This window comes from Haliotis asinina, chromosome 16 (assembly GCF_037392515.1).
Source record: "Haliotis asinina isolate JCU_RB_2024 chromosome 16, JCU_Hal_asi_v2, whole genome shotgun sequence".
NCBI classification, from domain to species: Eukaryota; Metazoa; Mollusca; class Gastropoda; order Lepetellida; family Haliotidae; genus Haliotis; species Haliotis asinina.
Window position 1 is genome coordinate 36,742,464 of NC_090295.1, and position 72,089 is coordinate 36,814,552.

At 42.5% G+C, this 72,089-nt stretch overlaps 1 protein-coding gene across 1 annotated transcript; it reads left to right on the forward strand.

Moving 5' to 3' along the window:
- Positions 1 to 25,850: 25,850 nt before the first annotated feature.
- Positions 25,851 to 44,759, forward strand: LOC137267536 (phospholipid scramblase 2-like). Its single transcript, XM_067802016.1, has 11 exons — positions 25,851 to 26,206; positions 32,483 to 32,570; positions 34,204 to 34,311; positions 34,465 to 34,542; positions 36,007 to 36,083; positions 36,397 to 36,527; positions 38,751 to 38,871; positions 40,632 to 40,734; positions 41,661 to 41,719; positions 42,621 to 42,662; positions 43,545 to 44,759. Exons 2-10 carry the CDS (start codon positions 32,525 to 32,527, stop codon positions 42,660 to 42,662), a joined length of 765 nt encoding a protein of 254 aa, XP_067658117.1. The 5' UTR covers positions 25,851 to 26,206; positions 32,483 to 32,524; the 3' UTR covers positions 43,545 to 44,759.
- The last annotated feature ends 27,330 nt before the right edge of the window (positions 44,760 to 72,089 follow it).

Here is a 72,089-nt window from a genome sequence, read left to right on the forward strand (position 1 = left end):
TGCTGGGCTTTTTGTATTCCCTGTTCTATGTACTTTTTTTTCTCGTCCTCGCTGATAGCAGACTTACGAGACTTGGATCGAATATCTTGTTTCATTTCGTTATATTTTTTGAGTTCAGATAGGATTGAACGAAACTCCTCTTCTGAGATCTTACTGTCAGATAGTGCCGTGGAAATTCGCTCACTCACTGTGTTTAGCTTTGCTTCGGCCAGAACCCTTATCTCGTCGTGTTTCAATGCCTTACGATTAAGTCTGCGTGATACTAACTTAAGCGCCAACCCTACCAACCCTGTCACCCCAGCCGTTATTTCAATACCTAGCACTATAGGTGCAGCCACGATGGTGGTTAACAACCCAACGCCTGCCGCCCCTAGTCCCATGCTGGTTGCCATAAGGGTAGTGTCAGCCCCGTTCACGATATTGAAAGCTCTATTGTACTTTTTACATAGTGCTTTCCGCGTGTCACGGTCTTGTTCTAGTTGACGTTTTACATCACATAACTGCCTCAAGCGGAACCCATCTACGGTTTCCAGCGTCTTCGCTACTTCCTCTACGACTGGGTACAGACCCATCCTATAATGTATATTTTGAAAGATATTTTAATTGGGTTTCAGTTAAAAACCTATCAATGAATTTGAAGTCTACAAGTTCTAGACTACTAGTCAGGGCAATAGGTGAGAGGCTAATAGAATTTCCTGTTGTAATAGAAACCCCACGGAGGCTTATTAAGCGGTTTATAGGACCCCCGTGGGTATCCTGTTGTATAACAATACGACAATATTGGTATATGTAAGACCAGCGTATTGACACCCCGGGTAAAATTTGGTGTACTATTGGGGGGTCTCCATCGAATAAATCCGTAAAGAAGACTTCTATGATGAGGGTGAAAGGGGAGGATATTCTATCAAGATTACTGCTAAATGTTAATTTATTGTTTGGATAAGCACTTAACCCCTTTTTGCCGTGACCAGTAGATGGTATGTGTACTAATGCCCTCTCCGGAATGAAATCCCCGGCCCAGATACCGTTGTTCTTAATCTTAGAGACAACCCCATTATTTAATGTGATATAAGGTGAGGTGAATGTTAAGTTGATCAGCCATTTGGGCTCTTTTAAATCTGGTAACGGCACCCGTCTGTACACGTTGTCTTTGAAGTGTAGGATGTATAATTCATCTTCCTCACCAGGCTGATCGAATCCCTCCGTGTCTCCTAGGTCGTTAAGCGTAGTGTTGGGATGATGACTAGTCATTATTATACTATTATGATATAATTTCCAACTGGTTTTCTGATAATAATTCAGGGGTTAACTTTATACCCATGAAGTGTATGTTGTCAGGCAGGAAGATATTGATTAGTGATATCTTATTTTCCACGATCACGTTGACCCCCTGCAGACTGGTCTTGGAGTCGACACCCACCCGCACGTAAACGTTGCAAACTTGATACTGGTGTCGTTTCACCCACCCGAGTTTGATCCCCTTCACGATCTCGACATCATTCACCGATGGTTCCCCTAGGTAGACTTTGATGAACAGTGTTGAGTTTGCCGGTAGACTCTCTAGTATCTTGACCACGCCTTCGAATTCAGACACCAACTGCAATTTCACGTTTTGTATGGCTGGTTTACTCGATAGCATGTGGGCTGCTATAGTGTTGACTGGGCTGACGACTATGCTACGTCTCTGAGTTGGTACGTAAGCCACGAGCAGGGTTCCATTGTTCACGACTTTGTTTAGGTGGTTGTCTTTGTTATCCGTGAACACGTAAGGGGAGACGAGTCTAATATTGAGAAACCATTTGTTATCGGGTAACAACACCCACTTGTCATCTTCGGTGAAGACGAGCATATATGGTTTGTTTTTGACGACGGTAGTGCTCTCAACATCGTCTAAGTCGAACAGTTTACCTCCGAACGATGGGTATATTACCCAATTATTATCACCGGTGTTGACAAGGGTGTACTTAGTGTTGACTGTTGCTCTTGTGGTATCTACTATATCACTTAGGGCTCCACCGGAGGGGATTTCAACGCGTTTGTAAATGTTGTTTTTCAGTTGCAAGGCATACGATTTACCATCTACTCCGGGAGCGTCGAAACCGCGTGTGTCTCCGAGGTCGGAGATCCCGATATTGACGCATTTTTTCACTCCGGGCCCTTGTGCGCTGGTCATGTTACGTGAAGCGTTAAGCTGAGGTATCCTATATTTACAGGATTATGATTTATATCTAACACCGATATTGTCAGCTCAGGTATGTTGCCCTGGGTTAATCTCTTATACTGCCGTGGTGAAAATGACTCGGTTCTACCGTCGTTGAATTTCTCAGTTTTCACCGGCACTGCTCTCAATATAGTGGAAGGGTGACCTCCTTGAATGTTATACGTTGTGCTCACCTGACCGAGATGAATGTATAACTCTCGGTACGGTACTAGGTCGGGTAACTTCGTACCTGTGACGGTTGTTGTTGGTTTTATCTCGTCAGGAGACATACCGAGTATCCTCGCTAATGGTCGGCCGAGCCTCAAAGGGTTTATTCCATTGTTGATTAACACCACTGTGCCGTTCGAGTCGTTCATCTTGAGTTCGGCTCCCAGGGGTTTGAAGACCTCGTCGTTTAGAGAGCACACGCTGTAGTAGCCGTCAGTTATCTGACTGCGAGTTCCACTGACGAACAGCTTATTGTTGCTGATATTAATGTTAGTCCATTGCGGTAGGTAGGTGATATCGCAGAGTGCGACTTCGAGTTGACCTGACGTGTTATCGATCGCGTGCGTCAGCTGAACGGCCTCACCGCTCGTTATTCCTGGAAGTGTTATGTACATATTACATATATATTTATTATATAATAGTTTTAAAATGTATTCCCCTGGTGTGTTGTACCCTAAACTGGACGTAGATTTCTCCACCATGAAGATCGTGGTTGCTCCTGGGTTGTATTTCAATGCCAAGTTTATAGATATGCCTGATAAGTATAAGCTTTCGGTGACTAACATTGAGGCAGTCCACGCTTGGTTCAACAACCCTATGCAGTTCTGGCAGAACCAATTCAACTTTGCCGTGTGGTGCGCTACAACGGGGTGTGGTGTGACATTGACCGACACTCGGCGTGGGCCGCTGAGTCAGTCTGTGTTCAAGTTCCACGTGTACTACCAGGTCAGACGTATCCTTAAAGAGATCAGCGCCCCCCTCCCACAGGACAAAGCGTGGGACGCAACAAACAACCCGTACGATAGACGGGTCTACGAACGTATTTGCAACGAATTCGAAATAGACCCGAAGACGGATTGGCGTTTGCCGGGGCTGAACCACGGGTTGGGTATTCCTTACGCTCATGGGCTCTCGCCAAAGGCATTTGACAAACATATACTAATAAAATTTATGCAACGAAAAATGTTTAGTACGGAACGTTTTTCCCATGCATTAGCTGATCTTGTTCCTAAACCTAACAAATCTGGACCAAAACCAGTGAAAGATGCCAGTGATGATTTACTGACACTAGGTATACTTAGGCAGGACTTTGCTTTGTCGAGTAATGAATGGAGGGATGATCGTATGGACTTTAAAAAAGGTGGTGTTGGTTTCACAATCCAGAAAGTGGAGCAGTCAACCACAGACGGGTGGAAAATGTTCATGCTGGACACGTCGAAAGGATTCACTCGTGCAGGGGTAGTCAGGTTGAACGACTCGATTCGAACGTACGTGTGGGCGCTGTTGGGTGCGCAGTCGATGACGCGTTCCAACATCATCGGTAAGGGAACTGCTTACGACGCTCAGACACAATTCGTTTCCAACGTTGAGGATGCTATCAATTCTCCAGTTGATCTCCCGCGGGCTATCGAACGCTACCAAAACGTGTTAGAATACGCCAGGTCGAAAGTCGACTACGTGTTCGGCGTGGGGTTGTACATGGCTCCGAGTGATATGCAAATGAGAGTAAAAAAAGTGGTGGGTTATAACAACGAAATAGTCATAGCCACGAAGGATCAAAAGTTGGGTATCAACCCCGATATTAACACCACCTATATCCCACACATCCCACCACGTGAAAAGGGTATAGTTGCGTCGCCCCCGGAGCCTAAAGTTCATGTGGAGGTACCCCCCACACACTCTCATATTCAGGCTCAGCAGCATATTGATAGTAAAACGGCCCTGGTGGTTGGTGGGGTAGCTTTGGGACTTATTTGGTTAAAGATTTCTTAGCCGCTACGTACACCAGACCCGCCACGGCGACGATGGCTGCCCACAGGTTTTGACTGAGCCACATGGCAGTTTTAGATAGAGCGCTCAACAACCACGAGACGATGCTACCCAGGATGCCGGGAAGGGCTTCGGCGGCTTTACCAGCCAGTTTAGCTAGGCCTTCCCCGAGTTTTTTTATCCAGTCTTTAACACCACCGCTGGGAGTTCCCCCGCCGGCAGGTGTGGGGGTTCCCCCTGTCAGTGACACCACCAGGGTTGATATAATGAAACCCAATGCAGTCAGAATGCTGGCGATGGTGATCCCTTGCTCCCGGAACAATATCCGAATCCTGTTGGCTAAAGTTGTATCCTCATTCAGTATTCTATCGATTGTTTCCCGAATACGACTGATCTGGGATCGAAGCTGTTCACGATTCGAGGAAGCGGCTTCCAATCGTGTACGTCTCTCGTCTTCTAAATCACGTATTCGTTCATTGATACGACGCTTCATATCATCGTTTTCAGTTTCGTTGAGTTTGGTTTTTTCCCTAGCGATGTGCTCGTCGATTTCGTTCAGTTTCCCCATGTTGTTCACGAGTTCTCCACGCACGCGTTTCACGGCTTCGTCTAAGCCGCGCAGTTCCCTTACCGGAAAGTCAAACCCCGGTAACGGTTTGTCCCAGTAGGTGCTCAACAGTTTTTCTATGCTGTCTGAGGCTTCTGTAGCACGCTGTGGTGTCATTTCATCTCTAGTGGTGAGGTGGGATCTGGTAGCTTGCAGATCTTCTTTAACGGCCTTAGGTATTGCACCACCGTAATCATTCATGTTTAGATTTTTACGGATAAATTCAACACCATAGCGGCTGGCTAGAGTTGACAAGGCCAGTGGTTTTTTATTGCTTTTGTTAAAGAGGTCAACCCCTGGGTCAGACTTAAGGCGTAGAACACCCTTTGTATCAATAAAAAAATCCTTATGGTATCGACCCTGTGGTTCAACGTAGTTTTTATCTCTTCTTAAACTTTCGAAATAATCATTTACCGTTGTTTCCAAGAGTTCTTGGTTCAATGGTGAACTAGTAAATGAGGTCTCCTGCTCATCATCGAATGCCTGGGCACTAGCGCCCGGTATCTCATCCATAGGTATGTCTTCATCCATTAGTATTAAAAATATATTTCTTTTATATAACAATGTACGGTAGAAAATTAGATCCTTTCAGAAAATTGAGAGAGCCATTAGGAGCCAGAGCCGTGCGACAGTCGGTGACCATCACCAACAATCCCAGCAAGATAGACCAGAACCAAACTCTGCTGGTTAGATTTCCAAACCTTGGTGAGAATGACCTCATTGTACCAGGCACTGTTCGACTGGCGTTCAATATCACGTTGACCTCCGACAACGACAAACGCGAGCTAGTGCGGAACGTGGGTCGAGCTATCATCAAGAAAACGACCGTCAAGATCAGCGGTAACGAGGTGCTGAGCATCGACGACAGCGACGTGTTTCACTGCTACAAGGATCTCTGGAAAAGCGATGGAGAACGAGTCAATGATGTGTACCAGGGTATCAGCAAATCAACCCGGGCGCGCATAGGGTATGTCTTCACGCAAGACCAACAAGACAAGCTATCGGCCGGTGAAAAGGCCATCGCTCTAGCATACGGGAATCGATTCTGCGTGCCGCTCGACTTCGAGTTGCTCACGGGACACGCGCCGTTTTACCAGGCCGCGCTGGGTGATAGGCTCGAATACGAGCTCACGTTTAACGACTATAGCAAAGTAGTGCGTACGCCGAACGGTGATGAGGCCAGTTATGCCATAGACAACATCTCTCTGGAGTTCGACATGGTCACTAGCCCGGAGCTGGCCAGGCAGGTTCGAAGTCAGTACTCTGGGAAGATGGCTATCCTATACGATCGCGTACTGAGACATAGATCAGTCGTGCGAGATAAGAGCGACACTGTGTGGAATATCAACCTGAACGTGCCGGCGCGATCGATGAAAGGTATCCTGGTCGTCCCCGTGGAGGATTACGAGCCATTCCAGAGGGACAGTGAGAAGTTTTTCAACCCCGAGATTGAAAAGGTGGAAGTGACCATCGAGGGCGTGCCCAACCAGCTGTTCAGTCATGGTATGAGGCCACACCAGCAGTGGGATGAGATAAAAAAGCTACCAGTGGGGGATTACATAATAAAGGACCTGGACCTAAGCTCCGTGCAGATCGGTGAATACCTGACCACCAAGTACGCCCTATGGTTGGACATGCGATCCACGGATGATGATAAACTACACGGTAGCGGGCGCCGTATAGATAACGGCAGCGAAGGGATAACCATCCAGATTACTAAGAAGGCTCAAACCGCTGGTAAGTTGAAATTATATCTGTACGTTATTATGGACGCGCAACTTAATATAGACAATGGGAGATTCGTGCAAGCCATCTACTAGTGGGGGAGACCCCCACACCCCCCAGGGGTACCCACAACTACCCACTGACCCACACTGCGCTATCATATGCGGGCAGACTGGCTGTGGGAAGACCGTTTTCGTGTTGGATATGTTGGAGGGTTACTACAAGGATGTGTTCGATAACATCGTTATCATGTGCCCTACTCTGGGCATGAATAAAACGTACGCGCGACCTTGGGTGATGACGGACCCTGACGTACACAAAATCGACCCTGGAACACGCCTGCAGGACTGGTTGAAAGCTCTTCACGAGAAATTTAAAGGGGAACCGACGCTGTTTATACTGGACGACTGCAGCGCTAATCGCGAGATAACAAAAAAGAGAGACATGCTATCGTACCTGGCCTTCTCCGGCCGGCATGCAAATCACAGCGTCTGGGTGCTAACGCAGAAGTTCAACTCGGTGTTGAAAGACCTCAGGGAGCAGACGCGATGGGTGGCCTTATTTCACTGCAAGGATAGGGATTCGTTTGAGGAGTGTTTGAGAGAGAACGATGTGATGAGTAAATTAGAACGGGAACCGGTGAAGAAACAGCTCGCTGAAACTAAACACGCTAAGCTCGTTCTAAAGACCGACCAACCAGTAGCATATATAGTTTGCTAAGCAAAAGCTAAGCTAAAGCTAAGCAAAGCTAAGCAAATGCTAAGCATAGCTATGATATTTGAAGTATTTGTCGTGTGCAACTTAACCTTCATTTCTCTGTGTTTTGTCTGCATCGGGTATTATATAGTTAAAACTAAATCTTACTTGTTATATTATAAGATGGAGTGTGAGGAATTGCTCGAACAGTTGGTACCTGGGGGTACGGCAGGCCCCACTGTGGGGGATTCCCCAAGCGAGAGAAACTGGTGGCATTGGCTGTTGGCGGCAAAGCCAAACATTACTTTGGAGACTACACTCCAGATAAAATTAACAAAATGTCAGCCGAAGAAATCGATAAGCTGTACGCTAGATACGAGTCCCGGCTCGGAGCAGAAATGACAAAGACAATAGGATCGGCTATGACCCAGATATACACCGGTATTGTATCACACTTCCTTCCCATTCCACCAGAGCGCCGACTTTACCTGTGGGAGGACCTCGAGAAAGACCCTTTTATCGAACACGCCGTGAGCTCTATCAGCTGCGGGCTGTACCACAAATATGGCATGTTGTTGGCTCCAGTGACGGCGGCGATTATCACGGCAAAACATTGTCAATTTGAGAGAAAGAATAATAATAATAGTATAGATGGATGCTGCACAGGAAACCCCAGTGGAGGAGACCCCAGTGGTGGTACCCCCAACAGTGGAGACCACTTCAACAGTAACCAGACAGAAGAATCCTAAGAGAGTAGCTGCCGGTAAAAAACGGTGGTGTAACCAACATAAAGTGACCAACCCAACCCGACTGTTGTTGGCTGTAGGTGTAACTGCTGCCTTGGCTATCTCGTGGTTATATACACGTGAGGGAAACCCTCACCGTGAGGTGGTACCTGAGGTGGTAACCCCCACTGTTGGGGGTGTGGGGGGTACCCCCACCGTCGACCCGCATATCATGTTATAATTTTAATATTTTATATCATATACATAATGTCTGAGGGGAAAACGTTCGTCAACGACGCATACCACGCCACAGTGGTAGCCAGTCTAGCAGTAGGGTACGCTCGGTTGACTAAAATGGTGCTTAAACAACCAACTATCAAGCTAGATTTCAACCTGCAGGATATGGGTATGCTCATAATGAACCTTGGTATGGCGATGGCCACAAAAGACATCCTAGTAAAACAAGGAATAATACCTGATAATATAATGAAATAAATATAGGGATGGCCACGATAGCTATGATGGTCGGTGGGGCGTTAGTGAATGCCCTGGCATTTTCCGGGAGTAATTTCCTCTTCTCGAAACTACGAGATGATCACGCGGCTGAAATACAGGAAGAAAGGAAGCGACACGATCTCGCTACTGAGAAATTACAAAGAGCACAGGACGAGTACGTTAAAAAACGCCTCCAGAGGATCGATTTTATTAACGAACAACTCAAGCGTGAAAACCATGCCATTAAAACATTCTACGATGTCGATGAAGCAATGAAAGAATACTATCTACTAACTGGTAAACAATTGGAACCGCTCAATAAACCCACACTCGCTCAGTACTACACACCATCCAAGGGACAAATGAATCGTGAACTGGGCTTCATAGTGTTGGGTATAGCAGCTACTGCGTTGGTTGCAAAGCAATTAAACTAAAATACCTATATAAGTAAACATGAGACCCGCTCCATACCGATGCGAATACATACTTATGGGGAAGACCGAGGCCTGTGGTAGGAAATGCAGGAATCAGGGGTTCTGTTGTTTCCATATGGGAAGTCCTAACTACACGTGTTCTGTGTGTGGTATCGGGGTTAAAGGACACTACTGTTTATGTAAAGCTCACGGAGCGAACGTAGTCAGACATCAACTCATATACGAGAATAAAAAAGGCTACATAAAAGAACGTAGGCGACTGCTCAAGATAGCCACTTAAGAGTTACCTCCCCTTACTGTGAACCAATTAGAGATTATACACACCTACGTATAGCTATGTCTGCGGAAAGTGTGATTAAAAACATATTCAAATATGAACTGGCTTTATGGGGAAGCTTCAGATTTAAGATAATATTGGACGTGGTATGGATTAAAGAGGGTTTTAAGTATACTCACCCCTTCGAATGGGAGCGGGATATCGCGACTCAATACCATATAGAACGTTTTTCAAGTCTAAGTGAATACTATAACCAAGGCGAGTGCTGGATTGAAACAGCCACACTATATATTTTACCAGGTACGTGGGACGATTTGACAGAATTACTAGAATTGGACCCGGCTGCCCGAGTTTGGCCTCTTCTGGATTGAAATATTTTTTAATAAGGTTACTGTGAACCAATTAGACATTAGTTCTCTTAGGTGTAAACACGATGTCTACTGTAAGCGAGCTCAAGAGGGTCGCAAAACAGAGAGGTGTTATCGGGTATTCTAGAAAGCGGAAGTCAGCATTGTTGAGATTACTAGGTTTAGAAGCCCCTCCTACGGTAAAACAATTAAAAGCTCAAGCAAAACAGCTTGGGCACACGGGTTATTCAAACCTGGGGAGAGCCGGGTTAACCGCATTGTTATCACATGCCCCCGTAGCACGTCCCACTGTAAAACAACTGACAGCCGAGGCACACGATTTGGGTTTAGGCGGGTATTCCCGTATGAGAAAACCACAGCTTTTAGAATTATTACGGCAGAATAGAGCTATTGACCTACAGTTCGTGAGCACTGAGCGCGCTGTAGGTAACTATTTGAGAGGTTGGCGCATGCACGTTGATAGAAACATAGACATTATAGATATCAAGCCTCTGATAGTTGATAAGGTCAACCAGGAACTAAATAATCTAGGAAGTATCAAGTTTCAGATCACAGTGAAAATGTCGCTCGATAAGCAGGTTGGGAGTACCACTGAGTATGTTCAGCCTTACTTCCGAGGTCAACAAGAGGTCGTCACACATGCAGAGACCATTGACGCATCAATCGATACAAGTTTTCAGCAGATACGAGAATACCTAGAACGCTACACACACTTGGGGTCCGGGTGGGCTGTAGATAAAATCGATAATGTATATCTAGACATAGCTAACTACGTGCCGTTCAGAGGCGGGTCATACCTAGCCTTGCCTCCCTACTATAGGAACAAACATGCCATAGTAAACGTTAAGAATAGAGGAAACGATTGCCTGAGGTTAGCTATCAGGTCAGCCTTATTTCCAGCTGGCAAGAATTCAGATAGGCTTTCTAGCTATCCCCAAGACGATGGGCTTAATTGGGATGGTATAGATGAACCCACCCCCATATCCCAGATCACTAAAGTAGAAAAACAGAATAATATGGCTATAAATGTCTTTGGGCACGAAGGCAACACAACAATAGTACACAGGGTCAGCCCGGTGAAGGATCGTCAAGTTATCAATATATTCATGATCCAGCGAGGTGAAAAGTATCACTACACATGGATAAAACATCTCAGCCGGTTGTTGCACGACCAGTCGAAACACGATGGGGAAAAACACTTTTGTGTACGATGCCTACACGGTTTCAGTCGAGCTGATTTATTAGAATCCCACCGGGATGATTGCCAAGGTGTGGGGCAGACGGCCATACGAGTCGACATGCCTAAGGAAGGTGAAAATATCCTAAAATTCAGTAACCACAAGAACCAAATGTCTGTGCCTTATATCATATACGCCGACTTCGAAGCCTTAGTTGTGGGTGGGGATTCCCCTAGTGGGGGTAGCTTCACCCACAAAACCCAGGAACATAAGGCCTGCGGTTTTGGATACATTGTCGTCCGTTGTGACGGGGAAACGAAAGCCCCGGTAGTGTATAGGGGGCCTGACGCGGCTGAAAGGTTTCTAAAGTGTTTGCAGGAGGAAGAAAAAATTATTAGGAATGCATTGTATAGAATCGCTCCCATGCGTATGACCCGAGCCGACAGGCTAGCTCACGCTAGTAGCACTAACTGTCACGTGTGTGAATCACCACTTAACGGTGATTCGGTGAGAGATCACTGTCACATAACTGGTAAGTATAGAGGCGCCGCTCACAACGCGTGCAACCTCAAGCTTAAAATCAACCCTAAGACAATAAACATCCCCGTTGTCTTTCACAACTTGAGAGGGTACGACTCACACTTGATCATGCAGGCCATCGCGAAAATCGATGGTAATATAACGTGCATCCCCAACAACATGGAGAGATACATCTCCTTCAGCTTAAACGGACTTAGGTTCATTGACTCGTTTCAGTTCCTCCTGTCGTCACTCGACAGTCTGGTCAAGGCCAACAATACCTTCCCTATCACCGATCGATACACAGACGCCGAGACTAGACCCCTGCTTATGAGGAAGGGTGTGTACCCCTATGAGTACATGGATAGTTGGGCCAAGTTCACCGAGACCAGACTACCCCCTATTGACTGCTTTTATAGCAAGCTGAATGAGGCGTCCGTCTCACGAGATGATTACTCGCACGCGACTAACGTATGGAATAAACTGGGTTGTAAGAACCTGGGTGATTATCACGACCTGTACTTGAGGACAGATGTACTGCTGTTAGCCGACGTGTTTGAAACGTTTCGGCGGACCTGTTTAAAGCAGTATAAACTCGACCCCGCATGGTATTACACCAGCCCAGGTCTGTCGTGGGACGCCTTGCTTAAAAAGACCGGAGTTAATTTGGAATTGCTCACAGATTACGACATGCACCTATTCATTGAGAAAGGCTTGCGAGGTGGGATTTCCATGGCATCCAAACGATACGCGAAAGCAAATAATCAATACGTGAAAGGTTACGATCCTAACAAACCAACCAATCACATTCTATACCTCGACGCAAACAACCTGTACGGCTGGGCCATGAGTCAGTATCTACCTACAGGGGGATTCGAATGGGTACCCCACGTTGATGTTATGGGGGTTGCACCAGATTCGAACAAAGGGTATATCCTCGAAGTTGACTTAGAGTATCCCAAGGAATTACACACATCGCACAACAGCTATCCCCTTGCACCCGAACGTATGAGGGTTAACACAGACTGGATGTCTGAGTACCAACATAACTTGTCAGGTGGGCGTGTGACAGACGTTGAAAAACTCGTGCCTAACTTAATGAATAAGACCAAGTACATCGTTCACTATCGCAACCTACAGCTGTACCTGTCGTTGGGTATGAGGCTGACCAAAATACACAGGGTGCTCATGTTCGACCAGAGCCCATGGATGGAGCCCTACATCAGAATGAACACAGACCTACGAAAAAAAGCCACCAGTGATTTTGAGAAAAATCTCTACAAGCTCATGAACAACTCGGTGTTTGGTAAGACTATGGAGAACCTGAGGAAACGCGTGACCGTGAAGCTGGTTAGATCTAGTGAGGAAGACAAGCTCAGGAAATTGATAGCCAATCCGGCATTCAACCGTAGTAAGATATTCACAGACAACCTGGTTGCCCTACACATGAAGAAAAGCCACATAAAATTCAACCGGCCTGTTTACGTGGGGATGAGCATCCTCGATTTATCCAAACACCTGATGTACGACTTTTACTACAACGAGCTCAAGAAACAGTACGGCGACAGGTGTGAAGTGCTGTACACTGACACGGATTCCCTGCTGATGGAGATTCGAACCGAGGACGTGTACGAGGACATGAAGAAACACCTCGATTTATACGACACCAGCGACTACCCTAAGACCCATACCCTACACAGTACGGTAAATAAAAAGGTCCTAGGTAAGATGAAGGACGAGTGTGCTGGCACGCCCATAGCCGAGTACATAGGTTTGAGACCTAAGATGTACTCCATACTGAAAGCCGACAATAGTGAGATCCGGAAGGCTAAGGGGGTTAAGAAGTATGTGGTGAAACAACACATCAAACACGCCAGATTCAAGGAAGCCCTGTTCAAGACCCGTACCTTTAGGCATAAAATGAACACACTTAGAAGTGATGGACATAAGATATACGGACTGACTATAAACAAGACGTCCCTGTCGCCTATGGACACGAAACGTTGGATAGCTATTGATGGGATAAACACATATGCATATGGACATGAAAAAATTTGAGGCTATTTACTACAGCCCGCGTGGGTACTGGAAAGGAGCTAGCGCAGTAGATAAGCTAGCTAAAATAGCGCGAGTACCCCCGGAGGAAGCCAAAGCGTGGCTTGAAAAACAAGCCCTGTGGCAGATCTATTTGCCGGCACCACGCTACGTGCCTAGAAGGAGGTTCGGTATTAACATACCTAATAGCGTTCACCAGGCAGACCTACTGTTCCTACCCCACGACAAGAGGTACAAGTATGCCTTAACCGTAGTGGACGTAGCCAGTCGTTACAAGGAAGCCGAACCCTTGACCACGAAAGATTCGGCCCAGGTAGCCAGAGGATTCGAACGCATATACAAACGCAGCCCGCTGACGTGGCCAACAGAGCTGCAAGTTGACCCCGGACGGGAGTTCATGGGTGCCGTGTCACAACTGCTAGCCAAACACTATACAAAGGTCAGGCGTGGCACAGCCGGAGCCCATCGCAGCCAAGCCATAGTTGAGAGATTTAATAGGACTTTGGCTGAGCGCTTGTTCGGCTATCAGTATGCTAGGGAGATGGTCACCCCTGGAAAACGATCGACTGAATGGGTCACGAGGTTACCTAAGGTGGTGTCGGCAATCAACCATGAAGTCACCCGTCTCACCAGTAAGAAACCGGCAGACGCTATCAAACTAAAATCAATAGTTGCAGAGTCGGCCGCTCCATTGCGTGGGAAGGAGAAACAGATACCAGATAGGGCCCTAGTGAGGTATCTATACCAGCCGGGGGAACACGAGGGCGATAGCCGTAAGCGAGCCACCGATCCTATATGGTCAGTCAAAACTTACAACATAGATAAAGTGGATATGAAAGCCGACGAACCTAACTTGTACTACTTGAGGGGTGGGCCGGGTAGGGGGTTTGTAAGAGAAGAATTATTGATCGTACCGTACGGCACAGTGTTACCTCCTACCAAGGCACAGTAATTACCGCCAACTTTTTTATAGTAGGGGTAATAGTAGCAAGAGCTAATGACCCAACCAAAGCCTTATTTAGTAAATAAGGCTTTGTAGAGACATTTCTTGAAAGTGAGCCAGAACTGTCATTCCCTATACTACTGCTCATCCAAGCTCAAATACCTGTCACGACTGTAACACTTTCTCGTTGAGAAGCAGGTTGACATTATGTAGGGTGGGTTCGATTCCCGGTATCATCTAACAAAGAATATCAAAACAGTGAATAGATATATACTTGTTGTTTCAAGTCAAGATACTGTGAGCTTGTATATCAGTGGAATAACACTAAAAAATGTCATGCATAATAGTCACTATATATATATATATATACATGTAGATTGTAACGTCACTTCAGTGAACAGTTGTGCAAAGATGAAACTGAAGATTTAGAACATGATATTGACAGTGTACTTGTAAATGTGTTTGATTATTTTCTTATCTTAATTTGGTATCATATTTAATCCCTACAATAATGCAAGCAAAATATGTAATTATGTAAATACAAATTATTCTTTTGGAAACAGCTGAAACAAATTATTCTTTTGGAAACAGCTGAAACAAATTTATTTGTCGTGCCATGCTAACCTATCAAACAACATGGAGGAAAGGAATGATTTGAGACAAAAGAGGTTATATGGTTAGAGGTTCTCCACTCGTACTGTTCCAGATGGTTAGGATGAGCTGATAATGCCTTTATTACGCCCCTAGAAAGTCGTTTGATTGCTCTATTATATATATATAGCCAGCTGTGTTAAGATTCGCTACACATTATTTGAAAACTAACTATAATTGCCTCATTGGTCATGCGACGGCGAATGGGTACCTGAAAGGTCGAAATGGTTATGTGAATTGGAACCTGCTCCTCACAACTTTGAAATATTTAACGAGTTAACGATGTGAGCAATTTGAGCATGCTTTAGGCTGTGGCACTATGATAAAAACAGAAATATTATATCTTACATTGTTCAGAGTAAGTAGATAATGTGAAATGTCCGAAAGAAGTTCACGTTTTGGGTATTGGTCGGAACAATTATGGCCGGAATCAATATTCACGTTTTCCCAACACAGGACAGAACATTGTCAGATTAATCAGATGACTTACCACACTGAAGAATAATGTAGTTATGTTCAGGTTTTAGTCCCCATCTGTTATATTCTATAATTCGCCTTCAGTTTGTTCCTTTGCAACGGGTGGGTGTTTTGAGGACGATGCAACTCGTAGTGTAGTGTAGTGTAGTGGAAATACCAAAACATATACAAATAAACAAATAGTAAGAGTTCCTCCCATAACCCTTAAAATGTATTTTATTTATTGGAATTATTTCGAGGTCTAAGGGTCACAAGTTTAGAGTTAGGGTATTGGTTAGTGTTAACGCGTCTTGGTAAGTAAACATTTGTTCTTTATTAAAAAATGATAAAATGAAATCGGGGTTACGGACGAAAAGAAACAAAATGGGCAAGAACAACACAATAAAATGCTAATTTTTAAAATACAAAAACAAAAAAAAAAAAACCAAGAAAAAACATTGAAATAAACAAAACATTTACCAACTAATCACCACGCAGTTCTCCCTGACCACGTCGGAAAATTTTCAGAATTCAAAACTTTAACATGTAACCCTGACCTTTTCATCAGTGCTTTATCATCAAATTGAGCACGTAAATGCGTGTCATACGCGTTCTCAATGCGTTCAAGGGGAATTAACTTTTAGGCAGTAGTGAACATACAGTGGTTTGTCGATGTGAAACATATCTATAGCAGAATATATTTCTGTTATTTTCTGTTATTTTTATATTAATGCAATGATACCTCGCTATTGTGGTCCTCACAACATTGTTAATATAGTCTTTATTCTACATCATGTTTTACCTGTCATACTAAACAGGTAAATACCCGGGTTTCATTTCTCCACCTGGGCACAAAGAGTGAAGCTCATTTCTGGTGTCCGACGCCGTGATACTGGTGGAATATTGCTCAAGGCTATGTGAAGGTGAGGACACACGATGCGGGTAGATTGTTTGAAAACCTGCCTGCCTAGTCATCTGTTGGTTTTGCGGCAGTGGTCCTGCCTCCAGAAGAGTCCCACAATCATTGCGTCCACGGCTCTAATAGGAAAGGCAACGACTACCTTAATGTTTCTCATCATTCATCCATGCCACATAAATATTTAAGGCCAAAAGTTCATGTATGTGATTGTTGGTGAGAGGCGCTGTAAAATAAAACGTTCATGCTGTTTTCAAAAGATTGTTTGAGAACCTGCCTGCCTGGTCCTCTGTTGGCTTTGTTGCAGTCGTCATGCCTCCTGAAGTCTCCTTGGACCACTTCTGTCCACGGAAGGTCTTCTTGGCAGTCGTCCTGCCTCTGGGGGACTTCAATGTCTAATTCTGCCCCCAGGACGATGGCGTCCACGGTCCTAATATGAAAGATAACCAATACCTTCATGTTTCACATAATGTATTCTTCCCACACAGAGTATGACTGTGTCAGTGTAGTTGTACACTGATTTTTGCATATTCCAGCAACATCACAGCGCGAAACATGAAATATTGGCTTCAAACATCCACGGTCCATAGGGGAAATCAAATCAGGATTGTTTGGAGCGTCACGAGCGATTGCTTTCACCTCTAGGCTATTCGACGATCCCCACAGATTTAAAATGCAAAAGAACTGTGTCGGGTCGGGGAAACAAGATTTATTCTGAATATTCAACTGAAATATTGAAATCCTTTACCAGCAGGTAGTCGCAGCCGGCCAGTACACTTCCCCTCAAAGTGACCATATGGGACTTGTCTGGGAACTACCTACAGAAGGACGGAATGGTGGGGAAGCTCTAGGTTATGCCATCTCTACACAGCATCATGCAAGGCATGCACAAGGGAGGTCGTATATCTCCATTAACGCCTCAATCTACCAGTCAAGTGCAGTCAGCATTGGGCCTAGTGGGGGATGCTGAGAAGGACTGGGGCCACAGAGCGTGCCAACCCTAGCTGTGTTGCAGTAACAACCATCCTGACTGTACAATCAGACCCTAGCACCGAACCTACTCCATAGCACAGTCGGCGGGAAGCTACGCGAAAAGCGGAGAGACTATGGAGCCACCAGACAAAACCGCATCCCGTCGGTCTCTCGGAAAGAAAGTGTACTGAAGTCCTTGTAGAAGGGGTTGGAGGGACACAAGATCAAATCCAGAATGTGCCAGGATTCCTGCGTCTGAAAGGTATGAGTCATGCATAAGCATCATCAATCGCATTTCTCACGTATGTAAATTTGTTCGATAACAGCCAGTAAGTGTGGTTTTATGCCGTTTTTAGCAATATTCCAACGGCGGGCATTAGAAGTGGGCGTCACACACATTACCTAAGTGGGGACTCGAACCCTGGCACTCAACATGGCGAGCCAACACTTCAACAACGAGGCTACAGTACCTTCCCGTTCTAATGAAGAAAATAGTTACTCATTTTTTTCATCTATCTAAATGGTTGTATCCAAAGAGGGAATGAGAGTTCACTTTGCATTCATTAGACATTATCGTGAGCAATTATGTTTTCTTAATGTAAAGGAAAACCTTACCAGTTAAATCCTCTGTCGGTTTCGTGGCTGTCGTCCTGCCTCTAGCCGGACTTCAAGACTTTCTGATCCCAGGACGATGGCGTCCACAGTTGTAAGAGATGAGGTAAAGAATATTTCACATCATTGACGCTCAGTCATTCATCGCTGACTATCTATCGCTTATCTATGCGAAAAGCATATGCTGGATTGTTAAAAGCAAACCTTTAACCCGATTTCGTGCTGATCGACCGTCCCCTCGGAATTTGTCATGTAGCCCATGGACACCTTGTTGGGAAAGTAAATACTTGTTGTATATGGGAGTCGGTGCTCAGACTCCAAGCGGGATTCCGTCGCTCGCTTAAAGCGTGCAACTGGAGACGACAAAGGGCAAACCAACCACCTTACATAACCTAATTACCGTCGTCGAACTCGAAACAAAGGGTTAGAGCTATTGAATGCACTCCAGTCACAAGTGTTTACACAGACATTTTTTTGATTTAGCGTGAGCCGAGTGCGACCTGATAATTATTTTCGTTATTATTGAAACAAAACGAAATAAAATTTTCTTTGGAATAATTACAGGTGTATTTAAGAATTTATGTAAGGCAATATAATCAACACATAATCAACAGCTAATACAATACAGGTACGATGCCTTGAACATTTAAAATTACTGTTTAAACCAAAAGTGACATAGATGTATGGCTCATTCAATACAGATGAATTAAACCAAAGTATCACAATTTAATTCACACACCGCCTGTTTTGTGTGCACTTAAGACCATTGTGCACTTAAGGGCACCACAGCCGTCTGTGGGTGGAAAATTTTGATGCGTGTATCACTGCTCATCGCATTCGTAACCCACTCGTGTTATTCTGGGACTAGCTCAAAACCGATTTCATATTAACGTATGAACACCAGAACTACTTCAAACAAGTACAGTAATAGAGATGACGAAAATACTCGAAAAGTAGCCTTCTTCAAACAGTAATAATGATGACGATTTGTTAAAAAACATACTCTAACCAGCTTTTCACTACTTTTACTCTCCAACATATCTATCCATCCATCCATCCATACGTACGTACATACATAGAAATAGAACTACCACCACGACTACCTTTACCATAACTACACAGGACACAACCACTACAGCTACATAGGTCTCCACACCACCACTACCACATCCAACAGATCATCGGACATCATCACTACGTGAGACACCACGATCACATCCAACAATACATGGAGCTCCACTACATACACCAATACATAGGACACCACAGCTACCACTAAGGCATGGGACGCCACCATAGACATTTCTACTTGCGATACCACTACATCCACTACTACATGGTACACCTAATCTCCCTGTAGCACTGTATGGGACGCCACCACATCGAACCCTACTTGGGACACCATCACTACATCCACCACTATGAGGGAAAATACCACCACAACTAGGACACTAGATGAGACACCACCACTACATCCTTGACTACATGGGTTAGAGCACTCCTACATCCACCACTACACGGGACACTGCCAGCTCTACATGGGACACTGCCGCAACTACATGAGAAAACACAACCACTGTCACCAAATCCATCTCTATAAGGGACACTACCACACCCACCACTACATGGGACACCACCATATCCACCATTATATGGGGCGACACTACCACCACGGTAAGGGATACCAACTCTATAGACACTACAAGGGACACCACCATCACTTCCACCTCTACAAGGGACACCACCACATCCACTACATACACTACATGGGACACCACAACCACATCCACCACTAAATTGGACACCACAACCACATCCACCACTACACGGGACACCACAACCACAGACACAACTACATGTGACACCACTACCACACCCACCACTACATGGGACACCACCATATCCACCATTATATGGGGCGACACTACCACCACGAGAAGGAATACCAACTCTATAGACACAACAAGGGACACCACCTTCACTTCCACCTCTACAAGGGACACCACCACATCCACTACATACACTACATGGGACACCACAACCACATCCACCACTACATGGGACACCACAAACACATCCACCACTACATGGGACACCACAAGCACATCCACCACTACATGGGACACCACAGCTACATCCACCACTACATGGGACACCACAAACACACCTACCACTACATGGGACACCACAACCATATCCACCACTACATGGGACACCACAACCACATCCACCACTACATGGTAAATACTACTACTACAAGGGTCACCAACACAACACCGGTCACCAAGACCACTACAATGGACATCATCACAGCAACATGAGACACGATCACGTTCACCACAACCACAGCACAACAGCACAACCACCGTATGGACAACACCACGTCATCAACAATGGACACCACTACATCCCCAACTACATGGGACACCACAACGACCACACCATGGAACACTACAACTACACCCACAACTACATGGAACAGCACCACCACCGTACGGACAACACCACATCATCAACATTGGACACCACCACATCCACAACTACATGGAACAACACCACCATTATATGGGGCACAACCACACCCACCACTTCGTGGGACAGCACCTCCACCGACGCTAAATGAAACAATACCACCACAACCACCACTACCTAGGACACCACCATCAACCACCACTACCTAGGACACCACCATCAACCACCACTACCTAGGACACCACCATCAACCACCACATGGGTCAAGACAACAAAGTTAACTAACACCACTACATGGGATTCCACAACCACCACCACCACTACACGGTACAGCACAACCACCACCACCACTACACGGTACAGCACAACCACCACCACTACACGGTACAGCACAACCACCACCACCACTACACGGTACAGCACAACCACCACCACCACTACACGGTACAGCACAACCACCACCACCACTACACGGTACAGCATAACCACCACCACCACTACACGGTACAGCACAACAACCACCACCACTACACGGTACAGCACAACCACCACCACCACTACACGGTACAGCACAACCACCAACACCACTACACGGTACAGCACAACCACCAACACCACTACACGGTACAGCACAACCACATCTATGATTAGACATGACACCAACCCCCATCCACCACAACATGCTACATCGTCACAACTTCCACTACATGGGACACCACCACCCCATCAACCACTATATGGGACTGTGTAAATCTGGTGTCTGCACTCTGTGTCTTGTCATTCAACTTGAATATATAGAGCCAATGGTTCAGAGAAAGCTGTTATTGCAGGCAGCGTAGACATCATGGTGTTACAAGCATGGGCGTATTACATAACCCATAACATTGAAGGTTGGTTTTGAAAGAAATGGCCGCTTTGTGTGTGTTGTTTGTTCGTTTGTATTATACAACAACTTGAACGGGTGTCTGGTTGAGAGTGTGCAATAGATCAAAGGTAAATATAACTACTGCAACGAACGTTGTTTGACATGTGTGTGTATCTAGCTGTCTTACTGTGCAGTAAAATGGCCGAGTCTGTATTCGGTTAATATAATCATATTATTGAGTGCCATAGAAACTTCCGCGGTGATTTTACTGACGCTTTGTATGATTTTCATGATATTGTGCCAGTGAGAAAGATTAATGCTGAAAGTTTTCCGTTTGTAATGATTACAGATTTCATTGTGGGGAACATGGGCAAGATTCCTTACATGCTTATGCGAAATCGTTGCTTTAGTCTATTCATCAATAGTGTCTTAGAACACCTTTTTGACACTCGTTCAACCAATATCGCATTGCGACAATAACGGAATGGCAGTCATGGTACTTTACGCCATTTTAGCAATATTACATTAGTATCACGGAAGGGGGACACCAGATATGGGCTTCACACAATGCACTCATATGAGGAATCGAACCCGCATATTTGTTATGATGGATGAACGCTTTAACCACAAGGCTACCCAACCAATATGTATGATTGTGGCTGGGAAATGTGTACCTCTAAAAAGTACCCGAAATAGCCACTGGCTCGCTACCCGTGGACCCGTGAAGGTCCGGGGTAGAATAAGCATTCATGCTTGCCATAAAAGGCGACTATGCTTGTCGTAAGAGGCCACTAACGGGATCGGGTGGTCAGGCTCGCTGACTTGGTTGACATATGTCATCGGTGTCCAGTTGTGCTCGTGTTGTTGATCACTGGATTGTCTGGTTCAGACTCGATTATGTACACATCGCCACCATATAGCTGGAATATTACTGAGTGCAGCGTGAAACTAAACTCACTCACTCACTCGTTACCATATCGCCAGTGAAAATGCAGTCGGGCCAGTAAATCACAGTGAATGAGCGGCTGGTATTTTGGGGGTTCTATCCCAAAACACTTTTATGTCATGCACGATTATGGCCCGATGAAAATGTCCATCATATTAGCAGCTGAATGATGAAACCCTTGTCTTCATTAAAATTTCGGACTAAATTTTGTGGGCTAGCAACTGTCAGGCAAAGCTATCCCGACTGGCTAGTAAAATATGGAAACAATTTCGCACACTGTCTCCAATAGTACGGATAACATGTTAATGTGTCTGCCATGTGACTGATTGACTGACTGACAGACAGACAGGCAGACAGACATTTTTGTTCAGTAACAGGCCATCGACTCAAAATACAATCATGATAATGTGTAACACATCAGCGCGCATTTTACAGTATGTACGGTTTGTGTCTCTTGTTTACATGATATAGGAATGAACATACATTTCTTACATCTATCATGTGACTGATTGCACTAGTACAGATTAAGATTACGCCATTCTAACCTTCGTAATCAAACGAGGAGCTGTGGTAACCGGGTATGTGTAAATTTGTGTATCAGTGTTTCGGCATTCCCATGGTAACTACTGGCGGGGCGGTGGCATGGAATTATGGCTAACGCGTCCCCTCGTAACGGTCAAAACTCGCGTTCGATGTCCAAAATGGGTACAATGTGTGAAGCCCATATTTGGTGTCCCCAGCTTTGATAATGCTGGGATATTGCGGCGTAAAACCATATTCACTGAATGCACACGCCGTACTGGCAGAACCGGATTTAGACGGAGGTTAAACAAAGCTGTGGTGCAAAGGGACCCCCAAGTTTGAAACAGAACACTGGTTAGACCTTGTTGTATCTCTTTCTTAATGCCTAACACCAGGCACTGTAACAACAAGTATCGCCTTTCAACGTCACTATTATGATGAGTACAAAACCTTGACATTCCGCTCTCCTGGAGACGCTCTGTTCACTGGACCATGGAGAAGATAGTCGGTCAACACGATAAAATGGCTTAACCTCTCTTTGAGCTGAGTCAGAATGTCAGTACGGGTAGCTAAGAGGTTAAAGGGGCACTGATGCGGAGCAATTTCCGTGGACTGGTGTAAACTTTTGTTATTGTTTTTCTCCCGTGAGTACCCGGATGATATCCCAGAATTTGTGACTGGTTCGTGACCTCTGCTGCGCAGTCCGTAAGCGCAATTGATAGTTTAATTATAGACAGATCAACTGAGGTGAAGTCATTTGTACTTCATTACAAATGTATTATGAAAACCAATGAAACACTTTGAAGGTTAATCATCTGCCAGTGGTAGAAATGGTAAAAAACTATTAGGACGGAAAATAACGAAGCCAATGTACCTCTCTATATTTTGTCTCATAACCATAATTAGTTTATTGTCATATTTGTATGATTCTGAAAATTAATAAACGAACACACGATTTTCTTATACTCATAGTAAATTTCTAACATAACAGCAACATTTATACATTGTATAGATTGCCAATGTGGATCCTATTTCACACACATACGCGATCTAGTGTGTATTTTCTGTCATACAGATTCTGCTGAATGCTACAACAAATAAATTAAAACAAACTGCAAATAATGAATGTAAAACAGACTAATTTTATAGCAACAATGTCAGGCTACTACCTTGTTCAGGAATGTATCCATCAATATCCACGTAAAAGAAATCGTATTCCATTCATCTGCAGCTGGTAAATAATCATGCTCTGTGTCGCGTGTCTTACAACTGTCTCATTTTCGAAACAGTAACACATCGTTTCACGTCTTTCGTTGGTGAAAACTAGATAAACCTCTCATTGGTCTCCCAAGATAGCACACCTGGCAACTAATTGTATGATGTCCACTATTCCAAGTAATTTAGTTAACCAATATTGAGCAATCAATCAATCAACGCAAGGGTGGTTAATTCTTTGAAGGGAGGATGTTGTTTTTGCACTCACACTTTACGACAGGGTGTAGTCATCTACACTCACTGCCTTTTGACAAATCCGCTAGAAGATAAAAGTAATTAATCAATCAGTGTTTTTATCGGTTAATCCTTTGATCGATGTTTGTTTTTGTAACTCAGCTGATAAACCCTCTTGCATCACTTACATGCACATATTACATAACATACAATGCATTTGCCATTACAGACCTTAATTTATAATGTTGAGTATTTACTCCAGACAGGAGAAATGCCAAATGGGAACCTTTGTTGAGTAACCGAAGTGGTGCTACTAATTATACCTGTTATAAATTCATGAATTGACCATCAAGAGAATGATGACAAATAACACGTGTAGGTTTACACCATCAAACGCGAGTTACAGCAAGGAAGATGCAGCCTGAAAACACTTATGGGCCGAAACTGTTTTGAGGATACCAACTGAATTTCGTCACATAAGGAATACACACAGGCATTTGCTGTGTACTTTGGTAAATAGGTGAAATAAAGTTTTTTTTACGTAAAACAATTTTCAGATTTCTCTACCAAAGGCAAAGTCATCGTTTTTTTGTTTACGAATTCAAATAAATCAACTGTGTGTTATATTATCATAAATAATAAACCATTGTAGCTACCATAGCTACCAAATTTACGTATGCTATTTGCTATCACAGCTCAACCAACACTCAAAACTACCTAAATATAAAGCTTTGCAATCTTCCGTACTGAAACAAATGGCTTGCTACGTGCCTGTAGACATCATATTTTCATGTAACATGATTAAATATCGAGGTTAAAAACACAGAAATAGGATCAAATTGGATCAGTAAGTATACCATCCAAGCATCCGAAAAGAACTACACTGCTGGGATATATGGTTACGATCAGACAAGGAATACCATGGATATTTTTAAACAAATGGCATGTGATGGGCATCCGGCCTCCTGACTGTTTAGGGTGAAGAAATTCTGCTAATATGGACAGGAGCCCAGTTCCTTTGTCCGTCACGGTCGAAGGAGTGGGCGCTGACCAATTTGCAGTCTGCTTTCGTAATGAGACCGTTGGCGAGAAGCATTATTCGCTCCGCATCAGTGCCCCTTTAAAGGTCCCTGGTCACACCAAAGACCTGGTACATATTCCCAACATGAGTAGAATGTGTGAAGCCCATTTGTTGTGCTCAATGTCTTGATACAAAAGCAGCGTAAACCTCACTCACTCTCATACCAGTACCATTGGATAAAAGAAGTGTAATTTGATATTACATATCGAGAAACAGAAAACTCCAAATAATCAAATCCCCTAGTTCATCTTATTTAGCCGCTTTATTTGACGAAACAAAAACGTACTTGTGTCAGGTACTACATGCAACATTCAAACGTCATGAATTTATGCTCGCCTTTAGAAAATGAGGGAGAGAGAGAAAGAAAGAAAGAGAGGGAGAGGGGGGGGGGATATCTCGGGTAAATAGGCCTGCTTCAGCAGTCCCCAGTTCTAATATTGTAGGAATATCCACAACAACGGCGAAGACTCGCTCACTTGATCACTCACACCCCAGCCTGTCCACGTCTGCTCTTCCCTACAATCTAAGCCAACATGTCACAATACTACTAAATTCTATTCTACACCACATTGGAAATAACTCGACCGGTGCTCTGTCGTCTAGTTTCAATCAGAACTGGAGACTGACACCCAGGGAGTTGGTTAAATCGAGGTCCCCGTGCGGTCCGTGTTTGTCAGGCAATACAGGTAAATAGTGGATGAAGGAAGTTAAGTGGGTCATGTTTAGAAACGCCCGGGTGCACAGTGGGAGGGGTATTCGTCTACTCCATCAATTATGCTCCTCGGGATTTATCGTGTTGGAAAAAGGCTAAAGCAAACATTGTGCTTAACGTACAACCAGCCATCCATTGGAGATTCGTCGTCGTTCGGTATCTCTCGACTTTTTCCGTATACACTGTGACCAGTCGGGAAGACCCGAGTTTTAACGGACTATACACAGACGAGTTTATCTGGTTACCATCTCAGGTGTGACCCGTCTAAATAATCGAAATAACCTGGAGCGGAGTTACGACATTCCTTTAGACGGATACTCAGCATACAGTCGGTAAGAGATCTTGACCACAATCTGCGTCCCACATTCCCTTTCATTTAATTTAACGTCGGTAATGTTGAAAACAGGTGGTGTGGGTCATGTCCCATAAATATGTACAACTTGCATCTGTGTATCGATTAAGTTTTCATGTATGAATGCATGTCATACATGCAACTAGCTTATTATGGTGTTGTTAACAGACATTGATTTAGTATAAATGTGTCATACTATACCTAAAGGCAATATCTGTCGTTAAAGGAATATTTGAATCTTATTTAACTGTGAGTCCTATGAAAGGTATGGATATGGTGAGGCAAGCTTCTTTTACATGTGGAACACCTCGTTTTCATCCACCTGGTGGATGTGTTGGGACATATCGAGAAAAGTCGTATTCCTCAAAATGCATGCAGGCCTATCATGACCTTGAGCTCTATCTTCGTCGCTTTAGTTGCTAAACACAATATCATGGCTCACACTAAAGAGTTCGCGTGATATCTGGTCACGGAAGAGTGGAGATAAACATACTGTTTGGGCTAGTGAGAGCCAGATCACCTGCCGATTTCTCCTCGGTAAACTGAACACAATAGGATTTAATTCAATGTAGCGTTGTAAGGCACACAGGTAATCTTGATCGACAACACTTCAGGTTTGTTTCCTTATTGAACATTTACTACCTATAGGTATTACCTGCCTCAACCTTGACCCCGCATGCACCTGTGTACCCATCTCCACCGGGTTTTAAATCCCACCCGCCTGATAGCCTTGAAGGGATTAAGTGGTAATGCATCAGTGAATAAGTGCCCTAAGAGGCCACATCCAATCTCTGTATGGTTTTGGATCTCCGCCTTATAAACTACCAACTCATAGTGCTTGAACATATATAACTTTGATTGAAACAAATCATATCCAGCGAAATGACGAATTCAAAACCTTAAAGGACCACTAAACTCAATTTGTTGGTACTCTTTTTATCACTGCATGTGAAAGACTTTTGGTTAGTCATAAACGAAACACCATTTTCTTTTCTTTAAAAAACAAAAACAAAAAATGGTGGTTAATTAATACCAAGCGCTTAAAAGTTGCTAAAAGGCCATCTGCTTCTCTCTCGCCCGCAAACGAAACCGTAGACAAGTTACGTAACTCTGTCCCCAGAGCCCTACAGAGACGTCATAGAAGGAACGGTTTCCTGTTAAATTTATAGAAAATGTGTAGCAAGCTCGTCATTTTGCTGATTTCTCGACGTCACCAAAGACATGCCGGATTGTTGTGTTGCCGTCAGTTGTTCCTTGGGGTCGGGTGCTGGTGTCACTATGCACAGATTTCCACAAGACTCCGTAGTTTGTGCTTAAATTGGTTGCTAGTGTGTGCGAAGTGAGCTTTGTGGAAACCTGTGGTATATACTAAATCGGATGGTTCGCCCCTACCACGCTTCCAGGATAGAAAATGGAGTTTCATCGAGTTTATAAAATCAATACTGCTTACTACACATTGCTTACCAAAAGGATTTTGCATGGATATAACGCTTTCTTCCTCGGAAACGAGGTTGTGGTCGAAGTGACAATATTATCGTAAGTAATATTATATTGACCCCTTATATTGACCGATTCCAAGAGTGATATTGTTATGTTATAAGCAATGTCATGTAAAATCCTAATGTCCATCAGTAAAATACACATTTTACTACCAGCAGATTTTGTAAGTCGGTGAAAACAAACTCAAATGGCATTCATCCTCAGACAGGCCGCCATTTTTGAAAATCGTGAAGTCACGGGCTAAAGTCCGTTAGAATTAATGAGATTATGATTTGTTCTCATCAAGCTAGAAAATCAAAACTACTTTTTTTGCAGGTAGTTAAACATGCATTTGAATCATGGCCAAAAGGAGTTTGCATGACACAACTTTTAACATAAGGACTTCTTCCCAGGAGGCAAGGTGGGAGTCGAAGTGACATTTATATTGCAAGCAATGTTATATTGACATCCACCTCACTTCCAAGAGTGAAATTGTTATGTTATAAGCAATGTCATGCAAAATCCTATTTTCCTTCAATAAAATACATAATTTACTACCGGTAGAAAGTAATTGTCATTTAGTAAGTCGGTGAAAACAAACTTAAATAGCATTCATCCCAAGACCGGGCGCCGCCATTTTTCAAAATCGTGAAATCAAATCCATTTGAATAAATGAGATTATGCATGGTTTGTTTTCATCAATTTAGAAAATCAAAACTACATAAATATGTATTTGAATCATTACCAAAAGGGGTTTGCATGACACAACCTGTGACATAACCTAAGCGAGGTCGGGGTCGAAGTGAAAATACTGCGCGATAAATTTCTTCACTTGCTAAATTTACTTGGTTTGTAACGTTCACTCACCAGTATGTAGACACTTGTCAATAAACGTCTTTATACTTGGTCTCATAATCCTAATTACTTTATAATCATACTTGTTTGCATTTTGAAACTTAATAAAAAGAAGCGATCTGCGAATGTATAACAGGAATGTAACATGTAGACATTTCATAGTTTTCCTATATGAATCATAATTCGCATCCACGCCCTACTGTATGTCGTCTGCATCATTACACTTAACGATGAAAACAATGGTTCTGTTGAAAGCCACGACAACGTATTAAAAACAAAAATGCAAATATTAAAATTAAAGTTATAGGAGCAATGTCAGGCTATTACCTTCTTCGAGGAATGTATCCATCAATATCCACAAAAACAAGTCTGCAGATTTCCCAAGTGATGTGTCTTTTAACAGACTAATATACGAAAACCTGATGTATCGTTTCAGGTTTTTCACATTGCTGTATAGTTTCATTGGTTACCCAAGATAGCACACCTGGCAACTAATTGCATAATGTGCGTCATTCTTTTTAAAAAGGTATTTAGTTAGCCAATAATGAGCAATCAATCAATGTATTGGCGGTTAATCCTTTGAAAGAAGGACATTGTTTAACACAGACACAGACACGACAGAGTGTATTCGGTATAGATTAGTAAATATACATATATAAACACTACCTTTTGACAAATCCCCCATTTAAATCCACATAAAACTAATTAATCAATCAGCGTGTTATCGGTTAATCCTTTGATCGATCCAGACAAAAGAAATGCCAAATTGGGGCCTTTGTCGGGTAATCTAAGTGGAGTTACCACTAATTATACCTGTTATAAATTCATTAACTGGGCATCAAGTGAATGATGACAAATAACGTGTAGGTTTATACCAACAAACACGGATTACAACCTAGCGACACCAAGTGATTTTGACAGAATCGTCTATGAAAACAAGGGTTGTAACTCGAAAACTAGGCAAAGCAGGAGACAAAACTAAATGATAGTAGATTGTGAGAACATATAGCTTTCATTTTTCTCAACATCTTTCGCGAGTTCAGGTTTGTACAAACCTGTAAACGAAATAGTTCAACCCCTGAAATGTAGATGAATACTGCCCAGACCCTCATTTCTATACTCACTATTACGTCACGGAGACGCGCCGCTGTGATTGGTTGAAATTTCGTTCTGCTGAGAATTTTGCACTGTTGACAAAAAGGTCGATTTAAGGTAATTAAAGATCGAAATGAGCATTTTTAATAACGGGGTTTCATTTATAACGATGTCAGCAAGTGATTTTGCGTTTGTACCCTATTAGAGTATATGTGACCTTTAAGAAATGAAGACTTGTTTCACTTAGGGCTTCAGCATTGACGAAATTAAAGGGCACTGCATATTTATCAGTATCGCTTTTTCGGCATGATATCGCGTTGTCGCCTGGTTAACGTTGTATCCCTTTGTCGTCTCTTGATATCGCTTTCCCATCTTGTGATATCGCTTTCACGTATCGTGATATCACTTCCCATCTTGTGATGTCGCTATCCCATTTCGTGATATCACTTTCTCGTCACCTGAGATCGCTTACTCGTCTCCTGATATCGCTTTCTTGTCTTTTGGTATGGCTTTCTCGTCACTTTTTTTCTCTTTCCCATCTTGTGGTGTCTCTTTCCTATCTTGTGCTATAGCTTTCCCATCTTATGATATAAGTTTCTCGCCTCGTGGTATCGCTTTCACGTCTTGTAATATAGCTTTCTGGTCTCGTGACATGGCTTTGCAGTTTGACTGTTCTCGTGTCGGGTTTTCGTGTAATTTCTGTTTCGCAGCCATAAGAGAAAGGCGAACAAGTCATGTCCCATAAAGATCACCATACATTCTGACGTCTCCGCTTGTACACATGAAAAGAAAGACTGAAGGCCCAACAATGTATGTACAAGTCTACCATGAACACGCATACGCTATTATTCACGCCAGTTTCCTTTCAGTGTAAGTTATATTTCTGCATGAACCAGTTCTGCAGGATTCTACCACGAGACTAGAACAAATACGCGAATGCGCTATGGTACACCCTGGTATAACTGCCGTAGCATATATAAGTATAGAAATGTTTAGCCTACCAAAACATGCAAACATACAGTATGGACAAAGTACTGTGAGAATGATTGTCGTATCACGTATAAAAATAGAATAGATTAACCAAATAAAACATGCAAACAAAGAGTATGGACAAACTATTGTGTCCTAGTCCACCTGACTGTAAATGAGTACCTCGTAAGGATGAGAAAGCTGTACAACTTCTTTCCGTCTAGTGACTGCAAGAGTTGTATGATCTCCAGGGAGTTGAGATTGATAATATGATGTGCCGATGATATTGACACCCAAAGATCGAGGGGAAAAACACCCAAACACCGGCGCCATGGTCATGTACAACATGTATTTGCGTTAACATGTGCGCTGTTTAAATATCCTTTAATAACATGGTTGCACCCAAATCAATGTAGTGTGTACTGACTTGTTAGCAAATTAGATAACCAGTCTGGTCCTTAACGCCTGGTGTGGCTTGTTTTGTTTGGTGTTTTTATTAAACTCCGAAAGTATACCCCTCTTGACTTAATAGTTTCACCAGTGCTAACATGGAGCCGTCATTTGTTGTGATGGAACATGACACTATAGTGATATTCACTTCACATTACATGAGAAAGATTAAATCTGAGAATTGGGAATATGCTGGCGGAAAAAAGAAAGTATACGCCCATTGTGAACAACGACATTTGCTGGTCACATGTGAGAATTTGAAATATACTGGCAGAATGTAGTATACACCCAATCTTTTGTTTACTCCTTAGCATATTTTGTAGCCCGTCGCCCTTCCGAAACAACCATTATATATTATACACACAGACACACACAGAGACACACACACACATATATATATATACACACAGACAGACAGATTATATATATATATATATATATATATATATATATATATATATATATATAATCTGTCTGTCTGTGTATATATATATATATATGTCTGTCTGTGTGTATATATATATATATGTGTGTGTGTCTGTCTGTCTGTCAGTCTCTCTCTCTCTCTGTGTGTGTGTGTGTGTGTGTGTGTGTGTGTGTGTGTGTGTGTGTGTGTGTGTGTGTAAAACTCAAACAGGTTCAGATTCATAAATTCATACTGTGGAAAACGTTTATCGGTTTCCATGTTAATAATTGCAAGGGTGGTGGGGTAGCCTCAGTGTTAAAGCACCCAGTCGTCACGCCGAAGACCCGGGTTCGATTCCCCATATGGAAATAAATATGTGAAGCCCATATCTAGCGTCAACTACCGCATTATTGTTGGAATATTGCTGTAGGCAGAATAAAACTAAATTAATTCATGTCTTTCTCCATCATTGTGGTAAAGGTCAATATGACCTCGGAGTGTCTTCACGTGTCAAGGTAAAACTGAAATATTGCTCAGATCGGCGTTGAATCTGGAAATAACACGTTTCATCATCAGTCAGTCAGAGGTATCAAACCACTGACTGAACGGGTGATTTGAAAACCCCATACCTGATGAATCGAACATTTACACTGAGAGAGTTACTACCCCCTTTATCATGGTCACATCGTGAGGATGCCGTTTAGAAGTGATCTTCGGCATCCCATTCTTGTGGTAAAAGACGACTAATGGGATCGGGTGGTCAGGCTCGCTGACTTGGCTGATACATGTCATCGTATCCCAAATCGTTGCACATGTTGATCACTGGATTGTCTGGTCCAGACTCGATTATGTACGAGTAACTAGAATATCGCTAAGTGTCGCGTTATTGTAAAATAGAAGGCATAGATATGCAGTCATCGTGGAAGGCAGAAATAGTACGTACTGGTATTGATTACAAAGTACATGCATTACAGTTGAGTGCAACAGGTTGTTCTATTTCAGACGAATTGATCTAATAGCTGCAGGCATATACAAAGCTCAGCCATGTCGGTAACTCAACAGCCAGGCCAGCCACCGCAAAAGCAGGAAGGTAAGTGTGTCGCTAAGTTGGATGAGACACCGGGTGTCCTCAGGTGGGCTTACTCCATTTCACATGGACAGACACACGAGGCTAGACATACTACTAGAAGGAAGGTATGGACGTGGGATAGACTAGACTAGACAAACGACTATATGATATGGATGTCCACAGGTGAGCTTATTCCACCATCCTTGAAACAGGCTAGACACACAACTAGAATGAAGGTAATGGTGTCTTCAGGTGGTGTATGTCAGGGGGCGTCATCATGTAGGCTTATTTCGGTACGTATCGACCAGGCTAGACAAACAACTAGAATGAAGGGCTGTCCACGCTGCCAATTATGTTCGCTGAGACATGTTCACTGAGAACTACTTGTACCGTCACTAAAAATAACTCTTACAGATGTTACCACTTTGACTATACAGTATTTCAATGTGGCCACAACTGCCGTGGCTGTTTACATGGACTGTGTCTATAATAAATGTTTGACCAAATGCATAAATACAAAGATCTGCTACGAAGTCATGCTACGAAGAGTGATTTGGTTCGTGGAATTCTGAAATTCTGCATCCTCGCCCACAAATGCTTAGCTAAATACTTAATATGTTTGTTTATATGCAATTGTGTACAATACGTATGTGCATATTCATGGGGATCCAAGTCCTCGCTCCAAAACATGACATAGCACTATATTATTTACACTTGTAAACAGGTCAGTGTGACCTCGATTTTCATATCCAGCTTCGTGGGAAGTATACAGTCAATGCCTGGTGAATATTTGCTGCATGTGATGTGGCGACGTGTACATATGAAACTTAGTATCAACATATACCTAAAATATTCATAACAACTCTAGGAACTTCTTGATTGTATTAAAAATTATTGGTGTCACGTTCATGTCACGTTGGGGGTAGCCTAGCAGTTTAAGCGTAGGCACATCACACTGAAAACACGGGGTCGAATCCCCAGAGGGGTAGAATGTGTGAAGCCCATTTCTGGTGTCCCCCGCCGTGATATTACTGCAGTCGGCATAAAACCATACCAACTCATGTCATGACTGAGAATCAAACGTCGACTTCCTGTAAGGGACTTCGATCTTAAATGTTCTACACAGTCGGGCAAAAGTGTGCACTTGAAATTAGGATTGACCAAATTACAAGCATTACAAAAAATGTTCAAACCACAAATCGAAACAAATGTTTTTTTTCTGTTTGTCATGCATTGTCATGCATTGAGTCTCTTTTAATCGGCAGTTCATTGTAATATATTATTTAGTCAATATCATTTTCAACAGATTTTAGAAAACATTTAATTTCAATACAACTATAAGAAATCACACTTAGGTGACTTTTTGAGAACAAAAACCCATAAATGCTTCACGGCCGTTCGCATTCTTTAGTTTGATAAGAATTGATCACCTGTATTGATGGATGACGTATTGAAATACATATAGAAATTGGTATTCAAGTATAAGACAAAATATCATGGTTGTCAACTTCTTCTTTATAGCATACACAATGTATCTAGCCTTTCGCTTGCCCCTTCGTCGGATGAATGACGTTCCCACAAAATCCTACAAACTTTGTGTCTGCAATGGGCATAATTTTTGTCTTGTGTGATGACGGAGGTGTTATTGTTTCAGCGACATGGATGCCCCTGGTGGGTAACATCTCTGGCTGTCTCCCCGGGCTGGAGTACCTGACACAACTGGACCAGATCCTCATTGAGCAGCAAGTCGACCTCATAGAGGGTGGGTTCGGTTCCAGACAGCGTCTTAGCAAGGATACCGTTTTCTTTACTAGCAATAGTAACCTTCCCCCTTCTCTCTCTCTCTCCCAAACAGGGAGTTTGATTCTGTGTCAAGTTAGTCTATTATCATTTAATGTATTCTTCGTTGTTCCAGTGTTGCTCGCATGGGAATGCAACAACAAATACCGTGTGATGAACTCCATGAACCAACAGTGCTACTACGCTGCAGAGAGTAAGTGAGTGAATGAGTGAGTGAGAAAGTGAGTGAGAAAGTGAGTGGAAGAGTGAGTGAGTGGAAGAGTGTGAGTGAGTGAGTGTGAGTGAGAAAAAGAGTGAGTGAATGAGAAAGTGAGTGGCGGAGTGAGTGGAAGAGTGAAAGTGAGTGAGTGGAGGAGTGAGAGAGTGAGTGAGTGAGTGAGAAAGTGAGTGGAAGAGTGAATGAGAGTGAGTGAGTGGAAGAGTGGGAGTGAGTGAGTGAGAGAGTGAGTGAGTGAGAAAGTGAGTGGAAGAGTGAAAGTGAGTGAGTGAGAAAGTGAGTGGAAGAGTGAGAGAGTGAGTGAGAAAGTGAGTGGAAGAGTGAGAGTGAGTGAGTGAGAAAGTGAGTGGAAGAGTGAAAGTGAGTGAGTGAGAAAGTGAGTGGAAGAGTGAGAGAGTAAGTGAGTGAGTGAGAAAGTGAGTGGAAGAGTGAGAGTGAGTGAGTGAGAGAGTGAGTGAGTAAGAGTGGTTCTACGCCGTTGTTTCGAATGTTCCTTTAACATCACAACAGGTGACAAACAAACCCGGGTTCCATTAATCGCTAGTGTGCCACAATGACGAAGGATTTAAGCAATGTCGGGAGAAATGAAGTTAAAACGCATATGTTTGTGTGTGGCTACTTTGAACAACGTTTCACTTATTTCACGGCTGGCCAGATTATTGATGAGGAAAGTGGTAAAGAAGCTATTCAAACCATGACAATCCCTGATACCATTAAGTGAATTTGAATCCGCCAACACAAATTTCAGACAAGCTTTAAAGACATTTTGGTCAACTTTTATTTCATGTACTAATTCTAGTAGTTAAGAATACAGTCAAAATTACAGGAATAATGACCCACTATATTTGCAGTAATGTTCGTAACAAGTAATCCCCCAGACGTGTACTTTTCACGTCGCTATATCTTGAATTCGATTAATCCGTTCTTTAATGAATCTTAAATGGATTATTGCCCCTTTGTCGCCCTCAAAAAGCATCAAAATTAACCAAAGTACAACAACGAGACATTTTTTGCCATTTGTAGCATTGTAGCACTTGGAGGGTTTTACATTCTTCCAAATGGCGACAAAGCGACATAGAGACAATTTTCGAGGTCAAAGTATGTCGCGTTTAACGCATTGCCGCTTGTTGCTTGTTTCCTGATGGAGTCAACAATGTCCCTTTTACGATTCCATAGTTCTTTGACCATATAGCGTAATCATTTATGGAAGGCCGAAGAAAATGACCTTCCGATAATAATATACACGCAAAGGTTAATAGAAATTGAGAAGCGTGACATTCGTGTTAGTTGATTCTAACCACTCTAACAATTTAAAAAAGGGTATTGTGTCTTGCTGGGTAGACATACCCGATTCTGATCGGATAAAATTGATAAAGCTTTAATGACCCGTTGTTTCCGTTAATGGCCATGAATTATCATTACAGCGTTTTAATGTTTCAGAAACCGATACTTTAATGCGTTTGTGCTGTGGCTCCAATCGTGGGTTCAAAATTCATGTCGTCGACAACGCTGGCAAGGTATGCGTTTTAAGGAGACTCACTGCTGTTTAAAGTAAGAAAACTGAATGAGTGTAGTTTCGTGCCGCCTTTAAAACATTTCCGCAATATCCCGCCAGGGCATACTGGGAATGGGCGTTCCATATGTCGAGGATCGAACTCGGGTCTCCGGCGTGCGGAGTTAATGCTTTAACCACTAGGCTACCCTATCACTTATAAGTATGAACAGATATTTAGTTAGCAGTTGATACTGATGCACATAGAAACCTTGAATACAATGCTTAGTTGTCCTTTCTGTTTACATTTAACGTTCATTGTTTATGTTTCATTCCAGGAGGTATTGCGCATACGCCGCGATTTCAAGTGCTGTGGCGGATGTTGCTGGTGCGCAGATGCCGACTGCGCAGCTCATGAAGTGATTGTAGAAACATCAGAAGGGGAACCCCTTGGCTACGTCAGACAGTTGTAAGTACATATGTGTCCATATCAAGGTTACATCAGGCAGTTTAAGTTCATATCATGGCCGGCTACGTCATGTAGCAGTATGTCCATATTTAGGGTACGTCTAACAATTTAAGTGAATATTTTTAACATCAAGTAGTCGTATGTCCATGTCAAGGTTACATCAGGCAGTTTAAGTCCATGTCAAGGTTACGTCATGCAGTAATATGTCCATGTCAAGTTTACGTCATGCAGTATTATGTCCCTGTCAAGGTTGCATCATGCAGTAATATGTCCATGTCAAGTTTACGTCATGCAGTAATATGTCCATGTCAAGGTTACGTCATGCAGTAATATGTCCATATCTTGGTTTCGTCAGGTAGTTATATGTCCATATATCGTTTAATTGATGCAGTAGTGAGTCTTGTAATGTGATTTTAAGCACAGTTTCATACATTTCCCTTTTTTACCTATATTACACACATTCAGGCTCACTTGAGCTTCGTCTTGATGCAATAAATGACTTACTATCCCGTACGACTTCTTGAAATCGATAATTGAAACTTCGAGGCGAACAGCTTCCAAACAGGAAACACTTGCCATATATGGAAAGTAAACACTTGCTCCTTACACCGAAAACTATCGCACGCGGTGTTGTCGGTGTTTGTCGAACTGGTTTCGATCAGAAATTGCGCGCGTGTTTTTTTGTCCAGGACTGAGTTCTGGGATATTCGTTCTAGGATATTCGTAAAGAGGGACATAACTCTAAGGGGTTCGATGGAAATAATGTTCGTCCGGTAGAGGGCACAGGAGTGGATTAATTCAACGTTGCATTATCAGCAATTCACTCGAACTTTTTAAATTACTGTGATTGTAGTCTAATTTGAGAGATATGCATTATTTATCTGTAGAGAACTGTGGTGTGAAATAGTATCTTTGAGTCAATCATGAATATGTCCACTTCTCGGCACGTCAGACAATTCCGTTTAAATGAAATTCATGCCTCATTTGTGCACTGCAAAGTCGCTCTCATCGCTTTATGACATAAACAACTCTAAAAAGACGTCACCCACTCACTCACGCACGCACGCACGCAAGCACGCACGCAAGCACGCAAGCACGCAAGCACTCACTGGTTTAGGCTGACTGTTGTTACCATGTCTTGGTTTAGTGTGGTTGGACACTTACCTGACCTTACGTTCACAAATCATAAAGAATTTGTACATACCTTGGTAAGTGTTTATTGTCACAGACATAACTGTCTGTTTCAACCGATATGGAATCACAGTGATTTTTCACAATGCAGTGGAAGTGAAACTACCTTTAGGCCATCTGAAACATCTGTGATATTACCCTTCGATCGCCATCAATATATCAAAGATATATCCAAGTGATTTTGTCAGATCGGTTTAGTAGGTCCTGTGCCATTGTAATTATTGATTGAGCATGGTTTTACGCCGCTCTTTGCAATTTTGCAATATTATGGCGGGGGATAGCAGAAATGGGTTCCGAACATTCAACAAAACCTATCCGCGTGATGAGCGAACGCCTTAGCTACTAACCTACCCCACCGCCCGTTCGGTATGCCTTTATTGCCTTTCGGCGTAGTCAAGGTTAAACCACTGTTTTGAAACACATATTCTATCTCGGTTGTATTTAATCAGTATATGATCCCTGAAGAAGTGGTCGTCAGCAACCCGTGCTTGTCATGAGAGACGACTGACCGGATCGGGTGGACAGGCTCGCTGATTTTGTTTGATCGATGCATGCTGTCAATTAGTCTGTCTCTAGTTGTCCCTAAACCACATTATTTTTCCCTGTTGCCAAGCTTCTGCAATGCTGAAGCAGGTCTGAATTTCCTCAGGTTCTGAATCTCTGGTCTCCCTCTGGTTTTTCGGGCATCGATGCGTCACTTTTATCAGTGCGCGTACCAATACTTTATTGCCTTTTTAAAAAAATGATTTTAACTTTGCCGCGTCACGATCATCCATTTGTCCACTATAAGAATGAATGTCTGTTAGAACGAGTGTGACTGAATCTACAAGGCATTCGCACGTGCTAAACGTTCCAAGCTGTATTTCTGTGAGAAAAAACAATAAGAATGTACTAGTATTCCTCCCTCGTCACTTTTCTTCTATCAAAAAATTAAAAGAAATGTCCTACCGTCGTCGTCACTTTTGAAGAAAATGTGCCCGAGAAATATTTATTTTTTTCATACAGCTTATTCAGTTTATGATTTTTTGCTAGGCCGTCCAAGTGGAAGGGACACTATGGTATCCTCGACAGCAGCCGAAACCAGATTATGGAGATTTGGGGGCCGTGTTGTGGTTGCCAGGGGCTGTGTTGCAGAGCTGATGTCGACTTTCCGGTATGTCCAAATTAAACGAAAGCGGTTATTTCTATGCATATCTGATGTATCTCATGTATGTGTGTGATGAACGAAAGGCGTTGATAGTAATACCGCGTATGTCGAGTCTCGAGTCTGTCAGTGTCTGATAATAACAATGACAGTAGTGCAGTCGATGTCGAGTTGCCGGCCTGTTAGTGTCTGATAATGATAATAATACTAGTACCGCCGATGTCGAGTTTCCAGTATGTCAGTGTCTGATAATGATAGTAGTATGGCCGATGTCGAGTTTCCAGTCTGCCAGTGTCTGATAATGATAACGATAGTAGTATGGCCGATGTCGAGTTTCCAGCCTGCCAGTGTCTGATAATGATAACGATAGAAGTATGGCCGATGTCCAGTTTCAAGTCTGTCAGTGCCTGATAATGATAATGATACAAATACCGCCGATGTCCAGTTTCCAGGCTATCAGAGTGTGATGATGACAACGATAGTAGTACCACCGATGTCTGGTTGCCGGCCTGTAGGTGTCTGATAATTATGGTAGTGCCGTCGATGTCGATGTCAGTGTCTGATAATGATAATGATAATTATACTACTACCACCGATGTCGATTTTCCAGCCTGTCAGTGGCTGATAATGATAACGATAGTAGTATGGCCGATATCCAGTTTCCAGCCTGTCAGTGGCTGATAACGATACTGATAGTAATACCACCGATGTCGAATTTCAAGTATATCAGTCATAGACTAATGATGGTACTACAACCGCTGATGATGAGTTGCCGACCTGTCAGTGTCTGATAATGATGCTAATACCGCCGATGTCGAGTTTTCAGTATGCCATTGTCTGATGCTGATAACGATGGTGATATTGGTGAAGTCGAGTGGCTGAAATTTGATCCATGCCACCGATGTTGAGATTCCTTATGACTGTGACTGCCCATGGTTTGGAGAATCGGTGGGGTGGCCTAGTGATCAAAGTTTTCGCTCATCACACTGAAAACCCGAGTTCAATTCTCCACCTGGGTACAATGTGGGAAACCTATTCAGATGTCCTCGATGTCGTCGTGATATTGCTGAAATATTGCTAAAAGCGGCGAAAAACCATACTCACTCACTCCAACTAGCAAACACCATGCAAGTTATAACCTCTTATTCCAACTTTCGAACTTTTCGAAATACATATTTGCAACTGTGCGCTCACAGTGAGAATGAATGAATAGCGGCGTAACATCATACTCACACCTTGAAGACGGCGTTCTTATGACTGATGATACCCACAACCAAGAAATTACCCGTGAAGATTCGAGACAGAATTAGATCCTCAGCAAGCCGTGCTTGCCATGAAAGGCGACCATGCTTGTCGTAACAGACGGCTCACGAGATCGGGTGGTTAGGCTTTCTGACTTGCTCAGATCGATGCTCATGCTGTTGATCACTGGATTGTGTAGTCCAGACTCGATTACGTACAGACCGTCGCCATATAGCTGGAATATTGGTAAGTGTGGAGTAACACTAAACTCACTCACTTACTCACAACCTAGTAACAATTGAGCGATATCACCTTTATGCCGTAAACATTCTGGAGTGGATCAACACCATGTCATCACCTGACATATTTCCACACTCCGGTGAAAGCGTTAGGTCTTCAAGTTTTTTAACTTTCTCGCGCCCACAATATTGAAGTCGATGAGGCAATGCTTCCTCTGAGCCTCCCAAAAAAACACTCATGCGTTGTAAAATTGCTGAGTATATTTATACAACTTGTTCTATTTCAAGGTTCGATCCATGCAGGATGGCAACATTGTGTCCAAGATCAGCAAGCAATGGGGAGGTGTTGCAAGGGAAATTTTCACCGATGCGGAGAAATTTTCTGTCACCTGTGAGTAAATATCCTCTTTAAAATATGCCTTTTCTTTTATTTTTTTATGACAGTTTTTCATGACTTCAAAACCGTAGGATCTAAAAATAGAATGAGAAGCTGACTCTCAGCCTTTGGACGTGAAGAGTGAGTGAGTGAGGTTAGTTTTACGCCATACGCAGCAATATTCCAGCTGTAAGACGGCGATGTGTAAATAATCGAGTATGGACCCACCCAGTGTTCAATATCATGAGCATGGTTCTATGCAGTTATGTGTGACCTGGTCGTAGTACCCGATTACAATGAGCATGGGTTACTGATAACCGTGTTAACCCGTATCTTTACGGTCCAGAAGTTAGATCCTGGTCAGGTGCAGGACAGTCTTCTTGTAGCATTGGTACGGTACTTGGACAATCCGAACGCATTTGTTAGATAAATTTCTCCCAAATACACCCATTGGTGAAACAATCGCTTCCTGTCCATGGTTTTCAGTATATATATAATGGATTTACGTGGCTTCTGGTATGCTCAAACTGTTCAGCGGCGCATCACATTGTAGGTCTATCCCTAAGAACCCATGCCGCCTCTGAGTGTTAGAAGGCTATAGTGACATGACATCCCTCCGGGTACCCGTTTTCTGCTGGGCGGACAGAGGCAATTCGGAACAAACTCACTTGCATATGGCGAGATTACATGTATGACATGTGCTTCGTAAACCATGTTTGTTGTCAAGGGCGACTTAGAGATGGGTGATCATCGTGTCTTATAGTTTTATACCCACAATGTCACTGACTGGATTATGTGTTTGTATTGATTCTGTACACACCGCTGATATTTGCTGATGCACATGTATGTATTGTTAAACAGAAAGTAGCAGCCACAAACAAACCTGAAAATGTTAAATCTCGCGTAATACGCAAAGTATGGAATAATATTGAATATTTCAGTTCCCCAAGACCTGGACGTGAAAGTCAAGGCTACGCTGATGGGCGCTGTCTTCCTCATCGTAAGTATTGGAACACGTCTTCTTAAGCTCCTAGGTGAACGATCATGTTTTTCACCGCTTTTAGCGATGTTCCCGTACTACAATGGAGTACTACACCACAAATGGGCTTCATATTTGGAAACGAACCCGGTGTCTCACCACTTCCATTAATTTTCGAACTTCAGACCGAGTTTGAGTGTGGTTTTACGCCGCTTTTAGCAATATTCCAGCAATATCACGGTGGGTACAAGAGACAAGGATTTCACACATTGTACCCATGTGGGGAATCGAACTCGGGTCTTCGGCGTGGCTAGCAAACGTTTTGACTGATGAGCTACCCCAACGCCCCCATGGCGAATGAGAATTGACATTCAGTAACCCGCACTTGTTGTGAGAGGCGACTAGCGGGATTGGATGGTTAGGCTCGTTGACCTTGGTGATGCATGTCATTGTGTCTCAGTTGCGGAGATCGAAGCCAGTGTTGTTGATAACTGGTTTGTTTGGTCCAAACTCAAATATTGAGACCGCCGCCATATAGCTGAAATATTGTTGAGTGCCTTAAACAACAAACCGAAACAAGTCGTACTGGTTTCTTCAAAACATTCTCATTGACATCTGATAGTGACCATCCTCGGTGTTCTAGGGTGTTATAACTCATATTATAGCTAAAATGGATATAATTATCATTAAAACGCCCGTTTGTTATCAGAAATGAGCGGACCACTGTCACTTGATAATGCACGCAAATACCTTTATACCATACTAAATACCATGGACACACAGACTCATTTTGAGTCTTGTTCATAAGAAAATGTGTAATTTGCCGGAGACTTGAGAAATATTGTGGAAACATGACATACCCGTAAATGGATTCAAGGTATTGATCACAGTAAGGATCAATAATGACCACCTCTCTTTACAGCATTTCATGTACTACGAAGAAGACGAGTCGCAAAACAGCTAAGTGAGTATAAACAGTATTTATTTATTTATCATTTATGGGTTTTTTTGTCATTTTATTTTAATTTAATTTTATGTGGGTTTTTCCCCTTTTTTAGTCATTTTTATTTTTATTTTTTTTTATTATTTTTTTTTTGTATTTATTCTATTTTTTTTATTTTTTTTTTTTTTTGGGGGGGGGGGGCTTCTGTATTATTTCGGATTTTTATTCTTTGTTTAAGGGTGGAGGCGAGGGAAGGATGTGGGGTGGGTTGGGCTGGTGGTGGTGATGTTGTAATTCCAATGTATAACTTGTTTTGCCATTCATGTCAAATTTGAGTGATTGTTGATGAAATGTGCACCACTACAGTATATTTGACGGGTTACCCTCCCCATTCCATTTATGTAATAGTCTGCTTGACCGGAAATCATACAGTTATTTCAGATGAGTACCTATTGTCAGTCATCTACATGTACAATGGACGTGCCATCGTAATGCCCCCCTCCGTTAAAGATGTCGACTTGTACATATAACATCATGGTATACGTAGTGTCTTAAACAGTGCTTTCCAGTAATGGGTTTATATCTGATACTTTAGGGTACAGGGTACAGCAGTTGATTGTCATGTACCTTATCTTCAGTGAATGCGTTTAGTTTTACGCCGCCTTTAGAAATATTATAATATTGTCATACACTCATATGGGGAATCGAACCTGGGTCTTCAGCGTGACGACCGAACACTCTAACCACCATGCTACCGCACCACCCACATCATCAGAGATCCCGGGCGACATAAGTACAATTAAATGCATGCATGATCTCTTAAGGATTTTTTATTAAGACAAAAATATCATGAAAATTGTCATTGTTTCATATGTCCACCATATTTGTATTTCATATTTTCAGACCGGTGGAATCCATCGACAAGACATCAGCAGTCAAAGAATTTTACAACACGTCTATTGCAACTAAAATTTATAAATACCTGTCGGTAACATGTATCCATATTTATCGTGTGTCTTCGATCACTTCACTCTTCTGCTTCCTTTTGGTCACCACGACAACCATCTAATAATTTTTTAGTGCACAAGACGACAACCCAGTCGGCACGTGTGCATTTTATAATTTTGGGCCAAAGAATCACTCTCAAAGAGTAGTTGTTTATAGGTATACCTTTACTTGAAACCGCAAGAGAAAACTTGAGTTTCTCATTGGAGGATTCAAATGTGGGTGAAAGCAGAGTGACTTATGTGATACTTGTTTATCTTGCCATGTGAAAAATAGAAATATGTGTAAATATTTTAGAATGATATAGACGTGTTAATCTAACCGTATTATTGAATAAAATGGTTTAACATTCAGTCGGCGATAGGGGCTTGAGCAGATCAATTTCTTGAAACAAGCATAAATCTGAGTTTTGATGTATGTTAACGTTTCCTCAAATTTAAGGAAACGCAGGACACCGGTCGATATTTAACGCAAACATAGACAATTTTAGTAGTAGTAGACAGTTTACTTCAGTAGTTTTGGCTTTTTAATTTTAGAAATGCATTTGAATGTTTCATGTTTTAAAAATTGACATTGGATTACAAACTTAGGTTTGTTTCGAGAAATTTGAAGTAGGTTTCTCTCAAGACACATTACTGCATCTGTGTGGCAGAACAGCGTCACCCTGGAAATATATGACGTCACGTTGAAAAATATGACGTTACGCCCGAACGATATGCGTCATTTCATACTCTAGCGAAGAGACGAGCAAGAGCGAGTGGAGAGCAACCTAATTCTGGCTAAATTCCAGATTTAACAATTTCCTCAATGTGTTTGGGCTGATTGACAGTCGCCATATTTTCCACTTTGACCATAGCTAATTGAAAAATAAAGTTTATAAAATTTGAACTGAAATGGCTGCTGCCTGCGTCATCACTTTTACGTATTATTGTCAGATGTATTTTCATATATCTTAAACTCACTATCATAAACATGTTCAGGGCGAACTTACGTGTATACAGTGTTGTTCTTTCCGAGTTTGTCGTTCTCTTTTCGCAATTTTATATCACAGAAACTATTTTTACAAATACGTCATATCTAAACACTGAAAATAAATATAGAATGTATGTGAAACAATAGTTGCCTTTTCTTCTGGAACAGACAGTTGTTGCGTTGGATCCCCCAAGACTCATCTAGCTGGGATACATGATGCAACATGATGCCGAATGATGGAATGGTAAAATTTGTGTGGGGCACATATGGTAATAATACACGGAGCCCCATCTGAAACAGCGACTGATGAAATATTGTAGTTTCTGTGGAATAACAAGTGTTTAAAATCCCTGCATAATCATTCTGTTAAAGCTGTGAACCATCTGAAACAAGTGCAGCGACAAGTGCTGTTACATCTTCACTACACTTAAACTGCTTTTTGTTCTTTAGTTGTACGCCACACTCAACAATATTCCAGCGATATGGCGACAGTCTGAAAATAGTAGTCTGGATAAACCAGTGATCAACCGCATGAGCATCGGTCAGCGCATTTGGGATACGATGGAGGGGGTAAAAAAATCCAATCGCCCGATGCCCGGGTTCTTGGAGCCGTTCTTGGGCTAATAGATAATTTCCACTTACGGTTTCAAAGTGCAAATAAACTTGGGTTTCATTTCATATCTGCTCAAAATTTCAGATTGATAATAAATTAGAGTTGTCTTTCTTTGCTATCGCCTTTCGGTAAATAGTCCAGAAAACATAAACATCAAATACCATATTGATTTATACTTTCAATGTTACATCATCAGTTACTTTCTGAAGTGACATACAAAGAAAGAAAAACAAACAAACAAAAACCTCTACGATGACATGTAGCAGCCAAATAAGAGACCCTGATAACCCAGTCCTCTCAGTCTTTAAATACGACAAGCATTGGCTAAAGATCAGTTGTAATCAAAATAGTTACGGGTTACGGGTTAATATAGAGGGTCGTGGGCGTTTTGTGGTTTGCCGACGGTGTAGGGTATGGCTCACAATATCAATCACTGGTTTATCTGACCCACTGTTTAAAGGCAGAAGGGATATAGTTGCAGACCGATATTTATTCTCAGAAAAAAAATAATCCATTTCAAGATAAAATTCATACGTCTTAAAATATCTTGCTCAATTATTTGTGGAATGCTTTCTTAATCTATTCTCAAGGGTTTGATAAAATAAAATACCATGAATAGTGCTGGTTGCGACCTAAAACACCATGCAGTTACTTACTGGTTGTTACAAATATCGATTGCTTTCGTTACGCTAATTCAAATCTCAGTCGTGACCCCTAACTTTGTTTATATTATTGACTTGACATCGGCAAGATTGAGCACGCAGGCTTGGTACGTAATCACGACGAATTGGGATTCGAACGTAAAAATAGGTTGCTGGGTCTGAGTGAGTATGGTTTTACGCCGCCTTAGCAATCTTCCAGCAATATAACTTCTGTGGTCACCAGAAATGGACTTCATGTGGGGAATCGAACCAGGGTTTTGTTCAAGACGAGTGAATATGTTAACCACTAGGCTACCTCACCGCGCCCGATAGTCTAATAGCATACCCAAGGGACACACCTCGTGCCCGCGACGTGGACATCTGAGTCATTCGTGGCCCCCATTACCTAAATAAACAACACTATTTGTCTATTGAGTTCGTGCTCACAGTACAACTTACCAAGCACTCAACTGACGTTCTTATCGGGGTGTACCTACTTCACGGGGGGAATACTCTAGTGTTGAAATTTCCAAACATTCCCCAAGTTAAAATCCTTAGCGACCATATGTTTTGTTTGCTTTTTAACGCCACGCAAAGGAATATTCCAGCTATGTGGCGACGATTTGTAATCAGACAATCTAGTGATCAACATCATGAGTATCGATCTAGAGCTACCGTATGGATTAGTTAAAGAGGCCTATCATTAAATCCCTCTCTCGTCACGCTGAAGACCCGGGATTCAAAACCCTTATGGGTCAATGTGTGAAACTCATTTCTTGTGCAGCTGACTGGGATATCGCTGGAATATTGCAAAAGCGGCGTAAAAATAAACTCACTCACTATAATATTTTGCAGCTATTGACCACGGCTTGTGGCAGTTATCTTAGCGTATACAGTTTCATCACAAAATGCAAATTTCCTTTTTGTAGGAGCGATCCTTTACATTCATTTTGCTACAGCTTCGGTGTTCCCATGTCTAAATAAGTTTGCTGATCGTCAAGTTGTCAGGACCACTGCCAAAGGGTGATGACGTATAATTGCGTCACTGGACTGACTGGTCCCGGCTTTATTATTGACTTTCGCCGCGATATAGCTGGCGAAATCTGGCGATAAACGGCAAAACAAACAAACGAACTATATCGCGAACAAAGTTGAGATTTTATGGCGCTTTAACCAGTCTTTACCAATGTGGGTTAAACTATGCAGTGTGATTTTTTTTTTAAAATTATTTTTTATTTTATATGTGCACGAAATTTCCTGATCAGTAATACAAAGATCTACTTTCAGTGGACAAAGGGACTGTTATTCTCGTATTGGGTTCATTTAAAAAAAACCAGGCGACAAGTTGATTGATTCCAGAATAAAAACACAGAACCACACATATGCACTTTCACATCAACGACATTATCGCATAATAATAATAAAGGCATTTATTTCGCATGAGTTTACAATACATTTTATCAAAAAAGAAAAAAAAAACATTGTAAGCAAACGAGAAGACAGACGAGAGTATATCTCCCTTACCTATTTATGTCAGTTATCCTCTGACGTGCGTCTCCCACGATCAGCGAGATTCAATCCTGAAATCGATATCAGTTTATAGGTATTTGGACATTAGACTGTGGAGTGTATGGAGAGGCTTATTCGCTTTAACCATACTATCAGAGACAACAAAGCAATAATACAACACTTCATTCATCTGGTTGTACTGACGGCATATCCCCCATCTGACAGATGCGCGCTTACAATCGTTCCCCATCTGACAGATGAGCGCTTACAATCGGTCTCTATAAACACGACGAAAGTTTATTGCTGTCATTCAGTTTATAAATAAATTGATATTTCATCGATATTTTGCGATTGTTTACTCTCTTGTGGGTCCCACTTTTCTGTAGTCAATTCGGGTATTCTTTCTTTGCGTTAATTGTTTTCTTAGTTTGTTTGTTTGTTGTTGTTTTTTTTGTTTGTTTTTTTTGGCTTTGTTTTTTTTTCTTTTTCTTTTTTCTTTTGCTATTTCAGCTGATTTCTCTCTTCGTTTGCTTCCATTATTCTCTCGTCACGGCGATCATATCCCCATTTGTTTGAGTTTGTTTCTGGGGATTTCCAGTGTGTCCCTGCTTTGTTTATTTCTTCATAGCTTCGATCACTGTCTTGAAATTTAAGTTTTTCATTTGAGAGTTTGTCTTTCGAGAAAAAATGAAATGACGATAAAATGATTAGAGCAAATACAAATTTCGCTAAAGAATATATTATGCTGAAACACTCACCTTCCCCTTCTGTGGTGTGGGGTGTCGGGGTTGCCAAATGGCGAATGTGTCCGCTCGCAAAGTTGAATATCCGGGTTTGATTCACCATATTGGTCCAATTTTTCAGCATATTTCTGGCATCCACCGTCGTGATTTTGTTGGAATGGCGTTAAACCACGGTCACTGACGCACTGTCTTTGAAGTCGGAATGCTACATTGCGACAAACGTTTGTTGTATACTCAACATGTCTGACACAGCTCAACGCCATCTTCTAGATGATCTGTTATGATAAATAATAAAATAGAACTCACTTTTCCAATGAAGATAGCTTAGTGGTTAAAGCGTTCATGAGTTCGATTCCCTTCACAGTTATAGCAAGTGCCCCCCTTTCCGACAGACCGACGGGATAAGTTTTTGTCTCATGGTGGCTCCATAGTCTCTCTGCTTTTCACGTAGCTCCCGCCGACTGTACTATGTAGTAGCTTCGATGCTTGGGCCTAAAGACCCCCGATTGCTTCTGGACTGTTGCTAGAAGCGGCGTAAAATCATACCGTCACATAATGGATGTCAGTGAAATAATGTCGACCAAGGAAATTTTAAGAAACTTTAAAATTTACTTACTGAAAAGGTCTCCGATGTATCAGTCACTCATCCATTGATATACAGAAATTATCCCTAATGTAACTGATGGGTGTGCAGGACGCTTTGGTAGTCTGTTGGTTAAGGCGTTCGCTCATCACGCCGTCGAAGACCCGGGTTCTAGTCCCCATATAGGTACAATGTATAAAACCATTTCTGGTGCTCCTGCTGTGATGTACCTGAAACAGTGATGAAAGCGCCGTAAAACTATTCTCACTCACTTGATGAAAGTACACAATACATTTCTTTCTTACACAACACTCGCCTACAACGTGTGCAGTTGGTGAAGATCCGGATAAGAACTGTCTTCAGTAACTTATGTTTGGCGTAGAGGGGATCCGGTGACCAGGACTGCTGACGTCATTGCATGTCATGTCCCAGTTGCACGTATGCTGATGATGTCAATATCTGGATTACCTGGTCCAGAATTGATTGTTTACGAACTGCAGGAATAAAGCTGGAATATTGGTGAGTGTGGCCTTAAACAACTACCAAACAGAATATGTGTATGTATTAACACCTTTTCACGCCCACTAGTATTTAAAGGTTAAAACCGTTCATTTAATTATACTGAACCGCAAAAGAAACGTCAACCTACCAAACATTTTGCCAGATATGTTTCATCTGAATTCGAATTATCTTTTCACTTTTTATTTTTAGCTAGATCTAGTTCGTAGCCCGTGTTTAAGAAAAAAAAACATGCCGTCAAGACGCAGTTATGTAAGTAAAAATGGGACAAGGTATTGTGCGTATTTCATGAAAATGACAATGCACGTGCATTTTCATGGCCCAATGGAGACGAGCACGACGATGCCGAACAGAGAGACATCAGATCCGGTAAGGCCTGCGACATCTGACGTGTCCCTGTCTCCTTACAGTATCGGCGCTGATTGCTCCCTGGAGATTGCCAATGTTTTTCCGTGCAGTTTTTGTGGCCCTTGCGAAACGATATTCCAGTTGATGAAGGACAATCTGCCTATTTTACCTCAACGTTGTCACAACGGGTCTTCCACTGCGAGGACGATCAGCTGTGCTTCCAGTGGCTTGGACTCGTTGCTGCAAGCGGTATATTGTTCGAACATGAACAAAAAAAATGATTTGCCACATGTATTACATTCAGTCTTCCTAAAGCTTGGTCCCTCTGTTCCCTTGATAATCGTGGCATGTCACTACTGTCGAACAGTGAATGAATCTGTGCATGTTTAATGGCAGTTCTGATACAGATGACACCTCGGGATGCGCTTGCGTTGTCATTTTCATAAAACAAAAACTGAAATTTTCACAAAGTCCCGTTCCATCGATCATTACTTTAGAAACTGCGTCCTGACGGCATCGGAATGTTTTGTTGTTTTTGTTTGTTTGTTTTTGTTGTTTTAGGGGGTTTTTTTTGTTTGTTTGTTTTGTTTTGTTGTTTTTGTTTGGTTTTGTTTTTGGGGTTTTTTTTGTTTTGTTTTTTTTTTTTTTGGTTTTTTTGTTTGTTTTGTTTTGTTGTTTTTGTTTGGTTTTTGTTGTTGTTGTTTGTTTTTTATTTAATAAGAATGTTTATATAGCGCAGACTTTATTTATATAGCTGACTCCACCACATAAAGGCAATGCTCAAAGCGCTGACAAGGCAAGTCACAGTTAATAGGCACAAGAGTGTCCACGGATTTAGGAAACATATTTTTGAAACAGGTATGTCTGGAGTCTCTTTTTGAAGAGTGGCAGAGTTGGCACTAGTTTTAGATGAAGGGGCAGAGTGTTCCAAAGGGTAGCAGCTGCATATTGAAAGGACTTGGCACCAAATGATTTGAGTTTATAAGAAGGTACACACAGGAGAAACTGATCATTGGGGCGCAGAGTTCTGGAAGGAGTGTACAGTGTCGGCAGGTCTTGAAGGTAGAGAGGTCCCATGTTGTGAATTGCCTGGTAAGTGAGAATCAGTGTTTTGAATTTGATGCGCTCACGAATATGAAGCCAGTGGAGATATCGTAGAATGGGTGATATGTGACGAGATGGCTCGCTTCTTGTTATAATACGGGCAGCAATGTTCTGAATCTTTTGTAACTTATTGATCAATTCATTTGAAACTCCAAACCATAAACTGTTACAGTAATCTAGGCGAGAGAGGACTAAAGTTCTCATGAGACATACTGTAGCATCTTGTGTCAACAGATGGCGAATGGATCCAATGTTTTTCAAATGAAAGTAGCAGCATTTGCATAACTGTGAAACTTGAGTTTCCATGGAAAGATTGCAGTCAACATGAACACCTAAGTTCTTTAGTGAAGATGCAATAGCCACTGTAGATTGACCAATGTGAAGCTGCTTAGTGCCACATTTCTTTAGTCTTGAAGGTTGTCCTACGAACAGTGCTTCTATCTTGTCATCATTCAACATCAACATGTTCGATGACATCCAGTGTTGAATTGTTGAGATGCAGCTCTCGATCTTGGGAATACCTGTTTTTTTCTTCGTTAATATTAAACTGGTCTGCTAGCTGTGAATCATCAGCATAAAAGTGATGGGCAACCTGCTGTTGGGAAACGATACGTCCAAGTGGTCTCATATACATTGTAAATAATACTGGTCCTAAGACCGAGCCTTGTGGCACACCGCAGGTCAGAGACATAATCGTCGGATCGCACATTGCCAATCTGGACCGCTTGAACTCTGTCAGACAGGTAAGATTTGAATCATGACAGTGCTGTGCTGCTCACGCCATACTTCCGGTGTAAGCGATCCAGTAGTCCTTGATGGTCAACCGTATCAAATGCACCAGAGAGGTCCAAACTCACCATCATAGCCACTGAACCAGAGTCAACAGTCATCTTAATCTGGTATATTAAATACAGAATCTGAAACCAAATTTTCTTAAACATTGGCCACGAACCAGGTCTAGCCAAAATATATGAATAATTTAAATTACGATCACACACATCTGGCAAACATTTTGGTAGGCAGAAGTTTCTTTGCGGTTCAGTATATATTAACACCTTTTCACACCCACTAGAGTGTACAGGTTAAAGCCGTTTTTCATGTACAAATGTCTATATTTTCTGTATTGGTGAGGGCAACTTTAAACAACAAACAAACCCATCGTGTACCTGTATTAATTAATACATTTACACACACCAGAGTATAAGGGTTAAAGCCGTTTTCCATGTACAAATGTATATATTGTCTGTATTGGTAAGTGCAGCTTTAAACAACAAACAAACCCATCGTGTACGTGTATTAATTAATACCTTTACACACACCAGAGTATAAAGGTTAAAGCCGTTTTTCGTGTATATTTTCTGTCTGTGAAATGGGTGTCTGTATAATGTGAGATGACCTTTCATGTATGTGGCACACAGCTTGAATAGCATGGCGTCAACGTCAGTGTCAGCAGAAGAGAATAATTGATGGTTAGGGCTCAGGATTTGGTCAAATCATCACGGAGGCTTACGGTCAACTAATCAAGCCTAATCAAGAACAACCCACCCTTGGCCACTGGCTTCGTCATCTCTTATTACAACAAGCCTTGTATCAACATACTGTACATCAACCCCCTCTATTGTATAAACTCACGTCCCTGTCATGTATATATTTCCCCAAATGCAAATGTTTAGCATCTTTTGCTTGATAACAGTGTTAGAATCTATACCGAAACGTCGCATGCGCTGCAAGAAAGAAGTTGCCTATCCATGAAGGTCTCCATCCTCAACACGGATGAGTGAAGAGAAAAGGTCTACGTCCTGGGCGGTTCAACACCTTAGCAATTAACTTTGTATTACAGAGACAATAACGGGTCGGGTTTGTCCCACCTGTCCGGTTTGATATGCCGACAGATAATCCCGTACGGGGGATTACCGTTTTGTCTTTGATGTACCGACTATATATAGCCTGTATTGGAAAGTCGAATACTGGACAAGGGGAGCAATATAAAGTGATATAATTTTAAGGGTTAAAAGGATAAGAAGCTACATTTTAACATTTTGATTCTGCATTTCATTAACGATGCTACATAACTTGACATTTTGACATTCGTAACAATATATATCTACAAACGTTTTTAAATTAACATTTTTTTTACAACATGGTAAACCGTATGGTTCCTGACTATCTTTGTGATCCTGCTCCAGGGAATGTCGCTGATACTACAATGCAATTACAGGTATAGTCGTTTCACCTCAGATAATGTTTCTTGTTCCTGCTCACAAGGCCCAGAGGATTCCACTATTTTTTTTTCATGTGTCCTAATATGACAGCATTTGATACGAATCATGTTTCTATCTAAAATGTTCTCACTGTTTGATGTGCTAACTCGATGGAGTCGGTCTTGAAGATGAACATCTAGTCTCTAGCATCTAGTAAACGAAACATGATTTAAAATACATATTAAATATTTGACTTCATTCGGATACAGGCTTCCATCGGCACACAAATGTTTCCTACGTCTAAATCCAATTAATACCACCCCATAACTTCACTTTTCATAGTATTTAAAGCATGCATGATATGATCTCTTCCCCACACTCGAAACATCATCTCGACCACAATAGTTCGGTCCGGCTTGGCCCGAGCTCTCAAAACCAGCTTAAACCTAGAACATACATCTTCAATTGTAATTAAATCCATAGATATCTACCTAAATACTACTTCATGATGTTATCAAGTGCAACATGTAAAGAAAACTGGTCCCTTAAAGTGAAGCCCTTTTCTCACTTCATTCTCAACATAGCCTCAATCAAAAGTGTTAAGTCTCTGTTCGGCCCGACTTGGCCAGGGCTTTCAAAAACAACTTAAACCTAACCTAAACCTGTAGAAAAGAGTGCTGCGGTTTGAGGAAACGTGTTTGCGCATGCTCTGCTAAGTGTTATTTAGGTAGATATTATTGCATTTTGCCTGTCATGTGTACTAGTAAATTTAAGCATTTGCATACTGGCAGGCTATTGGATTTTTGCTGGATTTATGCGTTTTAGAATACAGTGGCAATACATACGATTTTTGCGCGTGCGAATGCATTTTTCCTTTTTTTATCCTTTATAACATATTACAAAATGTTGTGATTTAATATATGTCTTTTAACACATATTTATAATCATGTCACAGTTGCCCACTGGCTCTCGCCAATGCCCGCTCCTCTTTAACATAAACATCCTCAGCGGATTCAGTTATGTTATCAATGTTCGTTTTTTATCGTTAACTATACATTTTCAACCAAACCATACTTGGAATTCTAGCTACCCAAATCCGGAGATTTCGTTTTAATATTCTGCAATCCATTTTTAGTAGTACCCGGTGGCCCGGCCCGACTTTTTTTGCCCGACTTTTTTTGCCCGACTTTTAGGCGATCCCTCAAGTGGATAAGTGACAGTAATTGACTGACAACTCACTGAAAAATATATGTGTGAAGACAGTGTTGTATTTCAATCTCATTTCACAGAGTATCTATACATTATAATATAACATAAAACAATATAATATAACAATATCATTAATATTTATGAAAGATGTAACAGATGAGAGGCTGAATCAGCAAATTGCCTAACACTCGATGTTTAATTTTGGAGATAGTGTCTTGTTGACGTGCCATATCTCCAGCGTTCGAAATAATAGCCTGCACGGAGGCCCAGCTGCGGTTGTTATTGTGTCGGGCCTGCAGTTTCAAATATGTACAGGCCCTTATGGCCTCCAGTAACTTTTATGCCAATTAGGTTTCAGCTGAAATGTTTTCCTCTTTCTCTTTCTTAAGGATCGGAAATCATCCACGATCCACCATGTTACGATAACTTACAGTTTCACTTCCTGGTATTTCAACGCTCTGCCGTAGGAACGTCAACACCAGTCTAACCTAGCCTAGCCATAGGCTTCGTTTGATTTTGTAGAAACTGTGTGAAACTGTGTACAACGTCGTCTATTTTAATTTGCCTGCAGAATTTATTCGGTGGCCTGTAGATTTTAAAGCCTGCAGGCCCTGGACGCCAGCTGTCAAGTTAAAGTATTGCAAACACTGCATGTCTCTGTATTTGTTCTTTTTCACTGGTTGCCTTTACCTTCCGACATATTCTGCCAACGTGTTCCGTGTTGACCTGCTCCCTGGACAGGAACGTGGTGATTTCAACTATGCTGGGGTGGGCCTTGTTTAAGGCGGGAATGCCAACCTTCAAGGTGGTTATTTTACGTGGATCCCCATCCTAATGGTGGTTCCATCTGGTATGTTTTCAGTGGTGTTAAGCCACAGGTCCTCAACCTTAAAATATAAGATAATTTTTTATCATGAATATTGTTATAATGAACACCGGCAAATATGACGGTATTGAAGAATTGCATATCATTTTGTATACTTGATATCATTGCTGATTCAAATTATTAAATTATCGCTGAAGCATTATAATGAAACAAAAACAAGCATTGTACGTACATCTTGAGCACGCACCAACGGCAAGACCGCAAAACTGGCAAAACTACGGATCTCCTCATTATCAATGAAAGCAGTCCTTCCATTCGGCACTCGGAAAGACGACAGCGGTGGCGTTCAGCGAGACTGTTTTATAGTCCATCTATGACAAATACCATGGGTTGTAAATTTAAACATGGGAATGCTCAACTGTATGTTTATTATTAATACATTTTGATAAACATCATGTTGAAACAAAAGATTAATGTACCTGTACTGTTTGTGGATTTAAATGAAGACTTCTGGTGGCAACTGCGTTGGACAATAGCCTGAACATCCTCGTGTATGTTTCCTCTTTTTCGGGCAAGAAGAAGAAGACTAATGGAAACATGTTCCCGTCAACCAAGGCATGGTTCGTATAGGGCTGGTAGAATATGGTTGGTGTGATGTGGAACGTTCAATCTCCATACATGCTGTCGACCTCGCAAAGATAATACAAGTTATCATATGTGGAAAATCCAAGGATTTTCTGGTCGTTGCCATCATCAATGAGCAGAAAAGGATCCTCGGAACATGTCGTCTTGTAGCCGTGTGGGATGACCAGATCATGTCTTCTGAGGGGCAGAGGAGGTGGAACTGCACGTCTGGCTCGGTAGAGGAGGTTCCGAGCACTCGGGTAAGATGGCATGAAAGAAACCCGAGCGTTCGCATCATCGTTCCAGGCGCCATCTCCGATCTCAGTGAGGTATTCTTCGTAGAGGGAGGGCATCCGGGTGAGGGCCGATGATGCCTTCATCGTCAACTTCTCCATGCACTCCTTCACCTAAAGAACAGAGATTTAATGTATATATGTATGTGTTAAAGAATACAAATACAAGAGTATTCAATCTTCAACATCTTACATACTATAGTTTCTTACTGAGTATGATCAAGAACGTACATGGTTGCAAGACATAAATACCTTAATATCGATTTGGACGTTTGGATGACTGCGGTTATCATTCACTATGGTGACAATGTCATTCTCAATTAATTCTGTTGCATTGCAGTCCTCTGTGCATTTCCAGGAAATCCAGTCTCGTTTCCATTTGTTGACTCTATATTTTAATCCAGCGACACATAAATATTGGCCACCACGAGATGTAGGAATAAACTTATGTTCAAGTTGAGCATCAGCCATTTCGAAATTGAATGTTCATTAGGACTGGACTGTTTGGATGTTTAATGTCGGCTATTTTTTCTCGCCGACGGGGTTGGTGGGGGCTGATCAGTGAAAAATAAGGGGTAGAAGCCACCATACCCGACAAAAATAACTATATATCCCCATGTAGTTAAATGTGTTCAGCACCTTGATTGTTTTGATCATATTTTTGACACGGTCGGCTTCCGTGTGCGATGTGTTCACTTCCATCAACCACTATTAGCCATCTGCTGAAATAACACTACAAAGTGGACCGCAGGTCGCCGTCCTGAGCCATACAAAAATCCAAAGGTCGATTTCGTGAACCGAAATTAATGTTTGCTGTGTGGGCGAAAACTGCACAACAGGAGCGACATGCAAGTGTCAATATCACTGAAAATCTTGATGACACCGGGTGTTCACCCAAAACTTAAACATGTCCTGCCTACACTGCAGGTAGTAATAACTACGTAACGCCACACGTGACTTAGGTGCTAATGGATGTCAACACAGAAACCGGAACCATGTACGTTATCTGCACTGCATGAGGCGCATAAGTGTAAAGATCAACCTGTCGTTGACTTCAACAGTCTCCACCCATAGTCCATATGACGTATCCTGTGTGCTGTTACCAGCTTTTTCCACTACAATAAACTACGAACAATTAGGAAATTGGCAATATTAATTTACACATCCAGATCTGAAAAAATAACAATTCGCGCAGTTTATTATTAGTAAATGTGTTATAATGAAATTGAAAATGAAAACAAAAAAAATGGAATTAAAATTGTTTTAAAATGAGTTAAATGGGAAATCCCATTGTGGTGTTATGCACGGGTGTGGTGCGATGTGGTGGATGTGAGAGTGGGGTGTGATGTGTGGTGCGTGGCGGATGTGACGGCTGTGGTGCAATGTGACAGGTGAGGGGTGATGTGCCGAATGTGATGTGATTGTGGTGTGTGTAGTCTGTTGTGGTGTATGTGGTGGGTGTGCTGTGATATGGTGGTTGTGGTATGACGTTGTGGATGGCGTGTGATGTGGTAGGTGTGGTATAATGTTGTAGGTGTGATGTGGTGAGAGTGGCGTTATGTTGTCTATGTTGTGTGATGCGATGGTTGTCATATGATATTGAAGGTTTGATGTAGTGGGTGTGGTATGACGTTGTCTATGTTGTGTGATGTGATGTGATGTTTGTGGTATGATATTGTGAGTGTGATGTGGGTGTGGTGTGATGTGATGGTTGCGGTATGATGTGGTAGATGTGATGTGGTGCTTGGGGGATGATGTTGTCTATGTTGTGTGATGTGATGTGATTTTTGTGGTATGATATTGTGAGTGTGATGTGGGTGTGGTGTGATGTGATGGTTGCGGTATGACGTCGTAGATGTGATGTGGTGGGTGTGGTATGACGTTGTCTATGTTGTGTGATGTGATGTGATGTTTGTGGTATGATATTGTGAGTGTGATGTGGGTGTGGTGTGATGTGATGTTTGCGGTATGATGTGGTAGATGTGATGTGGTGCTTGGGGGATGATGTTGTCTATGTTGTGTGATGTGATGTGATGTTTGTGGTATGATATTGTGAGTGTGATGTGGGTGTGGTGTGATGTGATGTTTGCGGAATGATGTCGTAGATGTGATGTGGTGCTTGGGGGATGATGTTGTCTATGTTGTGTGATGTGATGTGATGTTTGTGGTATGATATTGTGAGTGTGATGAGGGTGTGGTGTGATGTGATGGTTGCGGAATGATGTCGTAGATGTGATGTGGTGCTTGGCAGATGATGTTGTCTATGTTGTGTGATGTGATGTTTGTGGTATGATATTGTGAGTGTGATGTGGGTGTGGTGTGATGTGATGTGATGTTTGCGGTATGATGTCGTAGATGTGATGTGGTGCTTGGGGGATGATGTTGTCTATGTTGTGTGATGTTTGTGGTATGATATTGTGAGTGTGATGTGGGTGTGGTGATGTGGGTGTGGTGTGATGTGATGGTTGCGGTATGATGTCGTAGATGTGATGTGGTGCTTGGGGGATGATGTTGTCTATGTTGTGTGATGTGATGTGATGTTTGTGGTATGATATTGTGAGTGTGATGTGGGTGTGGTGTGATGTGATGGTTGCGGTATGATGTCGTAGATGTGATGTGGTGTTTGGGGGATGATGTTGTCTATGTTGTGTGATGTGATGTGATGTTTGTGGTATGATATTGTGAGTGTGATGTGGGTGTGGTGTGATGTGATGTTTGCGGTATAATGTCGTAGATGTGATGTGGTGTTTGGGGGATGATGTTGTCTATGTTGTGTGATGTGATGTGATGTTTGTGGTATGATATTGTGAGTGTGATGTGGGTGTGGTGTGATGTGATGTTTGCGGTATGACGTCGTAGATGTGATGTGGTGCTTGGAGGATGATGTTGTCTATGTTCTGTGATGTGATGTTTGTGGTATGATATTGTGAGTGTGATGTGGGTGTGGTGTGATGTGATGGTTGCGGTATGATGTCGTAGATGTGATGTGGTGTTTGGGGGATGATGTTGTCTATGTTGTGTGATGTGATGTGATGTTTGTGGTATGATATTGTGAGTGTGATGTGGGTGTGGTGTGATGTGATGGTTGCGGTATGATGTGGTAGATGTGATGTGGTGCTTGGTTGATGATGTTGTTTATGTTGTGTGATGTGATGTGATGTTTGTGGTATGATATTGTGAGTGTGATGTGGGTGTGGTGTGATGTGATGTGATGTTTGCGGTATGATGTCGTAGATGTGATGTGGTGCTTGGGGGATGATGTTGTCTATGTTGTGTGATGTGATGTGATGTTTGTGGTATGATATTGTGAGTGTGATGTGGGTGTGGTGTGATGTGATGGTTGCGGTATGATGTGGTAGATGTGATGTGGTGGTTGGGGGATGATGTTGTCTATGTTGTGTGATGTGATGTGATGTTTGTGGTATGATATTGTGAGTGTGATGTGGGTGTGGTGTGATGTGATGGTTGCGGTATGATGTCGTAGATGTGATGTGGTGCTTGGGGGATGATGTTGTCTATGTTGTGTGATGTGATGTGATGTTTGTGGTATGATTTTGTGAGTGTGATGAGGGTGTGGTGTGATGTGATGGTTCAGGAATGATGTCGTAGATGTGATGTGGTGCTTGGGGGATGATGTTGTCTATGTTGTGTGATGTGATGTGATGTTTGTGGTATGATATTGTGAGTGTGATGTGGGTGTGGTGTGATGTGATGGTTGCGGAATGATGTCGTAGATGTGATGTGGTGCTTGGGGGATGATGTTGTCTATGTTGTGTGATGTGATGTGATGTTTGTGGTATGATATTGTGAGTGTGATGTGGGTGTGGTGTGATGTGATGTGATGGTTGCGGTATGATGTCGCAGATGTGATGTGGTGCTTGGGGGATGATGTTGTCTATGTTGTGTGATGTGATGTGATGTTGTGGTATGATATTGTGAGTGTGATGTGGGTGTGGTGATGTGGGTGTGGTGTGATGTGATGGTTGCGGTATGATGTCGTAGATGTGATGTGGTGCTTGGGGGATGATGTTGTCTATGTTGTGTGATGTGATGTGATGTTTGTGGCATGGTATTGTGAGTGTGATGTGGGTGTGGTGTGATGTGATGGTTGCGGTATGATGTCGTAGATGTGATGTGGTGTTTGGGGTATGATGTTGTCTATGTTGTGTGATGTGATGTGATGTTTGTGGTATGATATTGTGAGTGTGATGTGGGTGTGGTGTGATGTGATGGTTGCGGTATGACGTCGTAGATGTGATGTGGTGCTTGGGTGATGATGTTGTCTATGTTGTGTGATGTGATGTTTGTGGTATGATATTGTGAGTGTGATGTGGGTGTGGTGTGATGTTTGCGGTATGATGTCGTAGATGTGATGTGGTGCTTGCGGTATGATGTTGTCTATGTTGTGTGATGTGATGTGATGTGATGTTTGTGGTATGATATTCTGAGTGTGATGAGGGTGTGGTGTGATGTGATGGCTGCGGTATGATGTCGTAGATGTGATGTGGTGTTTGGGGGATGATGTTGTCTATGTTGTGTGATGTGATGTGATGTTTGTGTTATGATGTTGTGAGTGTGATGTGGGTGTGGTGTGATGTGATGGTTGCGGTATGATGTCGTAGATGTGATGTGGTGTTTGGGGGATGATGTTGTCTATGTTGTGTGATGTGATCTGGTGTTTGTGGTATGATATTGTGATTGTGATGTGGGTGTGGTGTGATCTGATGGTTGCGGTATGATGTCGTAGATGTGATGTGGTGTTTGGTTGATGATGTTGTCTATGTTGTGTGATGTGATGTGATGTTTGTGGTATGATATTGTGAGTGTGATGTGGGTGTGGTGTGATGTGATGTTTGCGGTATGATGTCGTAGATGTGATGTGGTGCTTGGGGGATGATGTTGTCTATGTTGTGTGATGTGATGTGATGTTTGTGGTATGATATTGTGAGTGTGATGTGGGTGTGATGTGATGTGATGGTTGCGGTATGATGTGGTAGATGTGATGTGGTGCTTGGGGGATGATGTTGTCTATGTTGTGTGATGTGATGTTTGTGGTATGATATTGTGAGTGTGATGTGGGTGTGGTGTGATGTGATGGTTGCGGTATGATGTCGTAGATGTGATGTGGTGCTTGGGGGATGATGTTGTCTATGTTGTGTGATGTGATGTGATGTTTGTGGCATGATATTGTGAGTGTGATGTGGGTGTGGTGTGATGTGATGGTTGCGGTATGATGTCGTAGATGTGATGTGGTGTTTGGGGGATGATGTTGTCTATGTTGTGTGATGTGATGTGATGTTTGTGGTATGACATTGTGACTGTGATGTGGGTGTGGTGTGATGTGATGGTTGCGGTATGACGTCGTAGATGTGATGTGGTGGTTGGGGGATGATGTTGTCTATGTTGTGTGATGTGATGTTTGTGGTATGATATTGTGAGTGTGATGTGGGTGTGGTGTGATGGTTGCGGTATGATGTCGTAGATGTGATGTGGTGCTTGGGGGATGATGTTGTCTATGTTGTGTGATGTGATGTGATGTTTGTGGTATGATACTGTGAGTGTAATGAGGGTGTGGTGTGATGTGATGGCTGCGGTATGATGTCGTAGATGTGATGTGGTGCTTGGGGGATGATGTTGTCTATGTTGTGTGATGTGATGTGATGTTTGTGGTATAATGTTGTGAGTGTGATGTGGGTGTGGTGTGATGTGATGGTTGCGGAATGATGTCGTAGATGTGATGTGGTGTTTGGGGGATGATGTTGTCTATGTTGTGTGATGTGATGTGATGTTTGTGGTATGATATTGTGAGTGTGATGTGGGTGTGGTGTGATGTGATGGTAGCGGTATGATGTGGTAGATGTGATGTGGTGCTTGGTTGATGATGTTGTTTATGTTGTGTGATGTAATGTGATGTTTGTGGTATGGTACTGTGAGTGTGATGTGGGTGTGGCGTGATGTGATGTGATGTTTGCGGTATGATGTCGTAAATGTGATGTGGTGCTTGGGGGATGATGTTGTCTATGTTGTGTGATGTGATGTGATGTTTGTGGTATGACATTGTGAGTGTGATGTGGGTGTGGTGTGATGTGATGGTTGCGGTATGATGTCGTAGATGTGATGTGGTGCTTGGGGGATGATGTTGTCTATGTTGTGTGATGTGATGTGATGTTTGTGGTATGATTTTGTGAGTGTGATGAGGGTGTGGTGTGATGTGATGGTTCAGGAATGATGTCGTAGATGTGATGTGGTGCTTGGGGGATGATGTTGTCTATGTTGTGTGATGTGATGTGATGTTTGTGGTATGATATTGTGAGTGTGATGTGGGTGTGGTGTGATGTGATGGTTGCGGAATGATGTCGTAGATGTGATGTGGTGCTTGGGGGATGATGTTGTCTATGTTGTGTGATGTGATGTGATGTTTGTGGTATGATATTGTGAGTGTGATGTGGGTGTGGTGTGATGTGATGTGATGCTTGCGGTATGATGTCGCAGATGTGATGTGGTGCTTGGGGGATGATGTTGTCTATGTTGTGTGATGTGATGTGATGTTGTGGTATGATATTGTGAGTGTGATGTGGGTGTGGTGATGTGGGTGTGGTGTGATGTGATGGTTGCGGTATGATGTCGTAGATGTGATGTGGTGCTTGGGGGATGATGTTGTCTATGTTGTGTGATGTGATGTGATGTTTGTGGCATGGTATTGTGAGTGTGATGTGGGTGTGGTGTGATGTGATGGTTGCGGTATGATGTCGTAGATGTGATGTGGTGTTTGGGGTATGATGTTGTCTATGTTGTGTGATGTGATGTGATGTTTGTGGTATGATATTGTGAGTGTGATGTGGGTGTGGTGTGATGTGATGGTTGCGGTATGACGTCGTAGATGTGATGTGGTGGTTGGGTGATGATGTTGTCTATGTTGTGTGATGTGATGTTTGTGGTATGATATTGTGAGTGTGATGTGGGTGTGGTGTGATGTTTGCGGTATGATGTCGTAGATGTGATGTGGTGCTTGCGGTATGATGTTGTCTATGTTGTGTGATGTGATGTGATGTGATGTTTGTGGTATGATATTGTGATTGTGATGTGGGTGTGGTGTGATCTGATGTTTGCGGTATGATGTCGTAGATGTGATGTGGTGTTTGGTTGATGATGTTGTCTATGTTGTGTGATGTGATGTGATGTTTGTGGTATGATATTGTGAGTGTGATGTGGGTGTGGTGTGATGTGATGTTTGCGGTATGATGTCGTAGATGTGATGTGGTGCTTGGGGGATGATGTTGTCTATGTTGTGTGATGTGATGTGATGTTTGTGGTATGATATTGTGAGTGTGATGTGGGTGTGATGTGATGTGATGGTTGCGGTATGATGTCGTAGATGTGATGTGGTGCTTGGGGGATGATGTTGTCTATGTTGTGTGATGTGATGTTTGTGGTATGATATTGTGAGTGTGATGTGGGTGTGGTGTGATGTGATGGTTGCGGTATGATGTCGTAGATGTGATGTGGTGCTTGGGGGATGATGTTGTCTATGTTGTGTGATGTGATGTGATGTTTGTGGCATGATATTGTGAGTGTGATGTGGGTGTGGTGTGATGTGATGGTTGCGGTATGATGTCGTAGATGTGATGTGGTGTTTGGGGGATGATGTTGTCTATGTTGTGTGATGTGATGTGATGTTTGTGGTATGACATTGTGACTGTGATGTGGGTGTGGTGTGATGTGATGGTTGCGGTATGACGTCGTAGATGTGATGTGGTGGTTGTCTATGTTGTGTGATGTGATGTTTGTGGTATGATATTGTGAGTGTGATGTGGGTGTGGTGTGATGGTTGCGGTATGATGTGGTAGATGTGATGTGGTGCTTGGGGGATGATGTTGTCTATGTTGTGTGATGTGATGTGATGTTTGTGGTATGATACTGTGAGTGTGATGAGGGTGTGGTGTGATGTGATGGCTGCGGTATGATGTCGTAGATGTGATGTGGTGCTTGGGGGATGATGTTGTCTATGTTGTGTGATGTGATGTGATGTTTGTGGTATAATGTTGTGAGTGTGATGTGGGTGTGGTGTGATGTGATGGTTGCGGTCTGATGTCGTAGATGTGATGTGGTGTTTGGGGGATGATGTTGTCTATGTTGTGTGATGTGATGTGATGTTTGTGGTATGATATTGTGAGTGTGATGTGGGTGTGGTGTGATGTGATGGTTGCGGTATGATGTGGTAGATGTGATGTGGTGCTTGGTTGATGATGTTGTTTATGTTGTGTGATGTAATGTGATGTTTGTGGTATGGTACTGTGAGTGTGATGTGGGTGTGGCGTGATGTGATGTGATGTTTGCGGTATGATGTCATAAATGTGATGTGGTGCTTGGGGGATGATGTTGTCTATGTTGTGTGATGTGATGTGATGTTTGTGGTATGACATTGTGAGTGTGATGTGGGTGTGGTGTGATGTGATGGTTGCGGTATGATGTGGTAGATGTGATGTGGTGCTTGGGGGATGATGTTGTCTATGTTGTGTGATGTGATGTGGTGTTTGTGGTATGATATTGTGATTGTGATGTGGGTGTGGTGTGATGTGATGGTTGCGGTATGATGTCGTAGATGTGATGTGGTGTTTGGGGGATGATGTTGTCTATGTTGTGTGATGTGATGTGATGTTTGTGGTATGATATTGTGAGTGTGATGTGGGTGTGGTGTGATGTGATGTTTGCGGTATGACGTCGTAGATGTGATGTGGTGCTTGGGTGATGATGTTGTCTATGTTGTGTGATGTGATGTTTGTGGTATGATATTGTGAGTGTGATGTGGGTGTGGTGTGATGTGATGGTTGCGGTATGATGTGGTAGATGTGATGTGGTGTTTGGGGGATGATGTTGTCTATGTTGTGTGATGTGATGTGATGTTTGTGGTATGATATTGTGAGTGTGATGTGGGTGTGGTGTGATGTGATGGTTGCGGTGTGATGTGGTAGATGTGATGTGGTGCTTGGTTGATGATGTTGTTTATGTTGTGTGATGTAATGTGATGTTTGTGGTATGATATTGTGAGTGTGATGTGGGTGTGCTGTGATGTCATGTGATGTTTGCGGTATGATGTCGTAGATGTGATGTGGTGCTTGGGGGATGATGTTGTCTATGTTGTGTGATGTGATGTGATGTTTGTGGTATGATATTGTGAGTGTGATGTGGGTGTGGTGTGATGTGATGGTTGCGGTATGATGTGGTAGATGTGATGTGGTGCTTGGGTGATGATGTTGTCTATGTTGTGTGATGTGATGTGATGTTTGTGGTATGATATTGTGAGTGTGATGTGGGTGTGGTGTGATGTGATGGTTGCGGTATGACGTCGTAGATGTGATGTTGTGCTTGGGTGATGATGTTGTCTATGTTGTGTGATGTGATGCTTGTGGTATGATATTGTGAATGTGATGTGGGTGTGGTGTGATGTTTGCGGTATGATGTCGTAGATGTGATGTGGTGCTTGGGGGATGATGTTGTCTATGTTGTGTGATGTGATGTTATGTTTGTGGTATGATATTGTGAGTGTGATGTGGGTGTGGTGTGATGTGATGGTTGCGGTATGATGTCGTAGATGTGATGTGGTGTTTGGGGGATGATGTTGTCTATGTTGTGTGATGTGATGTTTTGTTTGTGGTATGATATTGTGAGTGTGATGTGGGTGTGGTGTGATGTGATGTTTACGGTGTGACGTCGTAGATGTGATGTGGTGCTTGGGGGATGATGTTGTCTATGTTGTGTGATGTGATGTTTGTGGTATGATATTGTGAGTGTGATGAGGGTGTGGTGTGATGTGATGGTTGCGGTATGATGTGGTAGATGTGATGTGGTGTTTGAGGGATGATGATGTCTATGTTGTGTGATGTGATGTGATGTTTGTGGTATGATATTGTGAGTGTGATGTGGGTGTGATGTGATGGTTGCGGTATGATGTGGTAGATGTGATGTGGTGCTTGGGGGATGACGTTGTCTATGTTGTGTGATGTGATGTGATGCTTGTGGTATGATGTTGTGAGTGTGATGTGGGTCTGGTGATGTGGGTGTGGTGTGATGTGATGGTTGCGGTATGATGTCGTAGATGTGATGTGGTGCTTGGGGGATGATGTTGTCTATGTTGTGTGATGTGATGTGATGTTTGTGGTATGATATTTTGAGTGTGATGTGGGTGTGGTGTGATGTGATGGTTGCGGTATGATGTCGTAGATGTGATGTGGTGCTTGGGGGATGATGTTAGCTATGTTGTGTGATGTGATGTGATGCTTGTGGTATGATATTTTGAGTGTGATGTGGGTGTGGTGTGATGTGATGTTTACGGTGTAACGTCGTAGATGTGATGTGGTGCTTGGGGGATGATGTTGTCTATGTTGTGTGATGTGATGTTTGTGGTATGATATTGTGAGTGTGATGAGGGTGTGGTGTGATGTGATGGTTGCGGTATGATGTCGTAGATGTGATGTTGTGTTTGAGGGATGATGTTGTCTATGTTGTGTGATGTGATGTGATGTTTGTGGTATGATATTGTGAGTGTGATGTGGGTGTGATGTGATGGTTGCGGTATGATGTGGTAGATGTGATGTGGTGCTTGGGGGATGATGTTGTCTATGTTGTGTGATGTGATGTGATGCTTGTGGTATGATGTTGTGAGTGTGATGTGGGTGTGGTGATGTGGGTGTGGTGTGATGTGATGGTTGCGGTATGATGTCGTAGATGTGATGTGGTGCTTGGGGGATGATGTTGTCTATGTTGTGTGATGTGATGTGATGTTTGTGGTATGATATTTTGAGTGTGATGTGGGTGTGGTGTGATGTGATGGTTGCGGTATGATGTCGTAGATGTGATGTGGTGTTTGGGGGATGATGTTGTGAGTGTGATGTGGGTGTGGTGTGATGTGATGGTTGCGGTATGACGTCGTAGATGTGATGTGCTTGGGGGATGATGCTGTCCATGTTGTGTGATGTGATGTTTGTGGTATGATATTGTGAGTGTGATGTGGGTGTGGTGTGATGTGATGTTTGCGGTGTGACGTCGTAGATGTGATGTGGTGCTTGGGTGATGATGTTGCCTATGTTGTGTGATGTGATGTTTGTGGTATGATATTGTGAGTGTGATGTGGGTGTGGTGTGATGTGATGTTTGCGGTATGATGTGGTAGATGTGATGTGGTGCTTGGGGGATGATGTTGTCTATGTTGTGTGATGTGATGTGATGTTTGTGGTATGATATTGTGAGTGTGATGTGGGTGTGGTGTGATGTGATGGTTGCGGTATGATGTGGTAGATGTGATGTGGTGCTTGGGGGATGATGTTGTCTATGTTGTGTGATGTGATGTTTGTGGTATGATATTGTGAGTGTGATGTGGGTGTGGTGTGATGTGATGGTTGCGGTATGATGTGGTAGATGTGATGTGGTGCTTGGGGGATGATGTTGTCTATGTTGTGTGATGTGATGTGATGTTTGTGGTATGATATTGTGAGTGTGATGTGGGTGTGGTGTGATGTGATGGTTGCGGTATGATGTGGTAGATGTGATGTGGTGGTTGGGGGATGATGTTGTCTATGTTGTGTGATGTGATGTTTGTGGTATGATATTGTGAGTGTGATGTGGGTGTGGTGTGATGTGATGGTTGCGGTATGATGTCGTAGATGTGATGTGGTGAGTGTGGTATGATGTTGTCTATGTTGTATGATGTGCTGGTTGTGGTATGATTTAGGTGTGATTTGATGGTAGTGGTATGATGTAGGTGTAGTGTGATGGTAGTGGTATGGCGTACGTGTGATGTGGTATCATATTGTAGGTGTGGTGGCTGTGGTATGATGTTGTAGGTGTGATGTAATGGGTGTGGTATGGTGTTGTGTATGTTGTGTGATGTGATGGTTGTGGCATGATTTAGGTGTGATGTGGTGGTGGCGGTATGATGTCGTAGGTGTGGTGCGATGTTGTTTATGTTGCACGATGTGATGCTTGTGGTATGATGTCGTAGATGTGATGTAGTATATGTGGTCTGATGTTGTCTATGTTGTGTGATGTGATGATTGTATAATGTTTTATGTGTGATGTGGTGGTTGCGGTATGATGTCGAAGGTGTGATGTAGTGAGTGTGGCATGACGTTTTCTACGTTGTGTGTGTCAAGATCACAGATGATTTCGTTTATATAATTAGTTTATGGTACTGTAAATAGATGTAGTATGGTATGGTTAGAGTGTGTTATATATTGTTGGGAGTTGTTGTTAGATTATGTTCGGTAATACTATGGGAACAGGGTTATGTTCAGGGAAGCGTGACCAGGTATGGCCAGAGAGCTGGGGTGTTAATTTGTAAACAATAGAGAGGTGTTGAGTAGCTTGGGTATGGGAGGTCAATATAAATAGTGAGGAAGGGTAGTAATCTGCACAGTCAGCCAGAATCACCACTGTGTTCACCTGTATGGGTTCAACTTTTGTATGGGATTGCATCTCACGCTGGCTGGCGTAAGTTTTTATTATCATTATTACTTTTGTATTTATTGATTGAGTAGATGTAGCAAGAAATTGTTTTACTGATGTAGTATTTCTAGATATATGTGCATATTGTAACACTATATAGCCACAAAGCCATTCAAAATTTGAATGTTATCGTTCCACAAAAACTGTTCCACTTTCAAATATGTAAATCGGAGTAAAGTACATGCATAAAGTATAAGACATTGACACATGTCTTACTGAGTAACTGTAGTTACTTATATTGTATTGTAGTGTCCCGGAACTGGCCGGTTATCCTTAAAGTAAGGAGAGGGGTAGTATCTCCGCCTGTAAGGAGACAGACAAGAGTCTTCACTGTTGTGTAAGGAGCATGTATCTCCTAGTAATGTGAGATGTGGATGGCACAGCCATCAACCATTACACAGGCCCCTTAAACTCCGTGAGGGAAACCATCGCCTGGGTGTGAGGGATACCACACAAATACCATGACGTCACCAAGTGGAACCACAGTGCACTGACATTCTGATTACATTGTAAAGAGAAAGTGTTCTCTCTGAGTGGCAAATTCCTTTATTGTTATTTAGTTCAATTGTTTAGTTTCTGATTGGGATTATATGTAATCATTATCTATATTAGTGAGGGTATTAGGATTTTAGTGTAGTTAGTAGTAGTAGTAGTATTATTAGAACTTTAGCAATTTAAGTGGTAGATAGAACTGTATATGTAGCTAGGTTAGGTAATTAGATTAGTTAGTTGTATTTGCACCTGTAGAATTAGTTTAGTATAGGTATTGGGGTTACTTATATCTTAAGGGGAGGAATAAAGTTTTGCAAAACAAACTATTCTTCTGTTGTGGTTACTTTGGTATGTGACATTTTGGTGGCAGCGATGGGATAATTAGATTATTTGTCACTATCAAAGGGAACCCTAGTTGTGTTCTGTAGCGCATTTGATGTAGCGTTGTTGATTGTATATCGCTGCAGAATCTTTGTGTCCATAAAGAAGGGTTAGAACATACGGCACCACTTCTGCGTCCTTGAGTGTATGATTTGGAATTCAAGGGTGGAGGGTGTATTGTGGTTATTGGTCAGTTAAGGCCATTGGTTCGTCGTGAACATTTTGAACATTGGGATATATGGGAAATCACCTCCGGTTTTATTCTTGGTAGGATCCCTATTTATTCCAGACAGTTTGACTTTTTGTGTACCCTGCTTTGCCCTCATACAGACAATTATGGACATTGACAAACTTATCAAACTGGGTCAGAGTTTAGGGTATGAGAAAGATGATTTGAGAGTGTTTGTGAAAGAGCAAATGGAGTTGGAGAATGAGAAAGAAAAGGACAGGCTCGAACGGGAGGAAAGAGCTAGGGAGCGGGAGATTAAAAAGTTAGAACTGGAGGAAAGAAAGGAGAAAGAAAGGTTAGAATGGGAACGAGAGAGAGAACGATTAGAATTGGAGAAAGAAAAGTGTAAAATACAGTCAAATGAAAGAATAGAACTAGCCAAGTTAGAAAAGAGTGCGGCAGGAAATCAAGAAGGGCAGGTAGGAGAGAATAGATCGGCAGCCATTCCCAAGATGCCTAAAATGCCTCCATTTGACGACCACAATGACAATATTGATGCATATCTGCAAAGGTTTGAACGTGTAGCTACAGCGCAAGGCTGGGACCCGTCCCATTGGGCAGCTTACCTGTGTACTCTGCTGAAAGGTAAGGCTTTAGAAGTATACTCCCGGTTAAATGCCTTTGAGGCTGAAAATTACAATGCAGTTAAAACTGCATTACTTAAACGCTATGAAATGACTGAGGATGGATTCCATCAGAAATTTAGGACTGCTAAAACTGAAACAGGTGAGATTTTCACACAATTTGCAGTTAGAATTGAGAACTATTTCAACAGATGGATTGAACTAAGTGGTACACAAAAGACGTTCGAAGGTGTGAGAGATTTGCTGCTGCGTGAACAGATTTTGAATGTGACTGGAAGGGATCTGGGTATATTCTTGAGAGAGAGAAAGCCAAAAGACGCGATGGAAATGGCTAGACTAGCAGAGCAATTTATAGAAGCTAGAGGTACGAGTCATGGAAGATACAATAGACCAGTTATTCCAGGTCAAACTGACAAGCAGGTTTCCAAAGGGAAAATAGTCGAGGGTAGCGCATCAGGTAAACATGGTACTTGTTCCAAACAATTTGTTCCTATTAAGGAAAGGACATGTTACAACTGCAATCAAACTGGGCATTTGGCAGCACAGTGCAAGAAACCCAAGTTTAAAGTGGCAAGTATCCAGGTGAGTGAAGACAACACAAACATGTCTCTAATACATCCAGATAACACAAAAGTAGAGCCCTGCATACATGAAGTTCTAGATGGTGATGCAGCAACTTCAGAGGAGGTTACTAAAGCAGATGTAGCCTCAGGGAGTGTGCTTACCAAAGATCACCGCATGCCATTTTATCAGGGAAAGGTAAACGACACTCCAGTAGATGTGCTTAGAGACACGGGATGTAACGGTGTAATAGTGAGGAGGTCAATGGTAAAAGATGCATGTTTGACTTCAGAAACACAATCTTGTAAATTAGCAGATAGCAGGATCTTGACACTTCCGGTAGCATGGATTACTGTAAATACGCCCTTTTACACGGGTATGGTGAGAGCAGCATGTATGGACACACCAATCTGTGACTTAATATTAGGCAATATTCCCGGAGTTAGAGAGCCAGGAGATCCAGACTTGATGTGGGATAAGCAGGACATTAAAACAGTAGGTGCTGTAGAGACAAGGAGCCAGAGAAGAGTACGCCAAGTAGGCATGGAACCCTTGAAGACATTGGAACCTGTTGGGTTGAGACTGAGTCGAGGTGAGTTCGTATCCCTACAACATCAGGATTCAAGTCTGAACAAAATAAGAAAATTAGTGGAAGAAGGTAAGATTAGGGAGACCCGACATAGTACTTCCTCTTACTTTGTGGAGAAGGATATGCTGTATAGGAAGCATACTTCCAATAAAATGGACAATGGTAAACAAGTTGTACAGGCAGTAGTACCGGTTGGATTGCGCACACAGGTAATGAAGGTATGTCATGAAGCACTGATGGGTGGACATCTTGGAATCAAGAAGACTCTAGATAGGGTAATCTCACAGTTTTATTGGCCAGGAGTAATTGGTGATGTCAGAAGACATGTTCAGTCTTGTGATATTTGTCAACGTACCATGCCGAAGGGAAAGGTAAGGAAAATACCACTGGGACAAATGCCATTAATTGAAGTGCCATTTGAGAGGGTAGCTGTTGATTTGATTGGTCCATTGTATCCTGTCACAGACAAGGGTAATAGGTATATACTGACGGTGGTTGATTATGCAACACGATACCCAGAAGCAGTAGCTTTACCCAGAGTAGAGACGGAATATGTTGCCGAAGCTCTGTTCGAGATATTCAGTAGGGTTGGTATCCCCAAGGAGATATTAACAGACATGGGAGCCCAGTTCACGTCAGGCGTGATGAAGGAGGTAAGTAGACTATTGTCCATACATCAGCTTACTACTTCCCCTTATCATCCAATGTGCAATGGCCTAGTAGAGAAGTTCAATGGAACCCTGAAGACGATGCTGAAACGGATGTGTGCAGAACGACCAAATGACTGGGACAGGTATGTACCTGCTTTGTTATTTGCTTACCGAGAGGTACCTCAAGAGAGTTTGGGTTTTGCCCCATTTGAACTCTTATATGGACGCACTGTGAGAGGACCAGTACAGATTCTGAGGGAAATCTGGACAAG

Coding starts and splice junctions, on each gene's coding strand:
- LOC137267536 (XM_067802016.1), top strand. CDS start 32,525: ATGTCGGTAACTCAACAGCCAGGCCAGCCACCGCAAAAGCAGGAAG. Junction 34,543..36,006: donor GTGCTACTACGCTGCAGAGA/GTAAGTGAGTGA, acceptor TTAATGTTTCAG/AAACCGATACTTTAATGCGT. Junction 38,872..40,631: donor GAGCTGATGTCGACTTTCCG/GTATGTCCAAAT, acceptor TTCTATTTCAAG/GTTCGATCCATGCAGGATGG.